The sequence below is a fragment of the Triticum urartu genome, chromosome 3A (genome assembly GCF_056163025.1).
Source record: "Triticum urartu cultivar PI428250 chromosome 3A, HENAU_Tu73, whole genome shotgun sequence".
Classification (NCBI taxonomy): Eukaryota; Viridiplantae; Streptophyta; class Magnoliopsida; order Poales; family Poaceae; genus Triticum; species Triticum urartu.
The window spans coordinates 435,537,511-435,609,599 of NC_141875.1; positions in this window are offsets into that span (position 1 = coordinate 435,537,511).

The window sequence follows — 72,089 nt, forward strand, 5'->3', positions numbered from 1 at the left end:
CTCCTCCGAGCAAGTTCAAGAACAAGAACAAGCCCAAGACGACGCTCAAGATGATCAAGTGACCACTCCTCGTCTCACCCCCGAGGAGGAATTAGAGCGTCGTGCCGCCAAGATCCAAGCTCTCCACCAAGGATCATCTTATGACGAATGTGCTTGGAAGCTTAAGAAAGGGGGTAAGTACTCGTAGAAAATTAGCAAACTATTGTGAGCATCACGCGTTTATCTCTTGTGTCGAACCCCACAAGGTCTATGAGGCGCTAGAAGATCCGGATTGGCTCAATGCCATGCATGAAGAACTCAACAACTTCGAGCGCAACAAAGTGTGGAGATTGGTGCCATGACCGACGGGGAACCACAATGTCATTGGAACCAAGTGGATATTTAAGAACAAGCAAGATGCCCATGGGATTATCATTCGCAACAAGGCTCGTTTAGTAGCACAAGGCTACTCCCAAGTCGAGGTTATCGACTACGGTGAAACCTTTGCTCCCGTTGCTCGTCTTGAATCCATTCGCATGTTGATTGCATATGCTTCTCATCATAACTTTAAGTTACAACAAATGGATGTGAAGAGTGCTTTTCTTAATGGTCCTATTAATGAATTGGTTTACGACAAGAAACCCCCCGGGTTCGAGGATCCCTACTTTCCCGATCATGTGTATCAACTCGATAAGGCACTCTATGGCCTTAAACAAGCCCCACGTGCGTGGTATGACCACCTTACCAAGTTGTTACAAGACCGTGGTTTTGAAGTTGGGCTAATCGACCCCACTCTTTTTACTAAGAAGGTCAAAGGGGAGTTGTTTGTGTGCCAATTATATGTTGATGATATTATCTTTGGTTCACCTAACAAAGCTTTCAATGAGGAATTTGCCGCTCTCATGACCTCAAAGTTCGAGATGTCCTCCATGGGAGAGTTGAAGTTCTTTCTAGGGTTCGAAGTGAAGAAAAGAAGAGAAGGAACCTTCATCAACCAATCCAAATACACTCAAGACATGCTCAAGAGATTCAAGCTAAGTGACGTTAAGCCGGCTTCCACTCCAATGCCCACCAAGTGCCAACTTGACATAGATCCCAATGGTAAAGTGCTGGATCAAAAGGTATATCGCTCCATGATTGGATCCTTGCTTTACCTTTGTGCATATAGACCAGATATCATGTTGAGTGTGGGAATTTGTGCACAGTTTCAAGCCGCACCTAAGGAAAGTCACTATGTGGCGGTCAAACGAATCTTTCGATATTTGGCTCATACCCCAAACTTTGGCTTATGGTACCCAAGAGGATCAAACTTCAAGCTTGTAGGGTACTCGGATTCCGATTGGGTGGGAGACAAAGTGGATAGGAAGTCCACTTCCGGAGGGTGCCAATTCCTTGGTTGCTCTGTGGTAAGTTGGTCTTCCAAAAAGCAAAGTTGTGTGTCTGTCTCGTCCACTGAGGCAGAGTATGTAGCAGCCGGTAGTTGTTGTGCACAACTCCTATCGATGAGGCAAACTTTAAAGGATTACGGTGTCACTTGTGACAAAGTGCCTCTTTGGTGTGACAATGAAAGTGCCATCAAGATCTCTCTCAACCCGGTGCAACACTTCAAGACGAAGCATATTGAGATTCGGTATCACTTCATCCGGGATCACATTAGGTGAGGAGAGATCGAGCTCAACTATGTCAACACTCATGACAACCTTGCAGATATTTTCACGAAGCCCTTGGATGAAGCAAGATTTCGCGAGTTAAGACATGAGCTAAATATCATTGATTCGAGCAATGTGGCTTGAACCCTTGCACACCCCACCACGGTTAATTTGTTGTCTAGTTTAGGTGTAGGCATGGACATAGGGGGAATGTTGTTCTCTAAATGAACTCTTCCTCCCCCCATTATGCATAAATTGATCAAGTCTTTCACTTTAGCCATTGTTGATGGTACTTGTGTTTCAAAGACGAGTTTTGGTCATGGGCCCAAGGTTAAAATCTTTGCGGCGCCGTACCTCTTGACTCAAACATAGGTGGCCTCGGCCACCGCCCTCTCTTGAAGAGGTGTGTCTTGGCTGTTTGCTGGTGTGCTCTCTCTTCTTGCCATTTTGTTTTCTTTTTTTTGAGCTAGGCCTTGTTGTTTGGTTGCCATGGCATGCTGGGCGGTACTACCGCTGCTGGGCTGCACCGTACTACCGCTTATAAGTGGTACTACCGCCCCCCAGCGCGGTACTACCGCTGAGGGACGGGACCATGGGGTTATATCGGGGCAGGGGGAGGTTTCTTCTCCCCCATACCCATTCACTTTGCCCCCTCGTTCCTCTTCCTCTTTCTCCAGCCTCGCCACGCCGCGGGAGGGCTCCGACGGATCTTCGTCTCCGGGCATCCCTCTCCGTTTCCTTCGGTGGAGTCGATCCCCACCTCGTTCTCTTGCCATGGATGCTGGTATTGCCCCCGTTCCTTCTCTCCCTTTGTCTTGTTTTCAGATCTTGCTTCTAAGGGGGAATGGTGGTTGCATCTCTAGATTTTTGGCTAAATCTAGGCTTGAGTAGGTTGGAGAAGGCAACTAGACTATCTGGATTAGAGTTTGGTAGGAATATTTTTAAATTTGGCAGGCCGGTAGTGCCGGATCTGACCACGGTAGTAGGAAACCGCTGTTTCTCCGCCTCGAGCAGTACTACCGCTCTCGTTGGAGCGGTACTACCGCTTGACCTTGAGCGGTACTACCGCTCTCTTTGGAGCGGTACTACCACGGGCATGTCACGGTACTACCATTGCCTGCCAAATTCCATCATATTCCTGCCTTACCTTGATCCTTTTTGTTGTGTTTGTTGGCTTATGCTCGTTCTTTCTGGTTGTTTTGCGTGTTCTTGTGTTTGGCTCCAGGTGATGAACATCCTGAGCATCAAGCTCGCCGTATCAACCCCGGGCGTGCAACATCAAAACGCTACCGCACCTCTGAGCTAGCCGGTGGTTCCTCTAGCACCCAACCGCCACCAGCAGGTGCATCCGCAAGTGTTCCTCCACCTCCTCAGCAGTCGAAGAGATCCGCCACCAAGCCAAAAGGGAAGACTGTGACTGAGATGACTGCCAAGGAGTTTTGGGGAAGGCGTCGCTGCAATCCCTATGAGGTGGACCAAGAACCCACTTTGGTTAACCGCCCGTTCTAGAACCGATTTCAGTTTGCCATCTATTTTGATGTGAACAAGGCCAAGAAGCATATCTTTGTTGATGTTCGCTCCATTGACACTGATGCTATGGAGAAGGACCCTGAGTACTTTGGCGAAGCCCTTCAGATGTGCACTCAGCTGAACATTCTCAGGATCATGTAGTTCAACAAGGATTTCGATGCAGATTTGGTGGCTCAATTCTTTGCTACCATTCATCTTGGAACGGATGCCGACAGGACTCTGACTTGGATGACCAATGGCAAGTTGCATTCCATCAAGTGGAAGGCCTTCATGGAGTTACTTGATGTGGAGGATCATGGGCTTGAGACTTCAGTCGGTTTCCGCCCTCACCGCAATGCTACGTCCACTCACAAGCAAGCCCTTTGGCCCTACTGCACTGTGAAAGTTCACCCAGTGACTAAGAAGAAAACCTATGAGCTGTCTCCGTATCTGGACATTCTTCATCGTATCTTCTGTGAGACTCTCTTCCCTCACATCGGGAATCTGGATATGGTCCACTCTTATCTCGTGGACATGCTTCTTTTCTGTCAGCATGAGAAGGAAGCAAACACTGGAGAGAGCCTGGATATTTCTCATGTCATGTGGTCTGAACTTCTCGCTGCCGTGTCTGAGCGCAAGTGCCCGATATATGTTCCATTCATCATGAGGCTCATTGAGAGGGCCTGGGCACAGATCTATCCCAGAGTGATGCTGGAAACTGGAGACTTGGTTTCCCATGAGATCAAGCGTCTGAGGAAGAAGGACAATTGGGTCACCCCAGCGCCTCAAACCAGGGGTCCGTCTACTGCTGCTGCTGCCATGGAGACCGAGGGTGGGGCTGCCACTGATGATCACGAGGAGGACTTTGGGCCCTCTAGTGCAGAACCTTCGTGGGCGCAGAAGCTTAAACGCAAGATGAAGAAGCTTTTCTGCATGGAGTCTCATGGTCAGTACATGACTCATGTGGCGGAGAAGCATGCCAGGGTGCGCCACAAGGAGCTCATGCGTCAGATGGGAGCGACAGTTGCCAGTGGTTCAGAGGGTCAGATCACTGAAGAGGAGGAATGGATTCATCAGCATTGCCCTTGGACCGACTCCGACACCGAGCAGTTTTCGACCAACGACGAAGATGCAGACGATCACGCTAAGATGTGATGTTCGAGATCCTCAGCTTGCCATCACCAGGAGTCGTAGCGTCACTCTTTGCCCTTTTTGGTGTCTCGCTGCCAAAGGGGGAGAGAGTGTAGGGATTTGTGTTGTTGCCGTGCTTTGAGTGTGTCGTCTTGTGTTTTCTTGTGTGTTCTCTCGGTGTCTTTGTTTGGTTTGGTTTGGTGCTTGTGAGACCTAAGTTCTAGACATATGGTGTGAGACATATGCTCCCTATCGCTACCTTATTACTTATGTCTATTCAGTACTGTAGTATATTATGAGTTGTATGCTTGTCCTGTTTTATACTCTTCTCTCATATATCTTGTGCTTAGAATTGTCGGACTATAAAATATAGGGGGGGTGTTGATCCAGATGTGTGTATGTTGCTTTCCTAATGCTCCTCTAACTAGGTGCACACATTCAGGGGGAGCCCGTCTATATTTTGTAGTTCTTAGTTTTCCTACTTTTATATCTTTTCCTTGTGCAAATCCCTAGTTGTCATCAATCCACCAAAAAGGGGGATATTGTTGAGGCATATCTCTCTCGAGGTAGTTTTGGTGATTGATGACAACATGTTTGCGGACTAATCATGTGCTTTGAGTAGTTCACAGATTCATCCTTGGCACGAGACGTTTTCTTCCTTTTGGAGTGTCATTCAAGACGGTGTAGCTCTTTCGTTTCTCTTTTGGTGGACTAGTTGAGTAGAGGGCACCGTACTATCAAGAGGGGGTCCGCTAGGGTATTGCATGGGTGGATTCAACACGTACACGTCAGCTTCTCATCCTCCGAGCTCTTCCACTTCTTTGGAGAGATCTCTTCTCTCTTCTGTGTCCTGTCTGGGTTCCAGCAGTAGTACCGCGCAACCCAGCGGTAGTACCGTTGAGGAGTCACAAGCGGCAGTACCGCTCCGTAGCGGTAGTACCGCCCGTGACTCCACAGCAGTACTACCGCTGGCCTGCCTGGCACCACCGCCTCGTCCTTAGCCTCGATGGAGAGATCTTCTCTCTCTCTCTTCGGTGTCCCACGGTAGTACCGCACTACTAGTGGTAGTACCACCGAAGGGTCACAAGCGGCAGTACCGCTCCGCAGCGGTAGTACCGCCCATGACCCCGTAGCTGTACTACCGCTGGGCTGTCTGGCTCCTACCGCCTCGACTCGAGGGCTCTTTTTCTCATGTCGGGTTTTGCGGCACTAGTTGCGGTAGTAGAGGCGGTAGTACCGTTTTGGAGTGGTAGTACCGCCCTTACCATCGCGGTAGTACCGCGCTGGGTCCAGATCCCTGCTACTCTTCTCTGCCCAGTAGTACCGCTCGCTGGAGCGGCAGTACCGCTGGCTCAGCGGTAGTACCGCTCCCTTTAGCGGTACTACCGCTCCCTTTAGCGGTACTACCGCCCTGTGCGAGACTGGTTGGTGGGGCAACGGTTGGATTGTTGCCCCCACTATAAAGGGGGTCCCCTTCTTCTCCTTTGACTTACCTCTTCCCCCTCAAGCTCCATTAATGCTCAAGCTCTATTAAATGCTCCAAGCTCCATTTTCGCCCGATCTATCTCTCTAGCCAATCAAACTTGTTGATTTGCTCGGGAGTGGTTGAGAAGGCCCCGATCTATGGTTCCACCAAGGGATTTTCGATTCCCCCACTCATCCCTAGCGGATCTTATTACTCTTGGGTGTTTGAGCACCCTAGACGGTTGAGGTCACCACGGAGCCATAGTCCATTGTGGTGAAGCTTTGTGGTTTTGTTGGGAGCCTCCGATTAAGTTGTGGAGATTGCCCCAACCTTGTTTGTAATGGTTCGGTTGCCGCCTTCAAGGGCACTAATAGTGGAATCACGGCATCTCGCATTGTGTGAGGGCGTGAGGAGAATACGGTGGCCCTAGTGGCTTCTTGGGGAGCATTGTGCCACCACACCGCTCTAAAGGAGACATACTTCCCCTCAAAAGGAAGGAACTTCGGTAACACATCCTCGTCTTCATCGGATCCACTCTTGGTTATCTCTTACCTTTACTTGTGCAAGCTCTTTAGTGTTACTTCTCTTGCTTGCTTGTATGATTGTTGTTATTGCATCATATAGGTTGCTCACCTAGTTGCACATCTAGACAACCTACTTTCATGCAAAGTTTAATTTGGTAAAGAAAAGTTAAAAATTGGTAGTTGCCTATTCACGCCCCCTCTAGTCAACCATATCGATCCTTTCACACTTGATTATGAATCATTTGATACTTGCGAACCATGCCTCGTGGGCAAGATGACTAAAACTCCGTTCTCCGGAACAATGGAGTGAGCCAATGACTTATCGAAAATAATACATACCGATGTATGCGGTCGGATGAGTGTTGAGGCACGCGGCGGGTATTGTTATTTTCTGACCTTCACAGATGATTTGAGCAGATATGGGTATATTTACTTAATGAAACATAAGTTTGAGACATTTGAAAAGTTCAAAGAATTTCAGAGTGAAGTGGAGAATCATAGTAACAAGGAAATAAAGTTTCTACGATCTGATCGCGGAGGTGAATATTTGAGTTACGAGTTTTGCCTTCATTTAAAACAATATGGAATAGTTTCACAACTCATGCCACCTGGAACACCACAGCATAATGGTGTGTCCGAATGTTGTAACTGTACTTTATTAGCTATGGTGCGATCTATGATGTCTCTTACCGATTTACCACTATCGTTTTGGGGTTACACATTAGAGACAACTGCATTCACATTAAATAGGGCACCGTCTAAATCCGTTGAGATGACACCATGTGAACTATGGTTTGGCAAGAAACCTAAGATGTTGTTTCTTAAAGTTTGGGGTTGCTACACTTATGTCAAAAGGCTTCAGCCTGATAAACTCGAACCCAAATCGAAGAAGTGCATTGAGGGAGTCCTGGATTAGAGGGTGTTCGGGTGGCCGGACTATACCTTCGGCCGGACTCCTGGACTATGAAGATACAAGATTGAAGACTTCGTCCCGTGTCTGGATGGGAATTTCCTTGGCGTGGAAGGCAAGCTTGGCGATGCGGATATTTAAGATCTCCTACCATTGTAACCGACTCTGTGTAACCCTAACCCTATCCGGTGTCTATATAAACCGGAGGGTTGTAGTCCGTAGGCGATCAACTCCATACACAACAATCATACCATAGGCTAGCTTCTAGGGTTTAGCCTCCTTGATCTCGTGGTAGATCTACTCTTGTACTACCCATATCATCAATATTAATCAAGCAGGAGTAGGGTATTACCTCCATCGAGAGGGCCCGAACCTGGGTAAAACAAAGTGTTCCTTGCCTCCTGTTACCATCCGGCCTAGACGCACAGTTCGGGACCCCCTACCCGAGATCCGCCGGTTTTGACACCGACATTGGTGCTTTCATTAAGAGTTCCTCTGTGTCGTCGCCTTTAGGCCCGATGGCTCCTTTGATCATCAACGATGATGCGGTCCAGGGTGAGATTTTTCTCCCCGGACAGATCTTCGTCTTCGGCGGCTTCGCACTGCGGGCCAATTCACTTGGCCACCTGGAGCAGATCGAAAGCTACGCCCCTGGCCATCAAGTCAGGTTTGAAAGCCTAAACTACACGGCAGACATCCGCGGAGATTTGATCTTCGACGGATTCGAGCCACAGCCAAGCGCGCCGCACTGTCTCGTGGGGCATGATCTAGCTCTGTCGCCGAACAGTACCCTGGAGGCCGCAAACGCACCGGCTCTGACCCTTAATTCGGAGCCAGCTGCGCCAATCGAGGGTGAGCGGTTGGACGTCACCTCGGGGGCTGTAATCTCAAAGGCGATCAAGCCAAACGCCAGCCCCGCACTCTGCACGGCCCGTGACTCCAAGGAGCCGGATTCCTCTCCGAACTCCGAACCCCTCGCGTCCCTGCCAATCGAACCCAATTGGGCGCCAATAATGGAGTTCACCACCATGGACATCTTTCAGCACTTGCCCTTCGGCGACATCCTGAATTCTCTAAAGTCTCTCTCTTGATCAGGAGAGCCCTGGCCGGATTATGGTCAGTGAGGATGTGATACGGACGATGAAGAAATTCAAAGCCCACCCACCACCCACTTGGTAGCCACTGTCGACAATTTAAACGACGTGGTCAACTGTGACTCCGGAGACATCGACAGCATGGATGACGATGCAGGAGATACCGACGAACCAACGCCCATAGGGCATTGGACAGCCACCTCATCCCATGATGTGTACATGGTGGATGCCCCTAAAGGAAGCGACAACGAGGAAAAAGGGGATGGGACGGGAGATCGACCCCCCGAAAAGCAATCAAAGCATCGGCGTAAACGCAGACCCAAGCCCCGCCTTGACAAAAACCAGCCATAGAGCAGGACGAGCTGGTAGACAACGAGCAGGCCTTAGAGCAACCGTCCGAACAGGGAAACACAGATAGAGAAACCGAACATCCCTCCTCCGGCGAAAACGGCATTCCAGACAACCCCACGCCGAATAAACCTATGGAGCAGAAGAATCTCCACGAGAGACTCGTTGCAACTGCACGCAGCCTAAAAAAGCAGAAGCGAAAGCTAAAAACAGCGGAAGATGCACTCCGGATTAGATGGAGCAAAGTAATCAATACCACAGATAAGTACGGCGGCAGTCGCCGCACTAAAAGCTATCCGAAAAGAAAGCTACTGCCTGAATTCGACAAAGAGGCCCTAGAGCCCTCGCATTCAAAAAATGAAAAAGCCACACGGTCGGATAGACGACCCCATAAAGCGGCAAGCGACGCCGCACCTAAATCGGCATGCGACCCACTTAAGGATTCACATAATGGCCCAGTTAGGTCCATTTATGGGCCAAGAAAGCAAGCTCTCGTAAGCAATGCTACGAAGCCATCATCAGAATCTGGCACACCCAAATACTGGGGTGCCGCACACCCCCTATGTTTCACCGATGAGGTCCTGGACTATGAATTCCCAGAGGGATTCAAACCCGTAAACATAGAGGCATATGATGGAACAACAGACCCTGGAGTCTGGATCGAGGATTATATCCTCCACATACACATGGCCAGAGGAGATGATCTCCACGCCATAAAATATCTACCCCTTAAGCTTAAAGGGCCAGCCCGGCATTGGCTTAAAAGCCTTCCAGAAAACACAATTGGAAGCTGGGAAGAGTTCGAGGATGCTTTCCGAGCAAACTTTCAAGGGACCTATGTCCGTCCCCTGGATGCAGACGATCTTAGTAACATAACTCAACAACCCGGAGAATCAGCTCGGCAGTTCCGGAATAGATTCCTCACTAAAAAGAATCAGATAGTCGATTGTCCGGACGCCGAAGCCTTAGTAGCTTTCAGGCATAATGTCTGAGACGAATGGCTCGCCAGACACCTCGGCTAAGAAAAGCCAAGAACAATGGCCGCACTAACAAGCCTCATGACCCGCTTTTGTGCAGGGGAGGACAGCTGGTTGGCAAGGTGCAGCCCCAGCAACCCAAGTACATCCGAAACTAGGGATGGAAACGGAAAACCGCGATGCAACAAGGACCGTCGCTGGACTAAGGACAAAAATCCGAAGAGCACGGCAGTCAATGCCGGATTCAAAGGCTCACGACAAAATCAGGAAAAATCGCCCCCCAGGATAACAGGGACGATCCATCCAACCTAAATAAAATCCTGGACAGGATATGTCAGATACACAGTACTCCCCGGAAGCCTGCTAACCATACCCACAGAGACTGTTGGGTTTTCAAACAATCCGGCAGACTCAATGCCGAACACAAGGGGCTCGACACACCAAGCGAAGACGAGGACGAACCCCAAAAGCAGAGCACCAGGAAACAAAAGAACTTCCCACAAGAAGTAAAAACAGTGAACTCACTTCACATAACAAAACATGCGGCGCCCATAAAGGTACGCACCACACGGCCCATCCCCAAAGGGTCCCGCCACTGGTTGTCAAAATCGATCATCTTCGATCAGCTAGATTATTCTAGGAATATCAAGAATGTAGGCTGGACTGCCTTGATACTCGAGCCAATAATTGGCGGACTCCAGTTTTCAAATGTCCTTATGGACGGCGGCAGTGGACTAAACCTGATATATCAGGATACAATCCAGCACATGGGGATAAACCCAGCAAGAATCCACCACAGCAGAACCTCCTTTCAAGGGGTAATACCTGGCCCGGACACCCATTGTACGGGTTTTATCCGGCTCACAGTCACATTCGGCTCTGCCGATAACCTCCGCCGCGAAAAGCTGACCTTCCATATCGTCCCGTTCTCAAGTCGCTATCAAGCACTACTGGGACGCGAAGCTTTCGCTTGCTTTAACGCAATACTGCATTATGCATCTCTTACGCTCAAGATGCCCGGTCCACGAGGCATCATCTCTTTGAAGGGGAAGCACTAAAGTGCGCCTCCCCAAGCGGAGGACTGTGTGGCCGCTTTAACAGCCCCACAGCAAAATGGCCTCACCGGCCAATAAACTTCAAAATAGGTCATTCAAGACCACGAACGCGGATAGACGAGTTCGGTGCAAAATCATCATTGATGCAGGCCTAGAGGCCATATACCCCCACACTAGGGGCTCCACTCATATACAATAAGAGACAATAATATATCTTACTTTATACTTTGTTTATTTTAAACTTTTTTCGGCATGACCCATTTTCAACTCAGTTCCTCTCTTTTACAGATGAACGTCGTGCGGCGCCCGTCCAGGATACGGCACAACAGAGACACAGGCGCAGACGTGCAGTAGGGACCCGTCCTAAAGGATTCTTTTTAGATTAAGACCCTGCGTAAACCTTTTTTACTGTCTCTTGTTGCTACACATCCCCTGGTTTTTTTCTTTCTGATATAACCAAGGAGGAGGCTGGCGTCTTGGCATGTGGCCACGTCAGAATTTTTGCACGTACCTGGACACTAGGGGCTTTTTTTAATAAAGAGTGTCGTTTCGCCCGCACTCATAAAGACCGAACACCTTAGGGAGTGTTCGGCGTCGCGAGTTTTGGCATTATATGCATCAGCTCCGAATCATGTCTTTGGTCAAATGTTGGGTTTCCCGGCTCCTGAGTTCGGCTACCTTACGTTTCGCTCTATCGGCTAAGGTAGCACCAGGAGAACTACTGTGATTGTGCCCCCGGTTCGGCCAGGGCGAGCACCTCAGTAGAGAAAGCCGAAAACTGACTGTCCTGATGCAGCGTGAGACTGGTCAGCCACTTGATGACCTATCGGAATCTATCGGATTCCTCCGCTTTAACGAAGGGCCGCTTCCCGGTCAGGCACACACGTGCCCTGAATTCGGACGAGCGCAGTTGCCACCAAGGAGCTACCTAAGGAGTCTCATTGTAAAACACCTATGGCTAAGTGAAAGTGTTAAAGCATTATAGTCCGGTTGCCTGGCCCACTGCGCTATCACCTCCTTTGTAGGACCAAGACGTTGGGTTAAGTGTGAAAATGCGCCTTCTGCGAGCACCCCCGCACTATGTGCGTGGGGGCTGAAGCCAACGACTGCCATCTTTCAGATTCTGTACATATATATATATATATATATATATATATCTTAAAACAGCCGCATAGAAGGTGTTCACAATACTTGAAGGCACAAGTATAAAAAAGGCCACTACAGTTTATCAAAATACTACTTTTCAATTACATATGCTATCATAACATAGCATCTTTCGAGCACTGCCTCTCTATTACACGAGCGCCCTCAAGGACTTCCTGAAAATAGTGCTCGGAAGGTACTCGGCTTTTGTCCGAATCTCGGGACGCAACAACGGTGGTCTCCATCTCTGCCCAGTATGTCTTAACACGGGCAAGAGCCATCCTTGCGCCCTCTATGCATGCTGACCTCTTCATTGCATTAATACTCGGCACTGCGTCAAGGAATTGCTGCACCAAGCTGAAATAACTCTTCGGCTCCGATCTCCCAGGCCACAGATGACCCATGACGTACTTCATGGCGAGTCCGGACAATCTATTCAGCTCGGCCCATTGAGCCAGCGATCGTCCACTGCCAGTGGACGCTCTGGATTGTGGAACTGTGACCAGAAAAACTTTTCCACTTCGTGATCTTTTAGATCTCGAAAGTGTTCGGTCGCATCAGTAGCACTTGCTGCTAAATCCAGATAGGTGTCCTCCACACTCCGCATCCTGTCCAACGGAGCAAACTTCGGATCACAAAACTTCCTCCGCAGCATAAAGGGCTTTCCAGCCGCAATTTGTTCGGCCTGACGCAGCTCCTCCTTCGCAGCTCTCATCGCAGAGCGAGCATCCTTGGCATCGGCAACGGCCTTCTCTAAATCCGTCTGTCTCGCCCGGTCTTCTTTCTCAAGAAGTTTGCAACGGTCTGTAGCGCTCTTTAACTTCTCGGCCATCTCTTCTTTGCTTCGGCAGTGAGCAGCCTGTTCGGCTCTCAACTCTTCCAGGGCCTTCTCGGCAGCCGCATCGCTTTTTATGGCTTGCTCCTTAGCTCAGGCAAGTTCTGCCCTAAGATTCCCCACGGCGGTCGTACCATCTGCGTCAAGCACACACATTGTAAGACACTGGCATGAAGCTCCTCTTACCTGATGCCACCCGAAGAATTAAATACCTTGAGCCTCATCAAGCTGCTTGTTGACAAGCGCGATGCCGGCATCTGCCACGTCCAGTTGCCGCTTTAGTTCGGCCACATCATCAGTTCGGCTTGATTCCGGACACCTCGCCACCTACATTCAAAGGTGACATCTTAGACCTGGGATTATGATCCTCTGCGTGCCGTCATTTCTTGACACCGCGCAGAGTCTCAGGGGCTACTATCTACACAGGGCGCATCTTACTTATGCGCAACTGACAAAAGTGTACATTATCTAACGTACCTCAAAACCCGTCAGTAAACTTTTGACGGCCTCATGCAATCCGCTTTCTGCGGATGAAATCCTTTCAATCACCGTGCCCATCAATGCACGGTGCTCTTCTAAGATAGAAGCTTGCCCCAGCAGAATCTTTAGTTCCTCCGGCCGAGCACCAGATGATGCCGGACTTGTCCTATGGCCTCTTTCGAAGGCCGGACGCGGAGAGCCTCGGGGGGCCACATAGCTATCTTCCGCCCCTGCCGGATTCGGAGAAACCCTTCGTGACGACACCTCAGGGTCGCCCGCCTCGCTGGGCGGCACGGCAGGGGGAGGCGTTCCGCTCTCCATCATCTCCGGAAGAAGATCCCCCGAAGACGAGCTTTGCTGCGAAGGGCTGAGGTCCGATCTACAAGGTAAAATTTCGGTTAATCTTCTCAGATATAAAATCAAGGATTTCTCTCATCCCTCAAAAGGAAATCTTTTCTCCACTTATGGCTCACTGGAGGGCTGATCCCCTTGAGGGCGTAGTCCGGCCAAGGAACTCCCTGGCGTCGGACCCTCTGACAAGGATTTTCTCCCTCGTTTTGAGGCCATGGTTTCCGGGTCGTCAGAGGCGGCTCTCTTCTTCCCCTTAGGAGAGGAATTGTCGGTTCCTCCCTTCGGAGCAGCCTCCTTCGAGGAGGCCATAGCTTCCTTGTCCTCCCCCTCCAAAGGCATTATCTCCAGCATCCTGACCAACGCGGGATCCGGCCTGGTTTCAGGAAGGGGAGCCGGACACCTGATCAGCTTCGCCTTCGCTATCCACTCCTGTTTAAAAGGACGGCTCTTTTAGGGGAAAGTTTATGACAATTAGACAGATAGAAGGTCCGGGCACAGGGTTGCTTACTTGAGTATCCGGGCGATGGCAGCTTAGGCCTGCGTCCGCGGTTAAATCCGGACACATCTCTTGTGATCCGAAGAACATTCTATACATCTCCGCAGGCATTGCGCCCATAAAATTCTGGAGAGCTCGCGGTCCCTTTGGATTAAACTCCCATAGGCGAAGGGGGCGACGTTTGCCGGGCAATTTTTGGCGAATCAGCATGACCTGCGTCACCTTGACCAAACTGAGGTCTCCTTTCAAGAGATCCTTAATTCGGCCCTGTAACAGGGGCACGTCTTTGGGCAAACCCCAATCTAATCCTTTGTTGACCCATGACGCTAGCCGTGATGGGGGACCCAAGCGAAAGGCTGGAGGCGCCGCCCACTTGGCGCTCCTGGGAGCGGTGATATAGAACCATTCTCGTTGCCACAAGCCGAGCTCTTCTTGAAAGGAGCCCTCGGGCCATGGAGCATCAGCATTCTTACTTATGACAGCGCCTCCGCACTCTGCGTGCCGCCCCTCGATCATCTTCGGCTCCAATCCAAAGGTCTTGAGCCATAATCCGAAGTGAGGAGTAACACGGAGGAACGCTTCGCACACAACGATGAATGAGGAAATGTGGAGGATGGACTCTGGAGCTAAGTCATGAAATTCCAGCCCGTAGTAAAACAGCAGCCCCCTCACGAAGGGATCCATCGGGAAGCCTAACCCCCGAAGGAAGTGAGACATGAACACTATGCTCTCATCGGGCTGGGGACTAGGAATAGCCTGCCCTTGAGCAGGCAACCTATGTAGAATTTCGGCGGTCAAGAACTTAGCCTCTCTCAACTTTAGCATGTCCTCCTCCGTGATGGAGGAGGGCATCCATCGGCCTTGAAGGTCGGAACCGGACATTGTCGAAGGTCCGAAGCGCTTGGAATCTGGAGCCTGGGGTGTTGGAACTCGAGGCGATGGGCAAACTCGTTTGAGATTGGAAAAAGGAGTAAGGCCTTGGTCTCTTTATAAGAGGTTGAATACCAGGAGCCCTCCCCTAACCATTTGGGACTCGCCTTTAATCGAGAAAACATGCTAACAGGCACGATTTGTTTACTCACATCCGTATTGATGAGAATCCCGTAAAAAGGGCACATGGTCTCTGCTTTGACAAGACGTGCCAAGGAAACTGCCTCGCAAAACATGCTGAGGTGGAAAAGTAATAACGATTCGAGTAAAGGACTTGGCCGTAGTGTGATAGCGCACTGCGGAATACGTCAGCAGATTTGATTTGTGTCAATATTGTTCTCTCTATGGCAATATGTGGAAACTTATTTTGCAGAACCGGACACTACTCTTGGTGTTTACAAAACTTCTATGAAGGATTTGGAGGAGTAACCCGCCTTGCAATGCCGAAGACAATTTGCGCGCCGGACTCATCGTCATTGAAGCCTGGTTCAGGGGCTACTGAGGGAGTCCTGGATTAGGGGGTGTTCGGGTGGCCGGACTATACCTTCGGCCGGACTCCTGGACTATGAAGATACAAGATTGAAGACTTCGTCCCGTGTCCGGATGGGACTTTCCTTGGCGTGGAAGGCAAGCTTGGCGATGCGGATATTCAAGATCTCCTACCATTGTAACCGACTCTGTGTAACCCTAACCCTATCCGGTGTCTATATAAACCGGAGGGTTGTAGTTCGTAGGTGATCAACTCCATACACAACAATCATACCATAGGCTAGCTTCTAGGGTTTAGCCTCCTTGATCTCGTGGTAGATCTACTCTTGTACTACCCATATCATCAATATTAATCAAGCAGGAGTAGGGTATTACCTCCATCGAGAGAGCCCGAACCTGGGTAAAACAAAGTGTTCCCTGCCTCCTGTTACCATCCGGCCTAGACGCACAGTTCGGGACCCTCTACCCGAGATCCGCCGGTTTTGACACCGACATGCATCTTCATAGGATACCCTAAGGAAACAATTGGGTACACATTCTACCACAGATCCGAAGGCAAGATCTTTGTTGCCAAGAATGGAACATTTCTAGAGAAGAATTTCTCTCAAAAGAAGTGAGTGGGAGGAAAGTAGAGCTTGATGAGGTAATTGTACCTTCTCTCAAATTGTAAAGTAGCACATCACAGAAAACCATTCCAGTGATGCCTACACCAACTAGAGATGAAGCAAATGATAATGATCATGAAACTTCAGATCAAGTTGCTACCGAACCTCGTCGGTCAACTAGAGCATGATCCGCACCAGAGTGGTATGGTAATCCTGTACTGGAAGTCATGTTACTAGATCGTGGCGAACCTATGAACTATGAAGAAGCTATGATGAGCCCAGGTTCCGATAAATGGCTTGAGGCCATGAAATCTGAGATAGGATCCATGTATGAGAACAAAGTATGGACTTTGGTGGACTTGCCCGATGATCGGCAAGCCATTAATAATAAATGGATCTTCAAGAAGAAGACTGATGCTGATAGTAATGTCACCGTCTACAAAGCTCGACTTGTCACAAAAAGGTTTTCGACAAGTTCAAGGGGTTGACTACAATGAGACTGATAACCCACAAGTATAGGGGATCGCAACAGTTTTCGATAAGTAAGAGTGTCGAACCCAACAAGGAGCTAAAGGTAGAACAAATATTCCCCCAAGTTCTATCGACCACCGATACAACTCTACGCACGCTTGACGTTCGCTTTACCTAGAACAAATATGAAACTAGAAGTACTTTGTAGGTGTTTTCGGAAAGGCTTGCAAGAAAGTAAAGAGCACGAAAATAAAACTAGGGGCTGTTAAGGTAAAGAAGCAACTAAAGTAAATATAGAGAGTGTGGTAAAGTAGTGGTAGGAGTTGCGAAATTGTCCCTAAGCAATTGACTACTTTACTAGACCGATAGCAAGTATTATGTGGGAGAGGCCACTGCTAGCATGTCATCCCTTACTTGGAATTCTATGCACTTATGATTGGAACTATTAGCAAGCATCTGCAACTACTAATGTTCATTAAGGTAAAACCCAACCATAGCATTAAGATATATTGGTCCCCCTTCAATCCCGTATGCATCAATTTCTATGCTAGGTTGAAGCTTCTGTCACTCTTGCCCTCCAATACATAGTCTTATCAACATACAACTAACCCTATGGTGTGATCCACGCGCGCGCTCATATGATGGGCACCAAAGGACAGCAACATAACCACAAGCAAATTAAATCAATCATAGCAATTCATCAACCACCGATAGGACAACGAAAATCTACTCAGACATCATAGGATGGCAACACATCATCGGAAAATAATATGAAGCATAAAGCACCATGTTCAAGTAGAGGCTACAGCGGGTTGCAGGAGAGTGGACCGCTGTAGATAGAGGGAGGAAGATGATGGAGATGTTGGTGAAGATGGAGAGGTGTTGGTGAATATCGTGGTGATGATGATGATGGGCACGACGGCGTTTCGGCGCCACCGAAGGAGAGGGGGAGAGGGGGCCCCTTCTTCCTCTTCTTCCTTGACCTCCTCCCTAGATGGGAGAAGGGTTTACCCTCTAGTCCCATGCCTCCATGGCATGGGAGGGGTGAGAGCCCCTCCGAGATCGAATCTATCTCTCTGTTTCTCTTTGGTTCTGCGTTCTGTTCTGGCTCTGTTTCACCGTTTCGTATATATATGGAGATCCGTAACTCCGATTGGCCTGAAACCTTCGCCATGATTTTTTTTTCCGAATATTAGCTTTCTGGCAGCAAAAGTAGAGCGTCAACCGCCTTACGGTGGGCTCACGAGGGTAGGGGGTGCACCCTATGGGGGGGCGCCCCCTGCCTCGTGACCACCTCGGGCACTGGTTCGCGTTGATTTTCCTTCCGAATTTTCCATATTTTCCAAAAATAAGCTTCGTCCGTTTTTATCCCGTTTGGACTCCGTTTGATATGGATATTCTGCGAAACCGAAAACATGCAACAGACAGGAACTACCATTGGGCACTGGATCAATATGTTAGTCCCAAAAATAATATAAAAAGTTGCCAAAAATTATATGAAAGTTGAATAATATTGGCATGGAACAATCAAAAATTATAGATACAACGGAGACGTATCAGCATCCCCAAGCTTAATTCCTGCTCGTCCTCGAGTAGGTAAATGATAAAAAAGATAATTTTTGATGTGGAATGCTACCAAGCATAATCTTGATCATATGTCTAATCATGGCATGAATATTAAGACACGAGTGATTCAAAGCAATAGTCTATCTTTTGACATAAAGACAATAATACTTCAAACATACTAATAAAGCAATCATGTATTTTCAAAATAACATGACCAAAGAAAGTTATCCCTACAAAATCATATAGTCTGGCTATGCTCCATCTTCACCACACAAAATATTCAAATCATGCACAACCCCAATGACAAGCCAAGCAATTATTTCATACTTTTGACGTTCTCAAACCTTTTCCACTTTCACGCAATACATGAGCGTGAGCCATGGACATAGCACTCTAGGTGGAATAGAATATGATGGTGGAGGAGACAAAAAGGAGAAGATAGTCTGACATCAATTAGGCGTATCAATGGGCTATGGAGATGCCCATCAATAGATATCAATATGAGTGAGTAGGGATTGCCATGCAACGGATGCACTAGAGCTATAAGTGTATGAAAGCTCCAACTGAAACTAAGTGGGTGTGCATCCAACTTGCTTGCTCATGAAGACCTCGGGCATTTGAGGAAGCCCATCATCGGAATATACAAGCCAAGTTCTATAATGAAAATTCCCACTAGTATATGAAAGTGATAACTCAAGAGACCCTCTATATGAAGAACATGGTGCTACTTTGAAGCACAAGTGTGGTAAAAGGATAGTAACATTGCCCCTTCTCTCTTTTTCTCTCATTTTTTTGTTTTCTGGGCCTTCCCTCTTTTTTGGCCTTTATCTTTTTTTATTATATTTTTTCGTCTGGAGTCTCATCCTGACTTGTGGGGGAATCATAGTCTCCATCATCCTTTCCTCACTGGGGAAATGTCCTAATAATGATGATCATCACACTTTTATTTACTTACAACTCAATATTACAACTTGATATCTAGAACAAAGATATGACTCTATATGAATGCCTCCGGCGGTGCAACGGGATGTGCAATGATCTAGCATAGCAATGACATAAAAAACGGACAAGCCATGAAAACATCATGCTAGCTATCTATGCAAAGCAATATGACAATAAATGCAAAGCAATATGACAATAAATGCTCAAGTCATGTATATGATGATGATGAAAGTTGCATGGCAATATATCTCGGAATGGCTATGGAAATGCCATGATAGGTAGGTATGGTGGCTGTTTTGAGGAAGGTATATGGTGGGTTTATGGTACCGGTGAAAGTTGCGCGGTACTAGAGAGGCTAGCAATGATGGAAGGGTGAGAGTGCGTATAATCCATGGACTCAACATTAGTCATAAAGAACTCACATACTTATTGCAAAAATCTATTAGTCATCGAAACAAAGTACTACGCGCATGCTCCTAGGGGGATAGATTGGTAGGAAAAGACCATTGCTCGTCCCCGACCGCCACTCATAAGGAAGGCAATCAATAAACACCTCATGCTCCGACTTCGTTACATAACGGTTCACCATACGTGCATGCTACGGGACTTGCAAACCTCAACACAAGTATTTCTCAATTTCACAATTACTCAACTATCATGACTCTAATATCACCACCTTTATATCGCAAAACTATTGCAAGGAATCAAACATATCATATTCAGCAATCTACAAGTTTATGTAGGATTTTATGACTAACCATGTGAATGACCAGTTCCTGTCATCTCTCTAAATAGATATAAGTGAAGCATGAGAGTTTAATTCTTTCTACAAAAGATATGCCCGTGCTCTAACAAATATAAGTGAAGCAAAAGAGCATTCTACAAATGGCGGTTTTCTATGTAAAGAGAAACAGGTAATCCAAACTTCAAATGATATAAGCGAGGCACATGAAGCATTCTATAAGGCCATACTCAAAAGATATAAGTGAAGTGCAAAGAGCATTCTATAAATCAACCAAGTACTATCTCATACCAGCATGGTGCATAAAATAAAAATGAAAACTAAATGCAAAATACGCTCCAAGATTGCATATATCGCATGAACGAAACGAATCCAAAAACATACCGATACTTGTTGAAGAAAGAGGGGATGCCTTCCCAGCATCCGCAAGCCTAGACGCTTGAGTCTCCTTGAATATTTACTTGGGGTGCCTCGGGCATCCCCAAGCTTGAGCTCTTGCCTCTCTTCCTTCTTCTCACATCGAAACCTTCTCAATCATCGAACACTTCATCCACACAAAACTTCAACAGAAAACTCAGTAATATCCGTTAGTATAATAAAGCAAATCACTACTCTAAGTACTGTTGCAAACCAATTCATATTTTGTTTTTTCATTGTGTCTATTGTACTATAACTTTTTCATGGCTTAATCCACTGATATAAATTGATAGTTTCATCAAAACAAGCAAACTATGCATCAAAAACAGAATCTGCCTAAAACAGAACAGTCTGTAGCAATCTGAACATTCACCATACTTCTGATACTTGAAAAATTCTACCAAAATTAGGAAAAATAAAAAATTTATATAGGAAGACAGTGCAAAAAGAATCAGAACCATTTGACGTACCAGCTAAAAATGTAAAATCGTGCAGTACAGCCAAAGTTTCTGTCCTGCACCGTACAAACCATCAAGCAAATGTAAACATCCTAAAGGCAAACCTTGGCACATTATTTTTATAATACAATAGAATTGTACAAGGGGATAATTATTTTTGTTGAAAGGTTTCTGTAATCAAGATTCACAAAGTTGCCGTGAGCATGAACAAAGTTCAAGGAGCTCTCCCACTTCAACAGTGCTTGTCTTTCGCACTTTCACTTTCCTTTTTGAACAGTTTTGGGTTCCCCTCTTTATTTTTGTTGTTTTTAAACTATATGAAAGCACTCAACAGAAATAAATGACTCTCTAAAACTTCCGGGTTGTCTCCCTGGCAGCGCTTTCTTTAAAGCCATTAAGCTAGGCATATAGTGCTCAAGTAGTGAATCCGCCCGGATCCCAAGGTATATCAAAGCCAATTTTAATTAACAATGATTTGTAATTTATTAGAGAGCACAAAGCAACATATATCAAGAAATGACAAAGTCTAACTCTCTTCCTATGCATCGGCATGTCATAAAAGAACAATTCATGCACACCTAGTAAAGGCCAATGCATAGTATAAACAGTTTCTTGCAATTTTATCATGTTGGAAACATAGAGATGTGGAGATATAGTTCCTCTCTCATAATAATTGCAAGTAGGAGCAGCAAGCACATGCATATTATATTTATCGAAATCATCATGTGCAATGGTAAAAGGCAACCCATCAATATAATCCTTAATAAGTGCAAACTTCTCTGATATAGTATAATCGGGATAATTAAAAAAGATAATAGGACTATCATGCGTGGGTGCAATAGCAACAATTTCATGTTTAACATAAGGAACTATAGCAAGTTCATCTCCATAAGCATAATTCATATTGGCGTCTTGGCCATAAGCATAGCAAGCATCATCAAAAAGGGATATTTCAAAAGAATCAACGGAATCATAACAGTCATCATAGCAATCATCCTTCGGTAAGCACGAAGGGGAATTAAACAATGTATGAGTTGAAGAGTTACTCTCATTAGAAGGTGGGCACGGGTGATCAATCCGCTCTTCCTCCTTTTGTTCTTCGCTCTCCTCATCATCTTTTTCATCCAATGAGCTCACAGTTTCATCAATTTCTTCTTCCATAGACTCCTGCAAAATATTAGTCTCTTCTTGGACAGCGGAGTATTCCTCAATATATTGTTTAACATAGGTATTAGATGCATAATTATCATAGCAATATTTAAGTATAGCAAAATTTTCAGATTTGTGAAAAGTAGCATCATACTTTTCAATCAAAGAAGCAATTTCATAAGCACCCTCAAAAGCAACAAATTCTTCAGTTTGTTGAATATCATAGTAACTATAAACACATTTAGCATAATAAGATAAGATTCCATTATCAATAAACTCACATTGGTAGGGAAGGTGTTTCTTAGGGTTTTCAGAACAAGAAGTAAAATCAAATAATTCACATAAATTCCAAGCATAGCATTGCAAACGTTGAATTTGACTCCATAATAATTTCCCTTTTTCAGATATACGGTGTCGCACATAACAAGCATGCTCATCTAAAGATTTTTCCTCAACTAAGCTAGTTGGGGTTTCGGCACGAGCATAAAGGGATCGAAGATGATCCAAGTAAAAAGTTTCAGCAGTGTGATAGATTTTGAGTGGTTCTTCAACCATTGGTTCAGTAGGTACAACTATTTTTTTGGTATTTTGTGTTTCCTACCCATAACTAAAGATAGAAAACAACTAAGAACAGCAAATAAAAATTACTTAGTGATAAAGAAAACAAGCACACACGAGAATATTCACCCCACGCTATTGCTCCCCGGCAACGGCGCCAGAAAAAGGTCTTGATAACCCACAAGTATAGGGGATCACAACAGTTTTTGATAAGTCAGAGTGTCGAACCCAACGAGGAGCTAAAGGTAGAACAAATATTCTGTCAAGTTCTATCAACCACCGATACAGCTCTACGCACGCTTGATGTTCGCTTTACCTAGAACAAGAATGAAACTAGAAGTACTTTGTAGGTGTTTTCGGAAAGGCTTGCAAGAAAGTAAAGAGCACGAAAATAAAACTAGGGGCTGTTAAGGTAAAGAAGCAAATAAAGTAAATATAGCGAGTGTGGAAAAGTGGTGGTAGGATTTGTGAAATTGTCCCTAAGCAATTGACTACTTTACTAGACCGATAGCAAGTATTATGTGGGAGAGGCCACTGCTAGCATGTCATCCCTTACTTGGAATTCTATGCACTTATGATTGGAACTATTAGGAAGCATCCGCAACTACTGATGTTCATTAAGGTAAAACCCAACCATAGCATTAAGATATATTGGTCCCCCTTCAATCCCGTATGCATCAATTTCTATGCTAGGTTGAAGCTTCTGTCACTCTTACCCTCCAATACATAGTCCTATCAACATACAACTAACCCTATGGTGTGATCCACACGCGCGCTCATATGATGGGCACCAAAGGACAGCAACATAACCACAAGCAAATTAAATCAATCATAGCAATTCATCAACCACCGATAGGACAACGAAAATCTACTCGGACATCATAGGATGGCAACACATCATTGGATAATAATATGAAGCATAAAGCACCATGTTCAAGTAGAGGGTACAACGGGTTGCGGGAGAGTGGACCTCTGTAGATAGAGGGAGGAAGGTGATGGAGATGTTGGTGAAGATGGCGGAGGTGTTGGTGAAGATCGCGGTGATGATGATGATGGCCACGACGGCATTCCGGCGCCACCGGAGGAGAGGGGGGAGGGGCCCCCTTCTTCCTCTTCTTCCTTGACCTCCTCCCTAGATGGGAGAAGGGTTTCCCCTCTGGTCCTTGGCCTCCGTGGCATGGGAGGGGCGAGAGCCCCTCCGAGATTGGATCTATCTCTCTGGTTCTGCGTTCTGTTCTGGCTCTGTTTCACCGTTTCGTATATATATATGGAGATCCGCAACTCCGATTGGCCTGAAACCTTTGCCGTGATTTTTTTCTGAATATTAGCTTTCTTGCGGCAAAAGAAGAGCATCAACCGCCTTACGGTGGGCTCACGAGGGTAGGGGCGCGCCCTAAGGGGGGGCGCCCCTGCCTCGTGACCACCTCGGGCACTGGTTCACGTTGATTTTCCTTCCGAATTTTCCATATTTTCCAAAAAATAAGCTCCATCTGTTTTTATCCTGTTTGGACTCCGTTTGATATGGATATTCTGTGAAACCAAAAACATGCAACAGATAGGAACTGGCACTGGGCACTGGATCAATATGTTAGTCCCAAAATAATATAAAAAGTTGCCAAAAAGTATATGAAAGTTGAATAATATTGGCATGGAACAATCAAAAATTATAGATACGACAGAGACGTATCAGAGACCTCCTCACCTGTAGCGATGCTTAAGTCGATCTGAATCATGTTAGCAATTGCCGCATTTTATGATTATGAAATTTGGCAAATGGACGTCAAAAATGCATTCCTTAATGGACTTCTTAAAGAGGAGTTGTATATGATGCAACCAAAAGGTTTTGTCGATCCTAAAGGTGCTAACATAGTGTGCAAGCTCCAATGATCCATCTATGGATTGATGCAAGCATCTCGGAGTTGGAATATAGGCTTTGATAGGTGATCAAAGCACATGGTTTTATACAAACTTTCAGTGAAGCTTACATTTACAAGAAAGTGAGTGGGAGCTCTGTAGCATTTCTGATATTATATGTAGATGACATATTGTTGATTGGAAATGATATAGAATTTCTGAATAGAATTAAAGGATACTTGAATAAAAAATTTCAATGAAAGACCTCGGGGAAGCTGCTTATATATTGGGCATCAAGATCTATAGAGATAGATCAAGACACTTAATAGGACTTTCACAAAGCACATACCTTGATAAAATTTTGAAGAAGTTCAAAATTGATCAGTCAAAGAAAGGGTTCTTGCCTGTGTTACAAGGTGTGAAGTCGAGTCAAACTCAAAGCCCGACCACTGCAGAAGATAGAGAGAAAATGAAAGTCATTCCCTATGCCTCAGCCATAGGCTCTATCATGTGTGTTATGCTGTGTACCAGACCTGATGTGTGCCTTGCCATAAGTCTGGCAGGGAGGTACTTAAGTAATCCTGGAGTGGATTACTGGACAGCAGTCAAGAACATCCTGAAGTACCTGAAAAGGACCAAGGATATGTTTCTCATTTATGGAGGTGACAAAGAGCTTGTCGTAAATGGTTATGTCGATGCTAGCTTTGACACTGATCCATATGACTCTAAGTCACAAACCGGATACATATTTATATTGAATGGTGGAGCTGTTAGTTGGTGCAGTCCCAAGTAGAGCGTCATGGCGGGATCTACGTGTGAAGCGGAATACATAGCTGCTTTGGAAGCAGCAAATAAAGGAGTCTGGATGAAGGAGTTCATATCTGATGTAGGTGTAATACCTAGTGCATCGGGTCCAATGAAAATCTTTTGTGACAATACTGGAGCAATTGCCTTGGCGAAGGAATCCAGATTTCACAAAAGAACCAAACATGTCAAGAGATGCTTCAACTCCATTCGTGATCAAATTAAGGAGGGAGACATAGAAATTTGCAAGATACATACGAATCTGAATGTAGCAGATCCGTTGACTAAGCCTCTTCCACAAGCAAAACATGATCAACACCAAGACTCCATGGGTGTTATATTCATTACAATGTAATCTAGATTATTGACTCTAGTGCAAGTGGGAGACTGAAGGAAATATGCCCTAGAGGAAATAATAAAGTTGTTATCTTATATTTCCTTATTCATGATGAATGTTTATTATTCATGCTAGAATATTATTGATCGGAAACCTTAATACATGTGTGAATACATAAACAAACACCGGGCCCCTAGTGAGCCTCTACTAGACTAGCTCATTGATCAAAGATGATTATGGTTTTCTAACCATGGACATGAGTTATCATTTGATAACGGGATCACATCGTTAGGATAATGATGTGATGGACAAGACACATCCGTTAGCTTAGCATAATGATCACTCAGTTTTATTGCTATTGCTTTCTTCATGTCAAATACATATTCCTTCGACTATGAGATTATGCAAATCCCGGATACCAGAGCAATGCCTTGTGTGCTATCAAACATCACAACATAACTGGGTGATTATAAAGATGCTCTATGGGTATCTTCGAAGATATCGGCGATCGAATCTGGGGCAAGTAACATACCGATAGACAAAGGGAATTACGTATGTTGTCATAATGGTTCGGCCGATAAAGATCTTCATTGAATATGTAGGAGCCAATATGGGCATCCAGGTTCCGCTATTGGTTATTGACCAGAGAGGTGTCTTAATCATGTCTACATAGTTCTCGAACTCGTAGGGTCCGCACGCTTAACGTTCGATGACGATATAATATTATATGAGTTATGTGATTTGGTGACCGAATGTTGTTCGGAGTCCTGGATGAGATCACGGACATGACGAGGAGTCTCGAAATGGTCGAGAGGTAATGATTGATATATAGGACGATAGTAATTGGACACCTGAAGTGTTTCGAGGGGTACTGGGTACTCATCGGGTCACCGGAAGGGGTTCCTGGCACCCCCGGCAAAAGATATGGGCCTTATGGGCCAAGAGGGGAAACACACCAACCACAAGGGGCTGGTGCGCCCCCCATATGGGTCGGCCAAGGAGGAGAAGGAAAGAGGGGAAGGGAAAGGAAAGAGAGAAATAGGATTCCCCCTTCCCTCCCCCCTCTCTTTCCTTCCCCCCTCCGACATATATGGCAGGGGGCGGCTAGGGAGGAGCCCAAGTAGGATTCGGTCCTACTTGGGGCGCCTCCTGGGTTCTTCCCTCCCCCTCCACCATATATATATATATATATGTGGGGGGGGGAGGGGCTAGGACACCCAAGACAATTGTTTAGCCGTGTGCGGTGCCCCCCTCCACCGTTTACACCCCCGGTCATATTTTCATAGAGCTTAGGCGAAGTCCTGCGAGAATCACTTCACCATCACCGTCACCACGCCTTCGTGCTGACGAAACTCATTGATACGTCTCCAACATATCTATAATTTTTGATTGTTCCATGCTATTATATTATCTGTTTTGGATGTTTAATGGACTTTACTATGCACTTTTATATTATTTTTGGGACTAACCTATTAACCGAAGGCCCAGTGCAAATTCCTGTTTTTTTGCCTATTTCAGCATTTCGCAGAAAAGGAATATCAAACGGAATCAAAACTGAATGAAACCTTCGTGAGGATCATTTTTGGAACAAACGCAATCCAGGAGACTTGGAGTGGACGTCAAGGAAGCAGCAAGGAAGCCACAAGGTAGGAGGACGCGCCCAGGGGGGCCAGGCGTGCCCCCACCCTTGTGGGCCCCTCGCAGCTCCACCGACCTACTTCTTTCGATATATATACTCTTATACCCTAAAACCATCGGGGGGAGCCACACAACACCTTTTCCACCGCCGTGACCTTCTGTACCCGTGTGATCCCATCTTGGGGCCTTTTCTGGCGCTCCGCCAGAGGGGGATTCGATCACGGAGGGCTTCTACATCAACACCATAGCCTCCCCGATGATTTGTGAGTAGTTTACCACAGACCTTCGGGTCCATAGTTATTAGCTAGATGGCTTCTTCTCTCTCTTAGGATCCATAGTTATTAGCTAGATGGCTTCTTCTATTTCGATACAAAGTTCGCCTCGATCTTCTTGGAGATCTATTCGATGTATTCCTTTTTGCAGTGTGTTTGTCGAGATCCGATGAATTGTGGATTTATGATTAAGATTATCTATGAACAATATTTGATTCTTCTCTGAATTTTTATATGCATGATTTGGTATCTTTGCAAGTCTTTTCGAATTATCAATTTGGTTTGGCCTACTAGATTGATCTTTGTAGCGACTAGACCTCAAAAGGTCCAATCTCTGTGCTCAGGTGTCATCCCTGGATCAGTAATGCTGACACCACACAGTACTTGAAGGATTTATAACAGAGTAGCAATCACACACTTATTACATCGAGTGTCTCAAAAGAGAACTTATTACAATAAATATGGCTTAAGGCCATCTAATAACGATAACAGCGGAAGGCTTGGAAGATAAGTGAGTCCATCAACTCCAACGGCATCACTGAGTATAGAACCACGACCTAAAAGCACCTTAATCATCGTCTGAAAAGTCTGCAACATTAACGTTGCAGCCCGAAATGGGTCAGCACATGGAATATGCTGGCAAAGTAACACATAGAGAGTATGAAAGAATAAGACTATACTCCATGCATATTTGGCTGGTGGAAAGCTCTATGGTTACAGTTTTGCGTAGAGCCAAATTTTCCCTACTGCAAAGGAATACATTTTATTTAACAATCATGGTAGTTGTTAAACATTGAGAATGGTTGACAGCATTCTCAATCCCAATTAAACAACATCTTTAAACAAACCCAACAAAATTTATTTTAGAGTAACATGATGAGATTCACATGATAATCCAGGTACTAGATACTCAAGATGTCCATAACCGGGGACACGGCTAACCATGATTAGTTTATACACCCTGCAGAGGTTTGCGCACTTCTCCCCACAAGACTCGATCTCCTCCATTGAATTTCTTGAATACCCAGGTGCCTCAATCCACCCAGATGTGTATTTGAGTTGCCATCTTAGATAAACCATTAATTTAAAAATCTCACATCTGTCATGGATACACTCACCCAATCCACGGCTACTAGCATAGCATGGCATAATAAGCAAATGTAGAAGTAACTCCCAAAGGTTTGATAATAAAATGGGTAATAGGTACTACCTCAACTACTTCCCAAACCCACAGTTTAATTAGATTCTAATCATGCAATGTGTGAGGAATTGATCTAATGCAATAAAAACTGGGTAGTTGGAAGTATGATCAAAGTGTTACTTGCCTTGCTGATGATCCGCAAAACCTAGCGATTCGAAGTAGCAAGTGGCGCACTCCGGGTACTCTATCGCAAACAAACAAGCATACAATAAGTACTCAACTAATGCACAGATAAAACTCAAATAAGAGATCTAACCAGAAAGGTCAACTTAAGAACTCCGGTTGGCAAAAAGAATCAAATCGAATGAAGCAACGAAAGACAAACGGCAAAAGAAACAGGCTTTGTTTACTATTCTGGATCCAGGGCAATTTTTACAGTGGCAAAAACTTGTTTGAGTTGGTTAAACGGAAAGAGGGTTTCGAGACGAAACTCCAGGCGCTTGAATCACCTGATTCCGATAAATGAGCGAAAAGTTATACTAGAACAAAAAACGGATCAGGAATCACGATCAGAAAAATCGCGGATTTAATCCGAGAAAAAGAAAACGACGAACAGATTAACGAACGAACGTTCGTTAACTGGATATAATCGAAGAACGCGTTCGTTAAAACGAAAGAACGAGTGAACGCTCGCTAATTAAATAAACCAGAAAAACTGATCTATTTAAAAAACAAATTAACTAAAAACCGAACGAAACCGACGGAAAACCGAATGGTTTTCAAAAAAAAAACGGCGGCGGCGAGGTCTACCTCCAGCGACTCCGGCGAACGGCGGCGGCGGCTCTGGCGAACGGGTGGCGGGGCGGCGGCGGCGCGGGGCGGCTGCAGCGCGGGTGGGGCGGCGGCGGCGTGGGTGGGGCGGCGGCAGCGCGGGTGGCGGCGCGACGGGGCGGCGCGGGTGGCGAGGCGGCGGCGGCGCGGGGCGGCGGCGCGGCGTCGGCGGTGGCGCAGCTAGGGTTAGGGTTTGGACGGGGCGCGGCTTGGGCTGTTCCCGGGCCTCGGGCGGCGCTACTGAAAGCCCCAGCCAGGCGGAGTCCTGGCCGGTTACGGCCCAGAGTCGGTTCGGACTTTTTTTAAAATAATTACGCTTAGAAAAAAACAAAAGGAATACTAAACGGACTCCAAAAATCCCGATATAAATTTTCCCCGGCTTCTAAAATCAAGCCGCACAAGATGAACATTTATTTGGGGCCTAAATGCAATTTTGAAAACGCGCATTTTTCCTAAAATCAAATAAAATAGCAAATAAAACCAAAATAAAATCTTATTTGATTTTTATTAAATCCTCAGTATTTGATTATTTTGGGAAAGTCATTTTCCCTCTCTCATATTTTGATAATAGAAATAATAGAAGATAAAATAAAAAATCAAATGATCCTATTTTCAAAATTTGAGAAAACTCAAATATGAAAATAACGAAATCCCCAACTCTCTCCGAGGGTCCTTGAGTTGCGTAGAATTTCTAGGATCAACCAAAATGCAATAAAATATGATGTGCAAATGATGATCTAGTGTATAACATTCCAAATTGAAAATTTGGGATGTTACAATCTTTCTTGCAATGGGAGAAGTGCTTAGCTTTGGGTTCAATCTTGCAGTGTACTTTCCCAGTGACAGCAGGGGCAGCAAGGCACGTATTGTATTGTTGCCATCGAGGGTAAACAGATGGGGTTTATATCATATTGCTTGAGTTTATCCCTCTACATCATGTCATCTTTCCTAATCCATTACTCTGTTCTTATGAACTTAATACTCTAGATGCATGCTGGATATCGGTCGATGTGTGGAGTAATAGTAGTAGATGCAGAATCGTTTCGGTCTACTTGTCACGGACTTGATGCCTATGTTTATGATCAAGCCTAAATATTCTCATAACTATGCTCTTTTATATCAATTGCTCGACAATAATTTGTTCACCCACCATGATATTTGCTATCTTGAGAGAAGCCACTAGTGAAACCTATGGCCCCCGGGTCTACTTTACATCATATAAGTTTCCAATCTACAATTCTAGTTTACTATTTATTTTGCAATCTTTATTTTCCAATCTATACCACAAAAATACCAAACATATTTATCTTATTATATTTATCATATCTCACTTTTGCAAGTGGCCGTGAAGGGGTTGACAACCCCTTTACCGCATTGGTTGCAAGGTTCTTATTTGTTTGTGCAGGTACTAGGAGACTTGCGTGTAGTCTCCTACTAGATTGATACCTTGGTTCTAAAAAACTGAGGAAAATACTTACGCTACTTTACTGCATCACCCTTTCCTCTTCAAGGGAAAACCACCACATGCTCAAGAGGTAGCACTCATCTACTACCTCGATGTCTTGATGGATCAAGAAGGTGAGGGAGGTCACCGAGCTGAATGTGTGCATAACGTGGAGGTGATGTGCATTCGGTACTTGATCGGTTGAAGCGCGACGAAGTTCGACTATATCAACCGCGTTGAGAAACGCTTCTGCTTATGGTCTACGAGGGTACGTAGACCCACTCTCCCCTTCATTGCTATGCATCTCCATGGATAGATCATCGCGTGTGCATAGAATTGTTTTTGTTTTCCATGCAACGATTCCCAACAGCACCAGGGCGCTCCATGCATGCCCTGGTGGGTAGTGGGGCCCATAGGCACCCCCTCCATCGTCCTCTAGCTCTATAAATACTCTAAAAACCCAAAACCCTAAGGGGGTCGATGAAACACAATTCTAGCCGCCGCAAGTTCTAGAACCACGAGATCCAATCTAGAGGCCTTTTCCGGCACTCCGCCGGAGGGGTCAACGATCAAGGAGTGGTTCTTCATCATCACAATTGCCCCTTCGATGATGCGTGGGCAGTTTACCACAGACCTACGGGTCCGTAAGCAGTAACTAGATGGCTTCTTCTCTCTTTTTGATCTTCATCACCCTTTCCTCTTCAAGGGAAAACCAACGCATGCTCAAGAGGTAGCAAGAAGGATTTCTGGCACCGTTGTCAGGGAGATCTACGCAAAGTCAAGACACACAAGTACCCATCACAAACTCTTATCCCTCGCATTACATTATTTGCCATTTTCCTTTCGTTTTCCTCTCCCCACTTCACCTTTGCCATTTTATTCGCCCTTCTTCTGTTCGCCTCTTTTCACTTGCTTCTTGTTTGCTCGTGTGTTAGACCGTTTGTTTCGCCCTCATGGCGAATCCTTTATCTCTCCCTTTGTCCCCCGAGTTTCAAGTTCTTCACTTCAAACAAAGACAAGGAGAAAACTTAAAAGATGCTTGGTTTAGGATGATGGAATCTTATCGTAATTGTACACAAGAGGTAAACTTTAGAATTTTACTTCACAATTTTATGTTGGACTAAATATGTCCCATAGACAACTCTTGGATGTCGCTACCAAAGGCAATTTTATCGAAATTGATCCCAATATTGCACATGAAATTATAGAGGGAATAGTAGGAACCCTACCCCCAAAAGAAAATGGATTACATCATACCCTGGAAGATACACAAGTTTCTGAGAAAATTTGCGAAGTAATGAAAATCTTACAAAAGTCTCTTGAACCTGTCAAAAGTGTTAGCGGAAACCTTCACCGCATGAATATGTTGATCACCCTTTGTAATAAGCGGTTGGATTCTTTAGATTTGAAAATTTCCGAATATGAAGGGAAACGCAAAGAACCTCCCGGATTCGACCATGACTCCACTAAAAAGATAAAAACCAAAGATGATAATACCTAGATCTATTCTTGTTTTTATGCCTAGCTAGGGGCGTTAAACGATAGCGCTTGTTGGGAGGCAACCCAATTTTATTTTTGTTTCTTTTTTTGTTCCTGTTTAGTAATAAATAATTCATCATGCTACTGCTATGGTTGTGTTTTTTATGTTTTAATTAGTGTATGTGCCAAGTAAAGCCTTTAGGATCTTCTTGGATGATTGTTGTTTGATCTTGCTAAAAAAAACAGAAAGTATGCGCTCAGGAGAATAATTTTAATTTTTTACCAGGGAGCGATAAAATACCAATTCCAACAGAAGTAGATCAATATAAAAATTATTTAGGACGCCCTAATTCCTCAGGATTTTTGGATTTATAGAAGTATTCTAAACTTACAGATTACTACAGACTGTTCCGTTTTTGACAGATTCTGTTTTTTGTGTGTTGTTTCCTTATTTTGATGAATCTATGGTGAGTATCGGGGGGTATGAACCATAGAGAAGTTGGAATACAGTAGGTTTAACACCAATATAAATAAAGAATGAGTTCATTATAGTACCTTAAAGTGGTGATTTGTTTTCTTATACTAACGGAGCTCATGAGATTTTCTGTTGAGTTTTGTGTTGTGAAGTTTTCAAGTTTTGGGGTAAAGATTTGATGGATTTTGGAATAAGGACTGGCAAGAGCCTAAGCTTGGGGATGCCCAAGGCACCCCAAGGTAAATTCGAGGACAACCAAAAGACTAATCTTGGGGATGCCCCGGAAGGCATCCCCTCTTTCGTCTTCGTCCATCGGTAACTTTACTTGAGGCTATATTTTTATTCACCACATGATATGTGTTTTTCTTGGAGCATCTTATATGATTTGAGTCTTTGCTTTTTAGTTTACCACAATCATCCTTGAAGTACACACCTTTTGGAGAGACATGCATGAATCGAAATTTATTAGAATACTCTTTGCGCTTCACTTATATCTTTTGAGCTAGATAATTTTGCTCTAGTGCTTCACTTATATCTTTTATAGCACGGTGGTGGTTTTATTTTATAGAAATTATTGATCTCTCATGCTTCACTTATATTATTTTGAGAGTCATTTAGAACAACATGGTAATTTGCTTTGGCTATAAAATTAGTCTTAATATGATAGGCATCCAAGATGGGTATAATAAAAACTTTGATATAGAGTGCTGTCGGTGTCAAAACCGGCGGATCTCGGGTAGGGGGTCCCGAACTGTGCGTCTAAGGTGGATGGTAACAGGAGGCAGGGGACACGATGCTTTACCCAGGTTCGGGCCCTCTTGATGGAGGTAAAACCCTACATCCTGCTTGATTTATTCTTGATGATATGAGTATTACAAGAGTTGATCTACCACGAGATCGGAGAGGCTAAACCCTAAAAGCTAGCCTATGGTATGATTGTATGTATCTGTTCTATCAACTAGCCTGGCCTCGGTTTATATAATGCACCAGAGGCCTAGGATAACAAGAGTCCTAGCCGAATACGCCGGTGGGGAGGAGTCCTTGTCTTGATCACCAAGTCTTGCGGAATCTTCCATGTATGCGGCAGCTGTCCGAACTGGCCCATGAGTATACGGCCATGGGGGTCCTCGGCCCAATCTAACAGATCGGGAGATGACGTGTTGAATACCCCCTAGTCCAGGACACCGTCAGTAGCCCCCTGAACCGGTCTTCAAGTTAGGGACGCTCCTCGATTCTTCCGAACTGTTCTTCATCTTCGGTTGTCGGTCTTGAAAACTGGTTCAAGAAATCTTCTCATCTTCGATCTTGAGGATCGCAGAAATGCATTCGACGAGTTTATACGTCGGGTATCCGAGGAGCCCCTTTAAGTTTCCGGCCTTTATCAATGCCTTGTTATTTTTATGCCACACCTCGGGTTTGAAGTTGTTCCAGGGAGGCAGTGTCCTCTTGCGTCCGAGCTCCAACGCCGGACTGCATTCAAGGTATCTTTTGCAGATGAGCACCAACACCGGACCGCTTCCGAGCTCCAACGCCGGAATGTATCCGAGCTCCAACGCTGGACTGTATTCGAGCTCCAACGCCGGACTGTCATAAATCACCTTGGTTCAAAAAATTTGAAGGAGTTTAGCCGAGCTTAATGCCGGAAATGCCCTCTATGGAGCCAACCACTAGCGCCCGAGCTTTATGCCGGACTGCTTCCGAGGTGGTGCGCCACCCCGATTGTGGGCCGATTTTTTGTCAATATTTTTGATTGATGCAATTTATTCTCTGCCGAGATATATAGCCAGTAGCCCTCAAGGTGTGTATCGATCTAAAACCCGAGATGGACCTAAAGGATGATGTAAGACCGCTGATCCCAGTAGCCGCTGAGACTCAGGTTGATTTGCAAAGTCGGCCTAAGGATCATGTCCTGGCTCGGCAGAATACTTCGGGACACAAAAAGCGGCGTGATTAGTCCTCGAGACTCAGGTTGGGTGCGGCCGACCAACCTGAGGATCAAAATCTCGTCAGAAACTGTATTGCACTTAAAATTTTCTGCATTGGACAGGCAATGCAGTAGTCCCCGAGACACTAGTCGGGTGGCAACACCAGATCAGGGGATCGATGTGCCCCTTTAATATTTTTAAATAATAAGCCCGAAGCCTAGTAGCCCCCGAGCATTAATGCGGGCACGGGTGGCCGAATTAAGGATCGATATCCATAGTAAAATCACAAATTATGTGTAATGACTCTATGTAGCCAAGTACTTTAGTCATTAATGCTCGGATCCACATTGTACAAAACTTTGTTGACCGACCACCGGCTTCCACCTCCTCGGCTAGGAGCCGAGGAGTGTATGTCCTACTTTATAAAGCCTTTATGAGGGCAAAGATTTACGACAAACAAGGCAATCTGGCCATACGGTTTTATAAACAAAGGTACGCAGAGAGATATGTTATATTACTGTTTAACATAAGAAATGTCTTCCAAAGAAAATAGTCTCGCTATCGGTTCCTTTCTTTGGGTTGTCATGCTAAGCATGATCATGAAACCTCAGCTCAAACGTAAGAGCAAAATATCGAGGTTTTAGTTTGGGAGGCCAGTTAATAGTGAAGGAAATATGCCCTAGAGGCAATAATAAAGTTATTATTTATTTCCTTATATCATGATAAATGTTTATTATTCATGCTAGAATTGTATTAACCGGAAACGTAATACATGTGTGAATACATAGACAAACAGAGTGTCACTAGTATGCCTCTACTTGACTAGCTCGTTGAATCAAAGATGGTTAAGTTTCCTAGCCATATACATGAGTTGTCATTTGATTAACGGGGTCACATCATTAGAGAATGATGTGATTGACTTGACCCATTCTGTTAGCATAACACTTGATCGTTTAGTTTGTTGCTATTGCTTTCTTCATGACTTATACATGTTCCTATGACTATGAGATTATGCAACTCCCGTTTACCGGAGGAACACTTTGTGTGCTACCAAACCTCACAACGTAACTGGGTGATTATAAAGGTTCTCTACAGGTGTCTCTGAAGGTACTTGTTGGGTTGGCGTATTTCGAGATTAGGATTTGTCACTCCGATTATCGGAGAGGTATCTCTGGGCCCTCTCGGTAATGCACATCACCTATGCCTTGCAAGCATTGCAACTAATGAGTTAGTTGCGAGATGATGTATTACGGAACGAGTAAAGAGACTTGGCGGTAACGAGATTGAACTAGGTATTGAGATACTGACGATCGAATCTCGGGCAAGTAACATACCGATGACAAAGGAAACAACGTATGTTGTTATGCGGTTTGACCGATAAAGATCTTCGTAGAATATGTGGGAGCCAATATGAGCATCCAGGTTCCGCTATTGGTTATTGACCGGAGACGTGTCTCGGTCATGTCTACATTGTTCTCGAACCCGTAGGGTCCACACGCTTAAGGTTTCGATGACAGTTATATTATGAGTTTATGAGTTTTGATGTACCGAAGGAGTTCGGAGTCCCGGATGAGATCGGGGACATGACGAGGAGTCTCGAAATGGTCGAGACATAAAGATCGATATATTGGACGACTATATTCAGACATCGGAAAGGTTCCGAGTAATTCGGGTATTTTTCGGAGTACCGGAGAGTTACGGGGATTCCCGGGGAGTATATGGGCCTTATTGGGACATACGGGAATAGAGGAGAGATGCCAAAAGGAAGGAGGCCTGCGCCCCCCCCCCTCTGGTCTGAATTGGACAAGGGGTGCAGCCCCCTTTTCCTTCTCCCTCTCCTCCTCTTTCCTTCTCTCCTACTCCAACAAGGAAAGGAGGAGTCCTACTCCCGGTAGGAGTAGGACTCCCCCCTTGGCGCGCCCTCCTCCTAGGCCGGCCGCCTCCCCCCTTGCTCCTTTATATACAGGGGCAGGGGGGCACCTCTAGACACACAAGTTGATCAAGTTGATCGTCTCTTAGCCGTGTGCGGTGCCCCCCTCCACCATAGTCCACCTCGATAATACTGTAGCGGTGCTTAGGCAAAGCCCTGCATCGGTAGAACATCAACATCGTCACCACGCCGTCGTGCTGACGAAACTCTCCCTCAACACTCGGCTGAATCGGAGTTCGAGGGACGTCATCGGGCTAAACGTGTGCTGAACTCGGAGGTGCCATGCGTTCGGTACTTGATCGGTCGGATCGTGAAGACGTACGACTACTTCAACCGCGTTGTGCTAACGCTTCCGCTTTCGGTCTACGAGGGTACGTGGACAACACTCTCCCCTCTCGTTGTTATGCATCACCATGATCTTGCGTGTGCATAGGAATTTTTTTAAAATTACTACGTTCTCCAACAGTGGCATCCGAGCCTGGCTTTATGCGTTGATGTAATATGCACGAGTAGAACACAAGTGAGTTGTGGGCGATATAAGTCATACTGCTTACCAGCATGTCACACTTTGGTTCGGCGGTATTGTTGGATGAAGCGGCCCGGACCGACATTACGCGTACGCTTACACGAGACTGGTTTTACCACCATGCTATGCACACAGGTGACTAGCGGGTGTCAGTTTCTCCAACTTTAGTTGAACCGAGTGTGGCTACGCCCGGTCCTTGAGAAGGTTAAAACAACACTAACTTGAGAAACTATCGTTGTGGTTTTAATGCGTAGGTAAGAACGGTTCTTGCTCAGCCCGTAGCAGCGACGTAAAAACTTGCAACAACAAAGTAGAGGACGTCTAACTTGTTTTTGCAGGGCATGTTGTGATGTGATATGGTCAAGACGTGATCAAATATAAGTTGTTGTATAAGATGATCATGTTTTGTTGAAGTTATCGGCAACTGGCAGAAGCCTTATGGTTGTCTCTTTATTGCATAAGATGCAAGCGCCAAATAATGGATTTACTTTATTGCTATGCGATAGCAATAGTTGCAAGAGCAATAGTTGGTGAGACGACCATGTGACGACACATTGATATAGATCAAGATGATGGAGATCATGGTGTCATGCCGGTGACGATGGAAATCATGATGATGTTTTGGAGATGGAGATCAAAGGCACAAGATGATGATGGCCATATCATGTCACATATTTTGATTGCATGTGATGTTTATCTTTTATGCATCTTATCTTGCTTTGATTGACGGTAGCATTATAAGATGATCTCTCACTAAATTTCAAGATAAAAGTGTTCTCCCTGAGTATGCACCATTGCCAAAGTTCGTCGTGCCCAGACACCACGTGATGATCGGGTGTGATAAGCTCTACGTCCATCTACAACGGGTGCAAGCCAGTTTTGCACACGCAGAATACTCAGGTTAAACTTAACGAGCCTAGCATATGCAGATATGGCCTCGAAACACTGAGACCGAAAGGTCGAGTGTGAATCATATAGTAGATATGATCAACATAAGTGATGTTCACCATTGAAAGCTACTCCATTTCACGTGATGATCGGTTATGGTTTAGTTGATTTGGATCACGTGATCACTTAGAGGATTAGAGGGATGTCTATCTAAGTGGGAGTTCTTAAGTAATATGATTAATTGAACTTAAATTTATCATGAACTTAGTCCTGGTAGTATTAGCATATCTATGTTGTAGATCAATAGCCCGCGTTTAGCTCCCCTGTTTTATTTTTGATATGTTCCTAGAGAAAACTAAGATGAAAGATGTTAGTAGCAATGATGCGGATTGGATCCGTGATCTGAGGTTTATCCTCATTGCTGCACAGAAGAATTATGTCCTTGATGCACCGCTAGGTGATAGACCTATTGCGGGAGAAGATGCAGACGTCATGAACGTTTGGCTAGCTCAATATGATGACTACTTGATAGTTTAGTGCACCATGCTTAACAGCTTAGAATCGGGACTTCAAAGACGTTTTGAACGTCATGGATCATATGGATGTTCCAGGAGTTGAAGTTAATATTTCAAGCAAATACCCGAGTTGAGAGATATGAAGTCTCCAACAAGTTCTATAGCTAAACGATGGAGGAGAATAGCTCAAGCAGTGAGCATGTGTTCAGATTGTCTGGGTACTACAATCACTTGAATCAAGTGGGAGTTAATCTTCCAGATAAAATAGTGATTGACAGAATTCTCTAGTCACCATCACTAAGTTAGTAGAACTTCGTGATGAACTATAGTATGCAAGGGATGACGAAAACGATTCCTGAGCTTTTCATGATGATGAAATCGATGAAGGTAGAAATCAAGAAAGAGCATCAAGTGTTGATGATTAACAAGACCACTAGTTTAAAAAAAGGCAAAGGGAAAGAAAGGGAACTTCAAGAAGAACGACAAGCAAGTTGCTACTCAAGTGAAGAAGCCCAAGTCTGGACCTAAGCCTGAGACTAAGTGCTTCTACTGCAAAGAGACTGGTCACTAAAAGCGGAACTGCCCCAAGTATTTAGCAGATAAGAAGGATGGCAAAGTGAACAATGCTATATTTGATATACATGTAATTGATGTGTACTTTACTAGTGTTTATAGCAACCCCTCGGTATTTGATACTGGTTCAGTTGCTAAGAGTAGTAACTCGAAACGGGAGTTGCAGAATGAACAGAGACTAGTTAAGGGTAAAGTGACGATGTGTGATGGAAGTGGTTCCAAGATTGATATGATCATCATCGCACACTCCCTATACTTTCGGGATTAGTGTTAAACCTAAATAAATGTTATTTGGTGTTTGCGTTGAGCATGAATATGATTTGATCATGTTTATTGCAAAACAGTTATTCATTTAAGTTAGAGAATAATTGTTGTTCTGTTTACATGAATAAAATCTTCTATGGTCATACACCCAATGAAAATGGTTCGTTGGATCTCGATCGTAGTGATACACATATTCATAATATTGAAGCCAAAAGATGCAAAGTTAATAATGATAGTGCAACTTATTTGTGGCACTGCCGTTTAGGTCATATTGGTGTAAAGCGCATGAAGAAACTCCATGCTGATGGGCTTTTGGAATCACTTGATTATGAATCATTTTGATGCTTGCGAACCATGCCTCATGGGCAAGATGACTAAGACTCCGTTCTCCGGAACAATGGAGCGAGCAACTGACATATTGGAAATAATACATACTGATGTATGCAGGCCGATGAGTGTTGAGGCTCGCGGCGGGTATCGTTATTTTCTGACCTTCGCAGATGATTTGAGCAGATATGGGTATATCTACTTGATGAAACATAAGTCTGAAAGATTTGAAAAGTTCAAAGAACTTCAGAGTGAAGTGGAAAATCATCGTGACAAGGAAATAAAGTTTTCACGATCTAACCGCAGAGACAAATATTTGAGTTACGAGTTTGGTCTTCAATTAAAACAATGTGGAATAGTTTCACAAAATCATGCCACCTAGAACACCACAAAATGATGGTGTGTCCGAACGTCATAACCGTACTATTATTGGATATAGTGCAAACTATGATGTTTCTTACCGATTAATCACTATAGTTTTGGGGTTATGCATTAGAGACAGCTGCATTCACGTTAAAAAGGGCACCATCTAAATCCGTTGAGGAGACACCGTATGAACTATGGTTTGGCAAGAAACCAAAGTTGCCGTTTCTTAAAGTTTGAGGTTGCAATGCTTATGTGGAAAAGTTTTAACCTGATAAGCTCAAACCCAAATCGGAGAAGTGCATCTTCATAGGATACCCAAAAGAAAATGTTGGGTACACCTTCTATCACAAATCCAAAGGCAAGTTATTCATTACTGAGAATGGATCCTTTCTAGAGAAGGAGTTTCTCTTGAAAGAAGTGAGTGGAGGAAAGTAGAACTTGATGAGGTAGCTGTACCTGCTCCCTTATTGGAAAGTAGTTCATCACAGAAATCTGTTTCTGTGACTCCTACACCAATTAGTGAGGAAGCTAATGATGATGATCATGTAACTTCAGATCAAGTTACTCCCGAACCTCGTAGGTAAACCAGAGTGAGATCCGCACCAGAGTGGTACAGTAATCATGTTCTGGAGGTCATGTTACTTGACCATGACGAACCTACGAACTATGAGGAAGCGATGATGAGAACAGATTCCACGAAATGGCTTGAGGCCATGAAATCTGAGATGAGATCCATGTATAAGAACAAAGACTGGACTTTGATTGACTTGCCCAATGATCGGCGAGCCATTGAGATTAAATGGATCTTCAAGAGGAAGACGGACTCTGATAGTAGTGTTACTATCTACAAAGCTAGAATTGTCGCAAAAAGGTTTTCGACAAGTTTAAGGTGTTGACTACGATGAGAGTTTCTCACTCGTATCTATGCTTAAGTCTGTCCGAATCATGTTAGCAATTGCCGCATTTTATGAAATCTGGCAAATGGATAAACAAAACTGCATTCTTTAATGGATATATTAAAGAAGAGTTGTATATGATGCAACCAGAAGGTTTTGTCAATCCTAAAGGTACTAACAAAATATGCAAGCTCTAGCGATCCATCTATGGACTGGTGCAAGCATCTCGGAGTTGGAATATACGCTTTGATAAGTTGATCAAAGCATATAGTTTTATACAGACTTGCGGTGAAGCGTGTATTTACAAGAAAGTGAGTGGGAGCACTATAGCATTTCTCATAAGTATATGTGAATGACATATTGTTGATCGGAGATAATGTAGAATTATTCTGCAAAGCATAAAGGAATGTTTGAAAGGAGTTTTTCAAAGAAAGACCTCGGTGAAGCTGCTTACATATTGAGCATCAAGATCTATAGAGATAGATCAAGACGCTTGATAAATATTTTCAATGAGTACATACCTTGACAAGTTTTTGAAGTAGTTCAAAATGGAACAATCAAATAAGGAGTCCTTGCCTTTGTTACAAGGTGTGAAGTTGAGTAAGAATCAAAACCCGACCACTTCAGAAGATAGAGAGAGAATGAAAGTCATTCCCTATGCCTCAACCATAGGTTCTATAAAGAATGCCATGCCGTGTACTAGACCTATTGTACACCCTGCCCTGTGTTTGGTAAAGGGAGTACAATAGTGATCTAAGAATAGATCACTGGACATTGGTCAAAATTATCCTTAGTGGAATAAGGATATGTTTCTCGATTATGGAGGTGACAAAAAGATTCGTCGTAAAGGGTTACGTCGATGAAAATTTTGACACTGACCCAGATGACTCTAAATCTCAATCTGGATACATATTGAAATTGGGAGCAATTAGCTAGAGTAGCTCGGTGCAGAGCATTATTGACATAGAAATTTGCAAAATACTTATGGATCTGAATGTGGCAGACCCGTTGACTAAACTTCTCTCACAAGCAAAACATGATCACACCTTAGTACCCTTTGGGTGTTAATCACATAGCGATGTGAACTAGATTATTGACTCTAGTAAACCCTTTGGGTGTTGGTCACATGTCGATGTGAACTATGGGTGTTAATCACATGGTGATGTGAACTATTGGTATTAAATCACATGGTGATGTGAACTAGATTATTGACTCTAGTGCAAGTGGGAGACTGAAGGAAATATGCCCTAGAGGCAATAATAAAGTTATTATTTATTTCCTTATATCATGATAAATGTTTATTATTCATGCTAGAATTGTATTAACCGGAAACGTAATACATGTGTGAATACATAGACAAACAGAGTGTCACTACTATGCCTCTACTTGACCAGCTCGTTGATCAAAGATGGTTATGTTTCCTAACCATAGACATGAGTTGTCATTTGATTAAGGGGATCACATCATTAGGAGAATGATGTGATTGACATGACCCATTCTGTTAGCATAGCACTTGATCATTTAGTTTGTTGCTATTGCTTTCTTCATGACTTATACATGTTCCTATGACTATGAGATTATGCAACTCCCGTTTACCGGAGGAACACCTTGTGTGCTACCAAACGTCACAACCTAACTGGGTGATTATAAAGGTGCTCTACAGGTGTCTCCGAAGGTACTTGTTGGGTAGGCGTATTTCGAGATTAGGATTTGTCACTCTAGTTGTCGGAGAGGTATCTCTGGGCCCACTCGGTAATGCACATCACTATAAGCCTTGCAAGCATTGCAACTAATGAGTTAGTTGTGGGATGATGTGTTACGGAACGAGTAAAGAGACTTGCCGGTAACAAGATTGAACTAGGTATTGAGATACCGATGATCGAATCTCGGGCAAGTAACATACCGATGACAAAGGGAACAACGTATGTTGTTATGCGGTTTGACCGATAAAGATCTTCGTAGAATATGTGGGAGCCAATATGAGCATCTAGGTTCCGCTATTGGTTATTAACCGGAGACGTGTCTCGGTTATGTCTACGTTGTTCTCGAACCCGTAGGGTCCGCACGCTTAAGGTTTCGATGACAGTTATATTATGAGTTTATAAGTTTTGATGTACCGAAGGAGTTCGGAGTCCCAGATGAGATTGGGGGCATGACAAGGAGTCTCAAAATGGTCGATACGTAAAGATCGATATATTGGACGACTATATTCGGACATCGGAAAGGTTCCGAGTGATTCGGGTATTTTTCGGAGTACCGGAGAGTTACGGGAATTCGCCGGGGAGTATATGAGCCTTATTGGGCCATACGGGAATAGAGGAGAGAGGCCAAAAGGAAGGAGGCCTGCGCCCCCCCTCTGGTCCGAATTGGACAAGGGGTGTAGCCCCCTTTTCCTTCTCCCTCTCCTCCTCTTTCCTTCTCTCCTACTCCAACAAGGAAAGGAGGAGTCCTACTCCCGGTAGGAGTAGGACTCCCCCCTTGGCGCGCCCTCCTCCTAGGTCGGACGCCTCCCCCTTGCTCCTTTATATACAGGGGCAGGGGGCACCTCTAGACACACAAGTTGATCAAGTTGATCGTCTCTTAGCCGTGTGTGGTACCCCCCTCCACCATAGTCCACCTCGATAATACTGTAGCGGTGCTTAGGCGAAGCCCTGCGTCGGTAGAACATCAACATCGTCACCACGCCGTCGTGCGGACGAAACTCTCCCTCAACACTCGGCTGGATCGGAGTTCGAGGGACATCATCGGGCTGAATGTGTGCTAAACTCGGAGGTGCCGTGCGTTCGGTACTTGATCGGTCGGATCGTGAAGACGTACGACTACATCAACCGCGTTGTGCTAACGCTTCCGCTTTCGGTCTACGAGGGTACGTGGACAACACTCTCCCCTCTCGTTGCTATGCATCACCATGATCTTGCGTGTGCGTAGGATTTTTTTTTAAATTACTATGTTCTCCAACAAATAGCCCCCGGTAGTGTTCGACGACAGTCGAGGTCAAGCCGTAAACACTTCGGCCATTGTTATGAATGGCCCATCATTTAACACTGTCATCGGATCACTGACCAGTTTACGCTTATTGTGACAGGCAGTTTTCGGCTTTCTCCACTGAGGTGCTTAACCACGTAAGCTGGAATCACAATCGCAGTGGTTCTCCGTTTGCACACCTAGCCAAACAAAGCGGAACATAGGAGGCAAGCGCAGGAGTCGGGAAACCCAACTATTGACCGAAGACACAATTCGAAACCAATGCATATATAGTGAGATCTGAGAATGTTTTTGCCGAATCTATAAAGGTGTCCGGCATTGCACTATGAGACTTGTGTTGAAAACACACAAATAGTTTAAAAGTGTCATAAGCTTGGAAAACCAAAAAACGTCAGTAAAAACTTGACGCCCGAACAAGATCAAGTGTTCGGTGCCAATCCGAAAATTGGTCTTAGAAAAAAAGAGTGCTTCTGTCGTGCTTTAACATGTCACATCCTATCTCAAGACTTCAAGCAGGTCAGCCTACGGCTTCAACCTCCTATCCCGAAGGCAGAGTACTTTTCATTAGGCCAGTTTAGCAAACTAAACTCTAGCGGCTTTGAGAGAGAAATTAGGCTCCTGGCTAGTGACCACACACTCGTGTCGAAAAAAGGAGCGATGAATAATAATAGTAATAAAAACTTTGCAACAACTAAGAAGAAGAACACTTATTACAAAACGGCTCATATAAATTTAAGAGCCCCCAAGTGACTTGGGTAAAAGAATTTTATGTATAATGATTGTATGTACCGAAGCACTAATATCATATCTTTGTTCACCCGAACTTTAAACGCATCTTAACCGACCGTCGGCTTCTCCCTCTTTGGTCAAGGACCGAAAAGTGCTATGTACTCCACCTGTCGAGAATATCGACAGTGTTTCCGATAACCAGGCAACCGGGCCATAAGGCTGTAACAGACAAAGCGTGCTCAGGGAACTTATGCTATATTACAAACGAAGTGTAAGAAGCATCTTCGAAAAAAATAGTACCCCCACCGATACCTTTCTTCGGTGCTCATTATTACTATGAGACTTGTGCAATAGATTTTTTGTACTCATGAGTTCCGTTGTGTGCCGACCATGATTGAAAACAATATGAGCGCTAGCTTTCGGCTTCACCCAGTCTGAGGTCAGAGCTCGGAGGACCCGGTCGTGACAATCGCAGAGGTGCTCCCTTTACTCCCTAGCTGAACAATCGGGAACGTAGGGGTAAGCACAGGAGGTAGACAACCCAGCCTGCAAATCGCTTAAGTCAACATGGTGCATATTGTGGCGTAATACATGAACAAGGAACGAAGCCGTACAAGTATAATCGTATGCAAGAGGAAAAGCTTCATAAAGGAAGCCCCCAAATAAACGGGGTATTTGAATTTGTGCGTCACAAACAAAGTTTGGACAAGAAATTTTTTTACAAGCAACTTTTTTCCAAAAAAGTATAATGCTTGGTCGAACCGAACACAAGTTAAAAATTAAAACTTTGAGCATGAAAGCGACTTAGCTGGTTAATGTGTTCGGCATTGATGACGCGGTCCGAGCTTGATGCGGGACAAGGTTCCATCCCCCAAGCCGGTCCCGAGGTGGTGGAGTGGAGAGCTCGACACGCCGAAGTGGTGACATAGCACTGTCAATGCAGGCCGGCAGAGTGATGCCGAAGTCCCCGGCATGGGGTAATGAAGTGTTGACGAAGCCCCCTGTCTAGCCGAGGTGGCGTGGTATGTCAGTACGCCGAGTTGACGATACTGCCCAACCCAGATCATTTTCCTGTGCACAAAAAATAGTGCAAACCGGAGATAATAATAATAATGATAATAAAAAAGTTGCATAATAAATAATTCATGCAAAGTGAGTAATAAAAGAAATATGGCTTGGCGCCAAAGTCAATGTCGATGCAGGGCATCGGCATGATGCGGTAAAGGCGTGGCAAAGCCTGAATTCACAGGTCGGTCCGAGTTCCGGATGCGGCATTCGCCAAACTGTGTACGGAGACTGACCGAACCACCATGCGACCATCGTTAATGCGGCCACCATTTGATAGACCTGTGTACATATGATGGACAAGCCAGAGTAATAATTCCTTGGGAAAAATGAACCCAAACAAGCAAAAAATACTGGGATTAATAGCACCTGGTTTATTTATTGTAGCAATCCGAAGGAAGGTGATTCCCAAAATTGGGACTCGATCCGCACACCCATTGCCTGATGGGCGATAAAACGACGGCGTGGCAATGCTGGCAAAGGTTGGCTCGCCGAGGCAAAGCCCTTGGTCCAGCTAACATGACGGAGCTGGTCGGCTAGTAACGCCGAAGTGTCCGGAGTAGGTTGATGAAGAGATGGCGAAGCCTCCGGTCCAGCCGAGATGTCGAAGCCTCGATGTCAGCTGATGAGTCGAAGTAGGTCGGCATGATGGACACCAGCTTGAAGAAGCAATAATGCGGCCCTACCGATGCAGGTCGTGACGTGGTCGACGCCGGCTTGATGAAGTGACCGTGCGGCAATGCCGGTATGCCCGCTCCGTGTAATCCGTGGGGAGGCGATATTGGTGATGATTTATCCTTCGTGATGCCGGACTCTTGTTCGGCTTGTCGAGATGATGATCCGAAGAAGTTGAGCTCGGCTCAACAAAGTGACGACGTGTCTAGCACAGGTCAGCAGCCGTAGAGCAACGTTGTCGGGCTGGTTTGACACCAGCGCGATTGTGAAGGTCTTATTGGAAAAGACTTCAAAAATTAGCATGATGAGTTTGGGAACAAAACACAATACCCAGTACAAAACTTCCTTCAAAAAGGATGTCCCAAATCCCATTCATAAAAAAGATGAGATTGGGTTGGATTCGTTCTCGCGCAGAAAACAGATCCGAAAAGTGATGCACTAATCGGAAGCTTCCCGGAGTTTGGACGGTCGGATCGAGCTGAAATGTTGAGAGGTGGTGAATATGGAAATTCCGCAACCGATCAACGGTTGGATCTTTCGAAGGATATCCGAGCTAGAAGTTGGACACCACGCCCTAAACTCATCCAGATTCCCGTCCAGAATTGACAGGGCTCCGGTATATCATGGATTGCCAGAGATTCCTCCATAGGAACTCAACGAAATTTTCCAGGGTTGTTGTAGACTCAATTCCGCACAATTCCACCAAAGCAATCATTAAAACGACACTTGAGGAGGCGGTGGCGGCGGACACAAGTTTGTTGTCCAGAAAAACAGCACGGTCGCCTGAGGGCAATGTTAACATTGAGCCCCCGGGCTCCCTGGATGATTCCTTCATGATCTTGATAGAGATCGGAGCTGATGTTTATAAAGGCCCTCATCCGCACATGACGATTGGAGGTAGGGCGCAGTCCTTGGTCGAACCAAGGTGACCAGTCGAGCTCGTGACGAAGATGCCAAAGTCGTAATTGATCTGCAGGCGAGCCATCAACCTTTTGCCGAACACACAGCGGAACTCTCAATGAAAGCAGCAATGTCGGTGTCAAAACCGGCGGATCTCAGGTAGGGGGTCCCGAACTGTGCGTCTAAGGTGGATGGTATCAGGAGGCAGAGGACACGATATTTTACCCAGGTTCGGGCCCTCTTGATGGAGGTAAACCCTATGTCCTGCTTGATTTATTCTTGATATGAGTATTACAAGAGTTGATCTACCACGAGACCGGAGAGGCTAAACCCTAAAAGCTAGCCTATGGTATGATTGTATGTATCTGTTCTATCGACTAGCCTGGCCTCGGTTTATATAATGCACCAGAGGCCTAGGATAACAAGAGTCCTAGCCGAATATGCCGGTGGGGAGGAGTCCTTGTCTTGATCACCAAGTCTTGCGGAATCTTCCATGTATGCGGCAGTTGTCCGAACTGGCCCATCAGTATACGGCCATGGGGGTCCTCGGCCCAATCTAACAGATCGAGAGATGACGTGTTGAGTACCCCCTAGTCCAGGACACCGTCAAGTGCATTGAATACTATGAGAAGTTTGATACTTGATAATTGTTTTGAGATATGAAGATGGTAATATTAGAGTCATGCTAGTTGAGTAATTGTGAATTTGAGAAATACTTGTGTTCGAGTTTGCAAGTCTCGTAGCATGTACGTATGGTAAACGTTGTGTGACAAATTTGAAGCTTGAGGTGTTTCTTTGATTGTCCTCCTTATGAGTGGCAGTCGGGGACGAGCGATGGTCTTTTCCTACCAATCTATCCCCCTAGGAGCATGCACGTAATGCTTGCTTTTTGATGACTTGTAGATTTTTGCAATAAGTATGTGAGTTCTTTATGACTAATGTTGAGTCCATGGATTATACGCACTCTCACCTTCCCATCATTGCTAGCCTCTTCGGTACCGTGCATTGCCCTTTCTCACCTTGAGAGTTGGTGCAAACTTCGCCGGTGCATCCAATCCCCGTGATATGATATGCTCTATCACACATAAACCTCCTTATATCTTCCTCAAAACAGTCGCCATACCTCCCTATTATGGCATTTCCATAGCCATTCTGAGATATATTGCCATGCAACTTTCCACCGTTACGTTTATTATGACACACTTCATCATTGTCATATTGCCTTGCATGATCATGTAGTTGACATCGTATTTGTGGCAAACCACCATGCATAATTTCATACATGCCACTCTTGATTCATTGCCCATCCCGGTACACCGTCGGAGGCATTCGTATAGAGTCATACTTTGTTCTAGTATCGAGTTGTAATCTTTGAGTTGTAAATAGATAGAAGTGTGATGATCATCATTAATAGAGCATTGTCCCAAAAAGAAAAAAACGGGTAAGGCCAAATGAAAAAAAAGAAAGGCCAAATAAAAAAGGGACAATGCTACTATCCTTTTTCCACACTTGTGCTTCAAAGTAGCACCTTGATCTTCATGATAGAGAGTCTCTTGTATTGTCACTTTTATATACTAGTGGCAATTTTTCATTATAGAACTTGGCTTGTATATTCCAACAATGGGCTTCCTCAAATGCCCTAGGTCTTCGCGAAAAAGCAAGTTGGATGCGCACCCACTTAGTTTCTTTTGTTGAGCTTTCATACATTTATAGCTCTAGTGCATCCGTTGCATTGCAAACCCTACTCCTCGCATTGACATCAATTGATGTACATCTCCATAGCCCATTGATTAGCCGCGTCAATGTGAGACTTTCTCCTTTTTTTCTTCTCCACATAACCCCCATCATTATATTCTATTCCACCCATAGTGCTATGTTCATGGCTCACGCTCATGTATTGCATGAAAGTTGAAAAAAGTTTGAGATTACTAAAGTATAAACAATTGCTTGGCTTGTCATCGAGGTTGTGCGTGATGAGAGAATTTTTGTGTAACAAAAATGAAGCATAGCCAAACTATATGATTTTGTAGGGATAAGCTTTCTTTGGCCATGTTATTTTCAGAAGACATAATTGCTTAGTTAGTACGCTTGAAGTATTATTTTTATGTCAATATTAAAATTTTGTCTTGAATCTTTCGGATCTGAAAATTCATGCCACAATAAGGAAAATTACATTGAAAATTATGTTAGGTAGCATTCCACATCAAAAATTCTATTTTTATCATTTACCTACTCAAGGACGAACATGAATTAAGCTTGGGGATGCTTGATACGTCTCCAACGTATCTATGATTTTTGATTGTTCCATGCTATTATATTATCTGCTTTGGATGTTTAATGGGATTTACGATGCACTTTTATATTATTTTTGGGACTAACCTATTAACCGAAGGCCCAGTGCAAATTGCTATTTTTTGCCTATTTCAGTGTTTCACAGAAAAGGAATATCAAACGGAATCCAAACGGAATGAAACCTTCGCGAGGATCGTTTTTGGAACAAACGCAATCCAAGAGACTTGGAGTGGACGTCAAGGAAGCAGCGAGGAAGCCACGAGGCAGGAGGGCACGCCCGTCGTGGGCCCCTTGCAGCTCCACCGACCTACTTCTTTCGCATATATATACTCTTATACTCTAAAATCATCGGGGGAGCCACGAAACACCCTTTCCACCGCCACAACCTTTTGTACACATGAGATCCCATCTTGGGGCCTTTTCCGGCGCTCAGCCGGAGGGGGATTCGATCACGGAGGGCTTCTACATCAACACCATAGCCTGTCCGATGATGTGTGAGTAGTTTACCATAGACCTTCGGGTCCATAGTTATTAGCTAGATGGCTTCTTCTCTCTCTTTGGATCTCAATACAAAGTTCTCCTCGATCTTCTTGGAGATCTATTCGATGTAATTCTTTTTGCGGTGTGTTTGTCGAGATTCGATGAATTGTGGATTTATGATCAAGACTATCTATGGACAATATTTGATTCTTCTCTGAATTCTTATATGCATGATTTGATATCTTTGCAAGTCTCTTCGAATTATCATTTTGGTTTGGCCTACTAGATTAATCTTTCTTGCAGTGGGAGAAGTGCTTAGATTTTGGGTTCAATCTTGCGGTGTCCTTTCCCAGTGACAGCAGGGGCAGCAAGGCACGTATTGTATTTTTGCCATCGAGGGTAAAACGATGGGGTTTATATGATATTGCTTGAGTTTATCCCTCTACATCATGTCATCTTGCCTGATGCGTTACTCTGTTCTTATGAACTTAATACTCTAGATGCATGTTGGATAGCGGTCGATGTGTGGAGTAATAGTAGTAGATGCAGAATCATTTCGGTCTACTGGTCATGGACGTGATGCCTATGTTTATGATCATGCCTAGATATTCTCATAACTATGCACTTTTCTATCAATTGCTCGACAGTAATTTGTTCACCCACCGTAATATTTGCTATCTTGAGAAAAGCCACTAGTGAAACCTATGGCCCCCGGGTCTACTTTACATCATATAAGTTTCCAATCTACAATTCTAGTTTACTATTTGTTTTGCAATCTTTATTTTCCAATCTATACCAAAAAAATACCAAAAATATTTATCTTATTATCTTTATCAGATCTCACTTTTGCAAGCGGCCGTGAAGGGTTTGACAACCCCTTTACAGCGTTGGTTGCAAGGTTCTTATTTGTTTGTGCAGGTACTAGGCGACTTGCGTGTAGTCTCCTACTGGATTGATACCTTGGTTCTCAAAAATTGAGGGAAATACTTATGCTACTCTGCTGCATCACCCTTTCCTCTTCCAGGGAAAACCAACGCATGCTCAAGAGGTAGCACTCGTCTACTACCTCGACGTCTTGATGGATCAAGAAGGCAAGGGACGTCACCGAGCTGAACGTGTGCATACCACGGAGGTGTTGTGCATTCGGTACTTGATCGGTTGAAGCGCGAAGAAGTTCGACTATACCAACCGCGTTGAGAAACGCTTCTGCTTATGGTCTATGAGGGTACGCAGACACACTCTCCCCTTCGTTGCTATGCATCTCCATGGATAGATCATCGCGTGTGTGTAGAATTGTTTTTGTTTTCCATGCAACGATTCCCAACAGCACCATGGGGCTCTAGGGCCTCCAGGCGTGCCCTGGTGGGTAGTGGGGCCCATAGGCACCCCCTCCATCGTCCTCTAGCTCTATAAATACTCAAAAAATCCAAACCCTAAGGGAGTCGACGAAACACAATTCCAGCCGCCGCAAGTTCTAGAACCACGAGATCCAATCTAGAGGCCTTTTCCGGCACTCTGCCGGAGGGGTCAACAATCACGGAGGGGCTCTTCATCATCACCGTTGCCCCTCCGATGATGCGTGGGTGGTTTACCACAGACCTACGGGTCCATAAGCAGTAGCTATATGGCTTCTTCTCTCTTTTTGATCTTCAATACAATGTTCTCCTTGATGTTGTTGGAGATCTATTTGATGTAATGACTTTTTGCGATGTATTTCTTGGGATCCGATGAATTGTGAGTTTATGATGAGATTTATCCTTGAATATTATCCGAGTCTTTATTAAACTATCTTATGCATGATGGTTATAGCCTCTTATTTCTTCTTCGAAACTTTGATTTGGTTTGGCCAACTAGATTGATTTTTCTTGCCTTGGGAAGACGTGTTTTGTAATGGGTTCGATCTTGCGGTGCTCAATCTCAGTGACAGAAGGAGACATGACACGAATGTATTGTTGCCATTAAATTTAAAAAGATTGGGTCTATTCCTACATGAATATATCTTGTCTACATCATGTCATGGTACACTAGATGCATGAATAGATCTTGTCTACATCATGTCATCGTACACTCGTGTGGAGTAATAGTAGTAGATACATGCAGTAGTCAGTCTACTAATCGTGGATGTGATGCCTATATACATGATCATTGCCTTGGATATCGTCATAATTATTTGCTCTTCTATCAATTGCCAACATTAATTTGTTTACCCACCATATGCTATTTTCTTGAGAGAAGCCTCTAGTGAAATCTATGGACCCCGGGACTATTTCATACCATATTATTTTCAGATCTATTTATCCAAAAATCCAAAAATACATTGGTACACTTTTTCTTTACTTATTTTATTTTGTGTTTTTGCTAGATCTATTTATCCAACACTGGTGCAGAGACCTGCTATACAAACGGTTTTTAACCCCTTTCCGGTCGTCAAGTGAGTGTGGACGATAAGGGGGGGGGGGGGGGGGGGTATTTCCCACACGACCCAGAAACCGTCGAGGACAGGCCCTCCTGGCAAATAGGCTAGGGAAAAATGAGCTCGTGTGCTATCTGGCCAGGCATCGAAACCCAATCCTTTCCGTTCGTATGTACATCCCACACGGTGAATCCTAGAAAAACATTTCCTTCTGTATTTATATCACACACAGTTTTTTGTGTGGAAACGTTTGTGCAAGGTGGCCTAATGCAAAAAGTTCTCTGCCGGAAGCCGTGTGTGATTGTTAGTTGATCGAACACAGCTACTTTTTAGAAATCATGTGGGTTGTTTGAATTCATCGCCCATGGTGCTGTCTGAGTAACCGTCTGCAATAGAAAACCCCAATAAGTAGGGTAATTAGCCTATTATTGATAATCCATGTAGTAATCAAATTGATATTTCTTATAAAAGACACCAGATATTTTATATCCATATAACGGCAACCAGGATTTCATAATCAAATTACATCAGATAGCTTCGGCACCCAGTTACGCCATTACACAACATCACCAAGTTTCACATGCAACATCGAAAACCTTTGGAAAGTAGCATCATACACGATAAATAGAAAAATGAATCTCATCCAGGATACTGCAGAAGCGGAAGGCAAATGTGCTGCAGAGGTGGAAGGCAAATATTGAGCCTTCAGTGACGTTGAATGTCCTTGCAACTTTAGGCCAGTGGCTATGGATAATTGCCCGCCCAACCTTCATCCTCTTCAGGAAGACTGCTATATTGTACCATGGGTGTTCAATGAATACCTTCCTGGCCTCTTGACCATGCAGGTGGTTTGAGAGGCAATCATTGGTGAACTGCTTTAAAAAGTATTGAAAACAAAGATATGCATAAATCGTTGTTATAAATTTTGAAATGGCGCAAGGGGTAAATACAAGGTAAAAGAGTTAGTACCATCCTATAGTTGACTGATGTATTCTTCATTGTGCAAACAAAGATCTTGCTGTTATTCATCACAAGTTTCTTCATCCTAACAATCTTTCTGAGTTTCTTGACTTGACTGATATTCATGGACATCTCATTTCCCCATATGCAAAATGGGTCAAACGGTAGGTCTAAGCCTCTGACAGCAGGACCTACATGTGCAAGACCAAATTGTAAGAAACCTAAATATTAGAATTATTCCTGCAACTGCACAATAATGTGCTATTAGCGAAAGGACCATGCATGAGCATAGCTCGATGGTAAACCACAGTGTCTCCCATTGTTTCCCTATAGCACACATAAGGAAGATCTTGATCAGGTTAACTGAGAGTTGCCATACTATCAGTAGAATATGTATTGAGTACAACAAAATTCGATTTATTTCACATGCATAACAATACAAAATTGTACCCACATCAAATGAAAATCAAATTGCAGAATTGGACCAAACAGTTAAATGGACATCAGACTAAATGAACCAAAATAGTTAACTGAGCATGACATTGCAGAATAGAAACATGTACTAGAAGATAAGACAGTTAACAAAACAAAGAATGCTTGAGAACAGTACTACGAAATATAGCAATTGTTGGACCAAACTGTTAACTGAACATTACATTTCAGAGGACCAAACTGTTAACTAAACATTACATTTCAGAGGACCAAACTGTTAACTGAACATCAGGTTGCATATTAGCATTACAGAGGACAAATCACTAGAAGGCACTGGTGGTGGCCTCGAGAAAACAACACGAAATGTATTTTAAAGTAGACAACCGCGTGGAGGTGTCGATGGTGGCCTCGAAGACGAGGTGCTCCTCCAAGATCTAGCGGTCGGCACGCATGGCAGCCATAGCGACCTCGTGCGCGTGTGCGGCCGCGATTTGCTTCTCCGCTGCCAGATGCTACTGAGCTCCATGTTATACTGCGTGCAAAATGGTTGTGGGCGGCTCTTAATTGGAGGAGGGGGACAGTGATTTCGGTGGAAGGTGTCGCGCTGTCGGTCGGGGCATGTGGGACAGGGAAGGAGGAGGATGGTGTGGGCGGGGTGTGGATTACCTGACCATATCGACGAGGCCACACAACAAGAAGAAGGGCCGGCGGCGAGGAGGCCGCGCAACAAGAAGAAGGGTCGTCAGCGAGGAGGTGGCCCTGCAAGAAGAAGGGTCGCCGATGAGGAGGCGGCGCTGCAAGAAGAAGGGTAGCCGGCGAGGAAGCAGCGCTGCAAGAAGAAGGGTCGCCGGCGAGGAGGCTGAGCTGCCAGTAAGCAGCAGTGAAGGTTTGAACTTGGAAAGCAAGGAGGAACTGTGGAAATGTGGCTTTTGGTGGGAGGGAGGGGGCAGGGAGATAGATATTTCCGCGGTGGCAGAAAAATTTCGCTCGGTGCCGTGAGAAACTGGCGCGCAAGTGTGGTTCAAGCGGGGGCGGTGGACTATAGACGATGAAGCTTCCTGCGTAAGCCAGACAAGACGATGTGCCAAGATATTTTATATCGCATCCCACACGATTCTTTCTAGTAAACTGTTTGTGGTATACCTGATTTTCTCATTATGTTTTGAAAGACAAAATGGTGTTACGGAGGGAACGTATGGTGAAGTGTATGCTAGAACATTTATGTACAGTGAACATGCAACTACATGAGTGCCGTGTTTAAATTTGGAATTATTCCGGGTTCATTTGGCATTTTTATGCATTAATTGAGTTTCTAGGCATTTAATGTGCATAATTCAAATTTGAACTACAAGCACATGCTCTAGTGCACCAAAGTTTGTTGAAAAATCACATGTGTGTCTTTGGGTGAATTTATAGGTCCCATGCAAGAAATGGGAATGAAATTCAAACATCTGGGCGTCGTGGCTCAGCCGGGAACATTGAGAAACTTGGTTTTTAAATTCCTGGAAATTCAAAATTAGCATGAAAATCAAGAAACTTGGCATGGTGTCATTTCATGGCACCAACATGCTATGGTAAAAAAATTGGCCACATTCAGACAAGTTTTTGGTATAAGCTTCTTGCAAACCGGAGCTTCTCTCGAGAAGACTCATGGTTCCCGAGGGGGGACGTGTCACCTTTGTGTGCGAAACAATATACGCCGCCTCCCCCCTTGATTTTTTACAGAGGCAACATAGAACTATATTAGTATCATGCTAAATTTTGGAATTATCCCGGGTTTGTTTGGACTTTCTTATACATTAATTGAATTTCCGGCCATTTAATGTGCATAATTCAAATTTGAACTACAAGCACATGCTCCAGTGCACAAAAGTTGGTTGAAAAATCACATGTGTGTCCTTGGGAGAATTTCTAGGTCCCATGCAAGAAATGGGAATGAAATTCAAACATCTGGGTGTCGTGGCTTGGCCGGAAAGATTGAGAAACTTGGTTTTTTAATTCATGTAAATCCAAAACACAACTAAAAATCATGAAACTTGGCATGGTGTCATGACATGGCACCAACATGTTGTGGTAAGTTTTTTGGCCGAATTGGGACAAGCTTTGGTACAAGCTTCCTACAAACTGGAGCTTCTCTCAAGAAGGCGTGGTTTAGAGAGGGAACATGTCACCTCCATGTGCGAAATGACATACGTACACTGCCTTCTCCCGCCTTAATTTTTTTACACAGGCAGATAAGACCAAATAGAAGTATCGTGCTAAATTTTGGAATTATTCCGGTTTCGTTTGTCCTTTTTATACATTAATTGAATTTTTGGGAATTTAATGTGCATAATTCAAATTTGAACTACAAGCACATGCTCCAGTTCACCAAAGTTGGTTCAAAAATCACATGTGTATCCTTGGGTGAATTCCTAGGTCCCATGCAAGAAATGGGAATGAAATTCAAACATCTGGACGTCGTGGCTCGACCGGAAAGATTGAGAAACTTGGTTATTTGATTCCTGTAAATCCAAAACACGCGTGAAAATCATTAAACTTGGCATGGTGTCATGACATGGCACCAACATGTTGTGGTAAATTTTTTGGCCGAATTGGGACAAGCTTTGGTATACGCTTCTTGCAAACGAGAGGGAACGTGTCACCTCCATGTGCGAAACGACATACACTGCTTTCTCTCGCCTTAATTTTTTTACGCAGGTAAATTAGAGCAAATATAAGTATCATGCTAAATTTTGGAATTATTCCGTGTTCGTTTGGCCTTTTTATACATTAATTGAATTTCTGGGCATTTAATGTGCATAATTCAAATTTTAACTACAAGCACATGCTCCAGTGCACCAAAGTTGGTTGAAAAATCACATGTGTGTCCTTGGGTGAATTTCTAGGTCCATGCAAGTAATGGGAATGAAATTCAAACATCTGGGCGTCGTGGCTCGGCTGGAAATATTGAGAAACTTGGTTTTTTAATTCTTGTAAATCCAAAACACGCCTGAAAATCATGAAACTTGGCATGGTGTCATGACATGGCACAAACATGCTGTGGTAAATTTTTTGGCAGAATTGTGACAAGCTTTGGTATAATCTTCTTGCAAACCAGAGCTTCTCTCAAGAAGGCTCATGGTTCCGAGAGGGAACGTGTCACCTCCGTGTGCGAAACGACATACACCGCGTTCTCCCGCCTTAATTTTACACAGGTAGATTAGACCAAATAGAAGTATCGTGCTAAATTTTGGAATTATTCCGGGTCCGTTTGGCCTTTTTATACATTGATTGAATTTCTGGGCATTTAATGTGCATAATTCAAATTTGAACTACAAGCACATGCTCAAGTGCACCAAAATTGATTGAAACATGACATGTGTGTCCTTGGGTGAATTTCTAGATCCCATGCAAGAAATGGGAATGAAATTCAAATATCTGGGCGTCATAGCTCGGTTGGGAATATTGAGAAACTTGGTTTTTTAATTCTTGTAAATCCAAAACACGCTTGAAAATCATGAAACTTGTTATGGTGTCATGACATGGCACCAACATGCTATGGTAATTTTTCTGTCCAATTTTTGAAGGCACACACATTAACAATCAACAAAGTCATTTTGGAACAAGTGTTGTCACGTTACAAATCAGAAACACAAGTATTATTGAAACCATGGGCGTTCTACTTACCAATTACGTGCCACCACACGTCCCCTTTTTTATTGGCTAGGAGGTACTGTGCGGGGTAGCTATTTGATTATGGGAGGCGTGCGATCAGACCCCTGCGTGTGCTCATCGGGAGGAGAGCCCTTTGACCTCTATCCGCTGTGCACCTCCCTCCCAACGTGTCCATTAATGGTGCCTAAGCCCTTGTTTCATGGCATGGCTATGTCTCACTGGATTGAGATTTAAGAGAGAAAAAAGAAAATCTGAAAAGAAATTTTTGCATGGATCTTGATCTAAGATCCGACAGACCTATATAGCATCGAATGCAACTTATAGCAAGATTGATGAATATAAGGACGATGATCGTGCATAATAATTGTCTTAAATATTTAGGAAGATAGTTAAAAAAGCCACATGCGGCAACGCCCGAAATACACATGGGAAAAAGAAGAAGGAAGACAACGATCTGGCTCGCTAATCTCTACTTTCTTGATGCGTTGAGGTAGGCCACAGGAACTAGTCTCTACGGCGAGCAGTGATGAGCTCTTTGTTGTCCTCAATATGCTGCTTGAGAGCATCCACGGATTCCTCCACCAGCCTTCTGCGCTTGATGCGCAGAATGGCATTCTTGTCCATAAGTTTCTGGACGATGACGCCGTTACTCTTCAACAAGGTAGTGGTCTCCTCCTGCTGCTCCGCACACTACTGCAAGATGGTCCAAATGCGACACTACGATCAGAGACCCTTGGACAAAACTGTGTGCGATGCCATAATCGCAAACGATGGTGTAAAAACCCGTCAAAAAGGTGCAAAACGTTTGCAGTGATGGATGCATCAAACACAGTTCAGATTTTAGTTGCGTGTGCGATGTAGGGCATACGGTTCAGTTCAATTAACTGTTTGAGATGAGGAGGAACAAAAGAAATGGGCAGCCAGATGAAGGTGTGTGCGATATACAGCATACGGTTCACTAGGATGAACTGTGTGTGATTAGGCAACACAATGGAAACGGTTCAACTGAACAAGATGTGTGTGATACGCGGCAAACAGGTCCGTAACCAGAAATGTGTGCGAAGACCAATAATAACAGAGACGATTGCTGCTAATAAGCCGTGTGATCTCTCTGTCTACAATAGAATAACATGTATATATATAACTGAAATAAACATCCGATTACATAAGTGACTATACAGATCATTCGCACACACCTCAATAAACAATTGCATGCATTCTAAAGTAGGAGAAACAATCGTCTAGTCATCTACTTCTTGTGACGCTCCCGCCACTTTTCTGTGGCTCGATCCCTCATCTAGGGCAGGAAAAAGACAGTTCCTCATGTCAACGATCCGCCTGTACCACTCTGTCATGCCACAAACTGTGCCAGGCGTTCTTGTCCTTATTGCTCTCATTCTTCATCTTCATGTAGTAGGGGTCGATGATGGCCGAGGCGAGGTCAACCAGGGAGTTCAGTTCGTTTTTATCGCTATCCCAGACCTTGTAGTGGCGCTGGATGTTGACAAGATTCGGGAATTTCAAGCTCGAAACCATGAGCGCTTTTATATCGTTGGTGGTGTCCACCATAGCGAAACTATAGTCGGAGCTGTTGATAAACCTGGAGAAACGCTCGGAAGGCCTTGTGGCCAGGTGGTAGTGGTAGACGAGGACTGATACATCCATTTTGCATCATGCTTTTATATCGATATTTATTGCATTATGGGCTATTATTACACATTATGTCACAATATTTATGCCTATTCTCTCTTATTTTACAAGGTTTACATAAAGAGGGGGAATGCCGACAGCTGGAATTCTGGGCTGGAAAAGGAGCAAATATTAGAGACCTATTTTGCACATCTCCAAAAGTCCTAAAACTCCACGGGAGCACTTTTCAGAATATATAAAAAATATTGGGCGCAAGAAGTACCAAGGGGGGACACCCACCAGCCACGAGGGTGGGGGGCGCGCCCTACCCCCTAGGCACGCCCCCTACCTCGTGGGCCCCCTAGTGGCCCTCCGATGCCCATCTTTGGCTATATGGAGTCTTTTGTCCGAGAAAAAATCATAAGAAAGCTTTTGGGAAGAAACTCCGTCGCCACGAGGCGGAACCTTGGCGGAACCAATCTAGGGCTCTGGGGGAGCTATTCTGCCAGGGAAACTTCCCTCCGGGAGGGGGAAATCATCACCATCGTCACCACCAACGATCCTCTCATTGGGAGGGGGTCAATCTCCATCAACATCTTCACCAGCACCATCTCATCTCAAACCCTAGTTCATCTCTTGTATCCAATCTTTGTATCCAAACCTCAGATTGGTACCTGTGGGTTACTAGTAGTGTTGATTACTCCTTGTAGTTCATGCTAGTTGGTTTACTTGGTGGAAGATCATATGTTCAGATCCATTATGCATATTAATAACCCTCTGATTATGAACATGGATATGCTTTGTGAGTAGTTACGTTTGTTCCTGAGGACATGGAGAAGTCTTGCTATAAGTAGTCATGTGAATTTGGTATTCGTTCGATATTTTGATGAGATTTATGTTGTCATCCCTCTAGTGGTGTCATGTGAACGTCGACTACATGACACTTCACCATTTTTTGGGCCTAGAGGGAGGCATTGGGAAGTAATAATTAGATGATGGGTTGCTAGAGTGAAAGAAGCTTAAACCCTAATTTATGCGTTGCTTCATAAGGGGCTGATTTGGATCCATATGTTCCATGCTATGGTTAGGTTTACCTTAATACTTTTGTTGTAGTTGTGGATGCTTGCAATGGGGGTTAATCATAAGTGGGATGCTTGTAAAATTAAGGACAGTACCCAAGCACCGGTCCACCCACATATCAAATTATCAAAGTACCGAACGCGAATCATATGAACGTGATGAAAACTAGCTTGGCGATAATTCCCATGTGTCCTTGGGAGCGCTTTCCTTCATATAAGCGTTTGTCCAGGCCTGTCGTTTGCTACAAAAAGGATTGGGCCATCTTGCTGCACCTTATTTACTTTTATTACTTTCTACTCGTTACAAATTACCTTATCACAAAACTATCTGTTACCGATAATTTCAGTGCTTGCAGAGAATACCTTACTGAAAACTGCTTATCATTTCCTTCTGCTCCTTGTTGGGTTCGACACTCTTACTTATTGAGAAGCTACAATAGATCCCCTACACTTGTGGGTCATCAAGGACGTCATGTCGCACGCACAAGTGGGCGACGGCAACCTTCTGATCGTGGCCGGCACGACCCATGGTGTACTCGAGGTCGAAGCCGACCACTTGGTACTTGTCCTCGGCAAGGAACTGCTCCATAGTTTGGATGGAGCCCTCCACCGAGACCAGATCATTTGTGTACACCATCGAGAGAGCCTTCCCCCTCATGTGGGTATCCACGATGTGTTGCGTGGTGAACTGCCCGCCGTTGTCGTCGTCGGCCGCTGGGAGTGCCATTGGAGCCACGGGGAGCGCCATTGGAACTGCTGGATGTCCTCTCTATATATGTCTTCGTGGGTGTGCTTATTGTGTCATGTGAGATGAGAGATGAAGGTAAATGGCTGAAGGAATAAAAGGGGACGGGCGGTGTGGATTCTCGGCGTGTCCGCATGGCAGTTTTTGCAGTGGGTAACTGCATCATCGCGCCGCGCCCGGTGCAACCGCATGCACACGAACATGCATGATCCTGCGCCGGCCCCAAACACTGGCAGCACACATGGAGGGACGAGGGAGGAGCACCCGGAGGGACGTGTGTGCAGTGCGCGCGCGGAGGGACGAGAGTAGAGCGCGCCGCGGCCGCCTGAACCACAAGCAACCACACGCATAGAGCAGTTGAACATGCAGGAAATGGTCGCTTACAAGCCGGTCGACAGTTGCGTCGTTGCGTAGAGAGCGGCTGTGTGCTACCACCTCCGTCTAGTCTTGCTACCCTTTATATCCTGTTCCATACTTTTCCCTCAAATTTAACCAACAAAATGTTAATGCATGTTATAAATATTATATAATTGGAAACATGTTCAAATACGAATCCAACTATATATTCTTTCACGACATGCATTCGTACTTTATTAGTTAAATCATACTTATAAACAAGGATGGGGGTATAGTAGGTAATTAAATCGCAAACGCTTTTTTTATTAACCGTATGTGTACGTGGCTTTTCATCCTCCTCTCGCATGTCTTGTCACCCCGCTGCCGCAAACGGCTTAAAGCGCAAGCTTGCGCAGCGCGCGGGGGCATTCTTTTGGCCAAACGGTGGCGCCAATGAATCGTCAGTGAGCCCGTTCCCGCGCTACCTCGCAGGTTCCCGCGCAAGCTTCCCGCCCGACTCAGTGAAATCCCCCAAAATCCCAATGCTTACCGGCCTGCTATAAAAACCCTCACGGTCGGCGAGTCCTGCGTCGCATTTTCCCCTCCCTCCCTGTAGCTTATCTCGTCTGCTTCTCCCACAATCGCTAGTGGCACCAGTCCGTCGTTGTTGCTCAACCACTCTGCCATCATCAGAGGACAACTCCAGCTGGGAGGCTACACCGTGGCGGTGGCGCAGTCCCCGACGTAGTGTAGTGCGTGTGGCGTCCTTGTTGGGTGTGCGCGGAACATCTAGCACACGCTCCGCCCCTGGTGCCCGTCGGCAGCTGTTGCCGGCCGTCGTTACCGCCACACCACCGTCGAAAGCCAGGGCCATCACCCGCTCCGCCGCCTGCTACCTCTTGAACATGCGCTGGTTCTCCCTTGAAGAGGAAAGGGTGATGCAACAAAGCAACGTAAGTATTTCCCTTAGTTTTTGAGAACTAAGGTATCAAACCAGTAGGAGACTACACAGAAGTCACCTAGTACCTGCACAAACAAACAAGAACCTCGCAACCAACGCGATAAAAGGGTTGTCAATCCCTTCACGGTCACTTATGAAAGTGAGATCTGATAGAGATAGTAAGATAAATATTTTTGGTATTTTTGTTGTATAGATTGAAAAGTAAAGATTGCAAAATAAATAGTAAACCAGAATTGTAGATCGGAAACTTATATGATGTAAAGTAGACCCGTGGGCCATAAGTTTCACTAGTGGCTTCTCTCAAGATAGCATATATTAAGGTGGGTGAACAAATTACTGTTGAGCAATTGATAGAAAAGCACATAGTTATGAGAATATCTAGGAATGATCATGAACATAGGCATCACGTCCATGTCAAGTAGACCGAAACAATTTTGCATCTACTACTATTACTCCACACATCGACCGCTATCCAGCATGCATCTAGAGTATTAAGTTCATAAGAACAGAGTAACGCATTAGGCAAGATGACATGATGTAGAGGGATAAACTCAAGAAATATGATATAAACCCCATCTTTTTATCCTCGATGGCAACAATACAATACGTGTCGGTTCCCTTTTTGTCACTGGGATCGAGCACTGCAAGATTGAACCCAAAGCTAAAAATAAACATAGACCTATTGTAGGCATGCCTATTATTTCTATTAAAATAGGAGGTCATTGCTATCATGGCTTATGTGATATGGGTGCTAGTGCAAGTGCAATACCCCAATCCTTATACAAAGAAATTATGCATGATATTGCACCTGCTGAGATAGAAGATATCGATGTTACCATTAAGCTTGCCAATAGAGATACTATTTCACCAATTGGGATTGTTAGAGATGTTGAAGTCTTGTGTGGGAAGGTTAAATATCCTGCTGATTTTCTTGTTCTTTGTTCCCCACCAGATAGCTTTTGTCCCATTATATTTGGTAGACCCTTCTTGAATACTGTTAATGCTAAGATAGACTGCAATAAGGATATTGTTTCTGTTGGTTTAGGGGATATGTCTCATGAGTTTAATTTTGCTAAGTTTCATAGACAACCCTGTGATGAGGAATTGCCTAGTGAAGATGAAATTATTGGTCTTGCTTGTATCGCCGTGCCTCCTACTGATCCTTTAGAACAAAATTTACTAGACCATGAAAATGATCTGTTCATGAATGAAAGAAGGGAAATAGATGAAGTATTCTTTAAACAGGGACCTATTCTGAAACACAACTTGCCTGTTGAAATCCTAGGGGATCCTCCTACACCCAAGGGTGATCCCGTGTTTGAGCTTAAACCATTACCTGATACTCTTAAATATGCTTATCTTGATGAAAAGAAGATATATCCTGTTATCATTAGTGCTAACCTTTCAGAGAAGGAGGAAGAGAAATTATTGAAAACTCTGAAGAAGCACCGTGCTGCTATTGGATATACTCTTGATGATCTTAAGGGCATTAGTCCCACTCTATGTCAACACAAAATAAATTTGGAGAAAGACGCCAAACCAGTTATTGATCACCAACGATGGCTAAATCCCGAGATGAAAGAAGTGGTAAGAAAGGAAATATTAAAGCTCCTTGAGGCAGGTATAATTTATCCCATTGCTGATAGTCAGTGGGTAAGTCCTGTCCATTGTGTCCCTAAGAAGGGAGATATTACTGTTGTTCTAATGATAAAGATGAATTGATCCCGCAAAGAATTATTACAGGTTATAGGATGGTAATTGATTCCCGTAAATTAAATAAAGCTACTAAAAAAGATCATTACCCTTTGCCTTTTATTGATCAAATGCTAGAAAGATTATCCAAACATACACACTTTTGCTTTCTAGATGGTTACTCTGGTTTCTCTCAAATACCTGTGTCAGATGAGGATCAAGAAAAGACCATGTTTACTTGCCCTTTCGGTACTTTAGCTTATAGAGGTATGCCTTTTGGTTTATGTAATGCACTTGCTACCTTTCAAAGATGTATGATGGCTATATTCTCTGACTTTTGTGAAAAGATTTGCGAGGTTTTCATGGATGATTTCTCCGTTTATGGAACCTCTTTTGATGATTGCTTGAGCGACCTTGATCGAGTTTTGCAGAGATGTGAAGAAACTAATCTTGTCTTGAACTGGGAGAAGTGCCACTTTATGGTTAATGAAGGTACTGTCTTGGGGCATAAAATTTCTGAAAGAGGTATTGAAGTTGATAAAGCTAAAGTTGATTCTATTGAAAAGATGTCATGTCCCAAGGACATCAAAGGTATAAGAAGTTTCCTTGGTCATGCCGGTTTTTATAGGAGGTTCATTAAGGACTTCTCAAAAATTTCTCGGCCTCTGACTAACCTATTACAAAAAGATATTCCTTTTGTCTTTGATGATGATTGTGTAGAAGCATTTGAAATACTTAAGAAAGCTTTGATTTTTGCACCTATTGTTCAGCCACCTGATTGGAATTTACCCTTTGAAATTATGTGTGATGCTAGTGCTTATGCTGTAGGTGCTGTTCTAGGACAAAGAGTTGATAAGAAGCTGAATGTTATCCAATATGCTAGTAAAACTCTAGATAGTGCCCAGAGAAATTATGTTACTACTGAAAAAGAATTTTTATCAATTGTTTTTGCTTGTGATAAGTTTAGACCTTATATTGTTGATTCTAAAGTAACTATTCACACTGATCGTGCTGCTATTAAATACCTTATGGAAAATAAAGATGCTAAACGTAGACTTATTTGATGGGTTCTCTTGCTACAAGAATTTGATTTGCATATCATTGATAGAAAGGGAGGTGAGAACCCCGTTGCAGACAACTTGTCTAGGTTAGGGAATGTTCTTGATGACCCACTACCTATTGATGATAGCTTTCCCATTGAACAATTAAATGCCATAAGTGCTTCTCGTACTGCTCCATGGTATGCTGATTATGCTAATTATATTGTTGCTAAATTTATATCACCTAGTTTCACATACCAGCAAAAGAAGAAGTTATTCTATGTTTTAAGACATTAATTTTGGGATGACCCAAATCTTTATAAAGAAGGAGTAGATGGTGTTATTCGACGCTGTGTACCTGAGCATGAACAGGAACAGATCCTACGCAAGTGTCACTCCGAAGCCTATGGAGGACACCATGCTGGAGATAGAGCTGCACATAAGGTATTGTAATCCGGTTTTTATTGGCCTACTCTCTTCAAGGATGCCCGTAAGTTTGTCTTGTCTTGTGATGAATGTCAAAGAATTGGTAATATTAGTAGACGTCAAGAAATGCCTATGAATTATTCACTTGTTATTGAACCATTTGATGTTTGGGGCTTTGATTATATGGGACCGTTTCCTTCCTCTAATGGGTATACACATATTTTAGTTGCTGTTGATTATGTTACTAAGTGGGTAGAAGCTATTCCAACTAGTAGTGCTGGTCATAACACCTCTATTAAGATGCTTAAAGAAGTTATTTTCCTGAGGTTTGGAGTCCCTAGATATTTAATGACTGATGGTGGTTCACACTTTATTCATGGTGCCTTTCGTAAAATGCTTGCTAAGTATGATGTTAATCATAGAATTGCATCTCCTTATCACCCACAGTCTAGTGGTCAAGTAGAATTGAGTAATAGAGAGCTCAAATTAATTATGGAAAAGACCGTTAATAGATCTAGGAAGAATTGATCCAAGAAACTTGATGATGCATTATGGGCTTATAGAACTGCATATAAAAATCCTATGGGTATGTCTCCTTATAAAATGGTTTATGGTAAAGCTTGTCACTTACCTCTCGAACTAGAACATAAGGCATATTGGGATATCAAAGAGCTCAACTATGATTTCAAACTTGCCGGTGAGAAGAGCATATTTGACATTAGCTCACTTGATGAATAGAGAACCCAAGCCTATGAAAATGCCAAGCTGTTTAAAGAAAAAGTTAAAAGATGGCATGATAAAAGAATACAAAAGCGTGAGTTTAATGTAGGTGATTATGTATTGCTATACAACTCTCGTTTAAGATTTTTGCTGGAAAACTTCTCTCTAAATGGGAAGGCCCTTACGTCATCGAGGAGGTCTATCGTTCCGGTGCCACAAAAATCAACAACTTCGAAGGCACAAATCCGGAGGTGGTGAACGGTCAAAGAGTCAAACATTATATCTCAGGTAATCCCATAAATGTTAAAACTAATATTATTGAAATCGTAACCCCGGAGGAATACATAAGGGACACTTTCCGGAACGTTTCAGACTCCGAAAAGGAATCGGTACGTGGTACGGTAAGTAAACCGACTCCAAAACATTTCTAATGGAATTTTTTCTCCGTTTTGGAATATTTAAGAAAATAGGAAACGGCGCCAGAAATTAGTCTTGATAACCCACAAGTATAGGGGATCGCAACAGCTTCCGAGGGTAGAGTATTCAACCCAAATTTATTGATTCGACTCAAGGGGAGCCAAAGAATATTCTCAAGTATTAGCAGCTGAGTTGTCAATTCAACCACACCTGGAAACTTAGTATCTGTAGCAAAGTGTTTAGTAGCAAAGTAATATGACAGTGGAGGTAGCGGCAACAAAAGTAAAGACAACAAAAGTAATGTTTTTGGTATTTTGTAGTGATTGTAACAGTAGCAGCGGAAAAGTAAATAAGCGTAAACCAGTATATGGAAAACTCGTAGGCACTGGATCAGTGATGGATAATTATGCCGGATGCGGTTCATCATGTAACAGTCATAACATAGGGTGACACAGAACTAGCTCCAATTCATCAATGTAATGTAGGCATGTATTCCGTATATAGTCATACGTGCTTATGGAAAAGAACTTGCATGACATCTTTTGTCCTACCCTCCCGTGGCAGCGGGGTCCTATTGGAAACTAAAGGATATTAAGGCCTCCTTTTAATAGAGAACCGGAACAAAGCATTAGCACATAGTGAATACATGAACTCCTCAAACTATGGTCATCACCGGGAGTTGTCCCGATTATTGTCACTTCGGGGTTGCCGGATCATAACACATAGTAGGTGACTATAGACTTGCAAGATAGGATCAAGAACTCACATATATTCATGAAAACATAATAGGTTCAGATCTGAAATCAGGATCAAGAACTCACATATATTCATGAAAACATAATAGGTTCAGATCTGAAATCATGGCACTCGGGCCTTAGTGACAAGCATTAAGCATAGCAAAGTCATAGCAACATCAATCTCAGAACATAATGGATACTAGGGATCAAACCCTAACAAAACAAACTCGATTACATGATAAATCTCATCCAACCCATCACCGTCCAGCAAGCCTACGATGGAATTACTCATGCACGGCGGTGAGCATCATGAAATTGGTGATGGAGGATGGTTGATGATGATGACGACGACGAATCCCCCTCTCCGGAGCCCCGAACGGACTCCAGATCAGCCCTCCTAAGAGGTTTTAGCGCTTGGTGGCGGCTCCGTATCGTAAAACGCGATGATTTCTTCTCTCTGATTTTTTTCTCTCCGAAAGCAAATATATAGAGTTGGAGTTGGCGTCGGAGGGTTTCCAGGGGGCCCACGAGGTAGGGGGCGCGCCCTAGGGGGGGCGCCCCCACCCTCGTGAGAAGGGTGTGGGCCCCCTGGTCTTTATCTTTGGCGAGGATTTTTTATTGTTTTTTCTAAGATGTTCCGTGGAGTTTCAGGTCATTCTGAGAATATTTGTTTTCTGCACATAAAACAACAACATGGCAATTCTGCTGAAAACAGCGTCAGTCCGGGTTAGTTCCATTCAAATCATACAAGTTAGAGTCCAAAACAAGGGCAAAAGTGTTTGGAAAAGTAGATATGACGGAGACGTATCAACTCCCCCAAGCTTAAACCCTTGCTTATCCTCAAGCAATTCAGTTGACAAACTGAAAGAAAGGAAGAAAAACTTTTACAAACTCTGTTTGCTCTTGTTGTTGTAACTATATCAATCCAGCATTCAAGTTTTCAGCATAGATCATAACTAACCACATTTGCAATAATTCTCAGGTCTCGTAATTACTCATATCAATAGCATAATCAACTAGCAAGTCATAATAAAATATCTCGGATGACAACACTTTCTCGAAACAATCATAATATGATATAACAAGATGGTATCTCGCTAGCCCTTTCTGACACCACAAAACATAAATGCAGAGCACCTTTAAAGATCAAGGACTGACTAGACATTGTAATTCATGGTAAAAAGAGATCCAATCATATTCATACCCAATATAAATTAACAGTGATGAATGAAAATGACGGTTGTGCTCTCCAGCTAGTGCTTTTTAATAAGAGGGCGATGAATCAACACAAAAGTAAATGGATAGGCCCTTCGGAGAGGGAAGCAGGGATTTGTAGAGGTGCCAGAGCTCGGCTTTGAAATAGAGATAAATTGTATTTTGAGCGGTATACTTTCATTGTCAATGTAACAACTAAGAGATGGCGATATCTTCCATGCTAAACACATTATAGGCGGTTCCCAAACAGAATGGTAAAGTTTATACTCCACCTCCACCAACAAGCATCAATCCATGGATTGCTCGAAACAACGAGTGCCTCCAACATACATCAGGTCCCAGGGGGAGTTTTGTTTGCAATTAATTTTGATTTAGTTTGCATAAAGCATGGGACTGGGCATCCCGGTGACCAGCCATTTTCTCGTGAGTGAGGAGCAGAGTCCACTCCTCTTGAGAATAACCCGCCTAACACGGAAGATAAGGACAGCCTTTGTTGATACATGAGCTATTCGAGCATACAAAACAGAATGTTTATTTGAAGGTTTAGAGTTTGGCACATACAAATTTACTTGGAACGGCAGGTAGATACCGCATATAGGAAGGTATCGTGGACTCATCTAGAATAACTTTGGGGTTTAAGGGATTGGATGCACAAGCAGTATTCGCGCTTAGTACAAGTGAAGGCTAGCAAAAGACTGGGAAGCAACCAACTAGAGAGCGACAACAGCCATGTACATGCATTAAAATTAATAAACATTGGATGCAAGCATGAGTAGGATATAATCTACCATGAACATAAATATCGTGAAGGCTATGTTGATTTGTTTCAACTACATGCGTGAACATGTGCCAAGTCAAGTCACTTAAATCAATCAAAGGAGGATACCACCCCATCATACCACATCATAATCATCTCAATAGCATGCTGGCACACAAGGTAAATCATTATAACTCATAGCTAATCAAGCATGGCACAAGCAACTATGATCTCTAATTGTCATTGGAAACATGTTTATTCATAATAAGCTGAATCAAGAATGAGGGACTCATCATATTTACAAAAACAAAAGAGGTCGAGTTCATACCAGCTTTTCTCATCTCAGTCAGTCCATCATATATCATCATAATTGCCTTTCACTTGCACGACCGAATGGTGTGAATAGTAATAAGAGTGTACGCGCATTGGACTAAGCTGGAATCTGCGAGCATTCAATAAACAGGAGAAGACAAGGCAATATGGGCTCTGGGTTAAATCAACAATAATGCATATAAGAGCCACTTCAACAATTTAATTATGGTCTTCTCCTACTGACCCCCAAAGAAAAGAAAAGAAATAAAACTATTTACACGGGAAAGCTCCCAACAAGCAAAATAAGAACGAGAAATATTTTTGGGTTTTCTTCTTAATTATTACTACTGCAGCAGAAAAATAAACTAATACTAATTTTTTTTGTTTTTTCTTAAGGTTTAACAAACACACAAGAAGAAAGCAGGAAAAAGAAAATAAACTAGCATGGATATTACAGTGAAAAAGTATGAGCACCGACATCTAGCAATGAGTGTGTGTGAACATAAATGTAATGTCGGTGAGAAATACGTACTCCCCCAAGCTTAGGCTTTTGGCCTAAGTTGGTCTATGGCCACGGCTGGCCTGGCGGATATCCATAATAATAGTTGTTGGGGTCGTACTATGATGAGGAAGAATAGTTGGGATCATACTGATGTGCAACGGTTATCGCCTGCTGAGCTGCAGCGTGGAGTCGAGTTGCCTCCGCTCTCCTCTCGTACTCTTCTGCCTCCTCTCTGGTAATAACATATCTTCCTTTTGTCTGTGAATCAAAGAAGGCAGGAGCAGGGAGAGTAATACGGAAAACACGTAGTTTATCAAAAATTAAACGATATAAGAGAGGTGATTCAGGCCTCTCGACAAACTGGTGCGAAGCCATAGAGTCATAATCTAAATATGCAGGAGGCAACTCTATATCACCCTCACGAATGTCTATCTCAAGAAAATGAGCTAAGCGGGTTGCATAAATTCCTCCAAAGAAATCTCCATTATGTCTATTATGATGCAACCTACGAGCTACAATGGCTCCCATATGATAAGATTGGTCTCCTAACACAGCACTCCTAAGAATGCTAAGATCAGGGACACACATGTTACATGCTTCATCCTTAGCATTTATGCATCTACCGATGAAGAGAGCAAAATAATGTATAGCAGGAAAGTGAATGCTCCCTATGGTAGCCTGCGTTATATCTCTAGATTCCCCCATAGTTATACTAGCAAGAAAGTTTCTAAATTCAGATTTAGGGGGATCCCTAACACTACCCCATGATGGAAGTTTGCAAGAAGAAGTGAAATCCTCTAAGTCCATGGTATAAGATTTGTCATAAAGATCAAACATGACTGAAGGAGAATTACGCGAAGATGAATACTCAAACCTCCTCACAAATGAACTTGTGAGATCATGATACTAGGGGCATTTGTTAGCCTCAAAATCCTCAAGACCGGCATGCGCAAATATGCTTTGAATTCTTCTTTAATTCCCGCACGGTCCATAAAATTTTCCGATGGCCATTCGCAAGGCCGTACTGGAGCGTCTCTTGGTGGATCCTCATCAGCATCGCGCATAGCAATCCTGGGTCCTTGCTTCTTAGAGGAACCACCTTGGAACATCTTCCTAAGCATATTGTTTTTATCTGAAAAATTCTGAAATTTTTGGTAACTTCAAACAAAAGTGAACCAACTTCAATAAAACTGATAGCAACTACTCATACAAGTGCCTAGAGCCTAAATCAAGCATTAGAACTACTTGGAACCATATAAATTTGACATGCAAGCTCAAGAACATGGTCACCTATGCAACACAAATTTGCAAAGAATAAAGCACTAGAACAAAAACTAATTGGACCAATGGAGGAGTCACATACCAAGGAACAATCTCCCGAAGCAGTTTTGCGAGAGGTGCTTTGAGCAAGGAGATCGAAAATCACAGCAAAAGTGGCTGGAACTCGTGCTTGAGTTGGTTTTTTGGGTTTGTGTGAGATAGAGGAAGAAGATGGGTGCTGGGATAAGTGTAGGAGGGCCACCGTGGGCCCATGAGGCAGGGGGGCGCGCCCTAGGGGGGCGCCCACCACCCTCGTGGCCAGGTGGCAGCTCCTCCCGCGGTAATTTTTGCACATTAAATCCTCAAATATTCCCGAAAAAATCATATTAAATTGGCATGGCATTCTGAGGACTTCTATTTTCGGGATATTTTTATATTGCACGGATAAGTCAGGAAATAGACAGAAAAATACTATTTTTACTTTATTTCTACTAATTAACAGAAAGTAAAAGTGGGGCACAGAAGGTTGTGCTTCTAGTTTCATCCATCTCATGCTCATAAAAAAGAATTCACTACCAAGGTTGATCAAGTCTTGTTAACAAACTCATTCCGATAATCATGAAACCGGAGAAATTTCGAATAGCACTAAGTTACCTCAACGGGGATATGCACATCCCCAATAATAAGTATATCATATTTCTTCTTGACAGTTGGTAGAGGAAATTCAAAACCTCCAATTATAATCGATGGAATTTTTCCAATAGAGTTGATACTATGAACTTGAGGTTGTTTCCTCGGAAAGTGTACCGTATGCTCATTACCATTGACATGAAAAGTGACATTGCCTTTGTTGCAATCAATAACAGCCCATGCAGTATTAAGAAAAGGTCTTCCAAGAATAATAGACATACTATC